Below are 72,089 nucleotides of genomic sequence, written 5' to 3'. Positions count from 1 at the left end.
AGTCCGACGCTGAAAAAGGCTCAACATTTTTTCAGACTGCTTGGCTTTTATGTTATTTATTCAATTAAATTAATTTATATAGTGTCAAATCACATAAAATATCTTATCAGGGCAATTTACATAGTGAGGTAATAACCATCTGCTTCCACTGGTTTGGTAAGAGGAGAAAAGTGGAGAAGAGGAGAGAAGTAACAAATTCTCAAATAGGATTTTTATTATTATGTATTATTATGTTATAACATGTATAACACTAACTATTCTAATTATTTTTGAGGTTGTCAGATCTGGATTCCCTGGAGTCGGAAAGAGAGAGAGAGAGAGAGAGAGAGAGAGAGAGAGAGAGAGAGAGAGAACTATGGGAGAGGAGAAACACAAAGTTAGTGACATATAGTCAAATAAATAGGGGGTGGGGGCATAGAGATGTGATTAGTGCAATATGGGAGGTCTCCCAGTAATCAAGCCAATAGCAGCATAACTTATGTTATGTCTATCTTTCCAAATGCAGTTATATTGTGTTATGAATTCATTGGTGTACTGTATGTAGCTTTACTGTGCACGTGGTGACTGGCTTGTGTTTTTCCTCAGGGCCTATACCTGTATGCTGCCCTGCTGAAACTGTTCGGTGCCTCCACAAACCTGTGTGCTCACCTACAATGGACTCAGTTGCTGCTGATAGCAGCTCTCACACCATCCTTGCCCTTGACACTTCCCCTTTCATGCTGAACTGTAGCTCCTACACCAAACAATAGCAAGGAGAGAACCTGGTAGTTTCAGGCTTGCCATATTTGTTCATCTATCACATTCAGACAGTCGACTCGGTGCTTGTTAGCCTGTTAGCCTGTGGATATTATGCTGGTTTCCTGCTAATATGCTGGTTTCCTGCTGTGTGTGGACACACACTATACATTTATTTATCTTTATCGTGTGTGTAGTTTATGTTTATATGCTACGGAAAAATTGCTACCTCAGTAGAGAGACAATCTAGAACAGTGGTTCTCAACCTTTTTTCAGTGACGTACCCCCTTCGAAGAAAAAATTCTGCCGAGTACCCCCTAACCAGCGCAAAGCATTTTTGGTTGAAAGAAAGATGTAATGTGATTTATTAAGCCTTGTAACTAGACACATTCAAATTTAAAACTCCATCAATGTCCATAACATTGCTCATTTGTAGTGGTCTCTCTCTGAACTATTTCGAAATAAAAAGATATAAAAATAACTAAAGACTTTTATTATTATCTCAATATAAATAAAGATTTGTGCACCTCAAAATAATTATCAACTTAAAGTGACCTCTTTTGGGATCATAATAAAGATATGTTCTCAAACTGAACTCACGAACTTAATTATAGCTAAACACTTCTTCCCAAAAAATAAATCATTAACTTAGTTTTAAATAAAAGATTAGCTCAAAACATATTTTTTTAATATTTATCATCTTAAAATATCTTCTTTAAAGATCGAAAAGAATACTGACAGGTAGCTTGTTTCCGTTTGCTTCGGGGAGGCCTTTCGCATCGTGTCTTGAGATGACCTGAATTCAGAAAGTTTCCTCTTAAAAAACTCAGGTGGCTTAGCAACATGACTTTCATGTTTTGTCTTGAGATACCGCTGAAGATGTGGTGGCCTAATGCCACTGTTGGCTAATCTCTCCCCACAGAAAAAACAAAAAGTGTAAATAACCCAATCTATGTTATTGTTAATATTATTGAAGTGTCTTTCTGTTATTTTATTGTGAAATATTTGCTCGCTTTAAGGTCATACAATTTCATTTCCGCTTTTGTATTACATGCTTTTATTTTGAAAGGGTACCGGTAGAGACGCAGGCTTCTTGTTATGAATCATTAACTTCACAACGGAAAACCTTTACGTTTTAGCGCCCCTCTGAAGAGGCACAAGCTCTCACGGTGTTGTTTAGGGAAGGCCCTCTGCTCTGGTTTCGCCTTCTTTGGTACTTGTCCCTCCGTGTTTCAGGAGCATTGCTGCTGCACTTCAACTCGACTCCATTGTTTTCAAGGCAGGTGATGACACAGGTGGCTTGTGCCAGGTTGGGTCAAACCATCGGTATGGGGGAGACTCTGTTTTTTTAGGATAATTAAATTGAAAAGCTTACTGAATATAAAATTTAGTTCATGAACTTACACTTATATTTTAATGAATATTTGTTAAATAACAATTTTTCAAAGATTTTTGAATGGATGCTAATTTTAAATATATAAAAAAAAAATCTCAAGTACCCCCTGGAGTACCTTCAAGTACCCCCAGGGGTACGCGTACCCCCATTTGAGAATCACTGATCTAGAAGATCTGGTCTGGGAGATGTTAGCAACCGAAGAAAACAGTGCAGGATGAACAGGGAATTGACCTCAAATGGTAAATACGATTTTTTTTAAATATCAGGTAAATATGGACCATTCTCTATATCGCCATTTCAGTCTACGCAGTCTAATGGGTCCTAAAGGGAAATGGGCCACATAAAGGTACAGGAACTAAAATACAACGAACAAATGCAAACACATGGTTACATCTATAGCCAGCTCAATTGTTTCCAGTTTGGTACCATACATTCTTAGTTTGTTCAGTTTTATCCCCATATATTTTTCTCTGAGTATCCTCTATTGCCTTGAGCTATAGGATCCCCCTGTGTTTACCTGTTTGCCTGCACAACTCTCATAATATAACCAACCTCGCCATAACAAGCTCATCTCCAATGTTCTTAATCATTCATTAATTTAAATTCACAGCCTAGTTAGTATATTTGTTGGTGGTTGCCCAGGGGTGGATTTAATGTAAACTAAAACTAATCAGGAAACAAGGATTCCTGATAGTGAAAATAGATGAGCTGTTGTACCTACAAAGTGTCTGACAAAAAATATGTGATATGTGATGCAGTGAAGGGTTGGCAATTATTCAAATAAACTCAATTATTAAACTTGTTCAATTTTATCTAATCTGCTACAGGAGTAGATGTCCGGCTGTACTGGCACTGTGGTGAGCAATCTCTCCGGTTATTGATAACTACCACTTTAAGCCCTCATAGTGTCACATTAAGAGCTTGCTATCGCTGAGTGTCATTCAAGTTCAGCCTGCTCTGTAGGAATTGTCACAATTGGCTGTTAATTCAAGTGCGCCCCCTTTTAATTAAGACACAGCGTGCCACTGGCCCTCTGAATCATAGAGCGCATGTACCTGGCTGTTACTGCCATGCAGATCTGTCATAATGAGAAACAGAACTTGATATAGAGCTAGAGCATGCTGCTAGCCCTCTGTAGCATATGACCGCCATGGGTTCTGGCACGAGTCAACATTTATAGTAATCCTTTGAATCTTATCTGCATTTTAATTAGTGCCTGTGGAAATGTTGGGTTATAGACTTGGACTAACCTTCGTCCACATTTTTTGTGAGTGTGCCACACAAACAAGACGGATGCAAAAGACCAGCAGGGAAGTCAAATGAAATGTTGCAGCAGGAGCATGAGAGTATCCAGATTCAATGTCCTAATCATGAGTTAAGGGTGATGATCGTGAGGTAAGGTCAGCAGAGTCACTCTGATGCAGGGGGCTTGTTTGTGAGCCCCACTGCCATAGGGAAAAAACTGTTCAGATGACACAAGGTTTTAGTCCTGATGGCCCTGAAACCTTTTTCCGGATGTGAGTCTCTGGAATAGGTGGTGACCGGGATGGGAAGGATCAGCAATGATCTTGCCTGCTCATTTACTGGTCCTGGAGTGGAACAGGTCTAGGAGAGCCGGCAGGTCACAGCCGATGATGACCTTATCAATTCAATCAAAGGAGAAAAACTGTTCAAGATAGTTGCGATAAGTGAATCAGTGTTTCTATCCCATCTTGTTCGGTGCAGTGTATTATGTGTCAACAGAAAAGTGAATAGCCACCCCTAATGTCATTATTTTGTTTTGGATGAGGTTAATGGTCTACCAGCTCTAATGCAGGTGTTTGGAGCTGCTGCTGTTGCTGGAGGAGCTCAACAAGGCCTTCAAACAGTGAGATCCCCCTTGATAGAAAGGGCTTGCATCTTTGAACGTAGAAAGGATTTGGTGGAGCACTGTTGAGTTACACACACAGCTCCAGCATACAAATCAAGCTGCAGTTAATTGATACTGCCGAGCTGGAGCCCTGTCTGTCTCCACATTCCCTTCCAATGGCCAGAGTAATGAATGACAGGCCTTGGCCCCCTGTCTGTCTGTCTCGACTATGAATGTTGTTTTGCCCAAATTGCTGTCACAGTCATTTAATCTGCTCACCCCAGGGAAAAGAAATACCCATCCGACATCTCTCAATGTTTTTCTATTGCCTTGTCTCCTTTGTCTCGCTTCTCCTTTGCCCTTGCAATGTGCTCTTCAGCAAAGAACAGTCTTATCCTCTAACCTCCTTTTTTCTCCACCTCCCCTCTTCTTGTTTTCACTCTCTTCCCTCAGTGTGCTGTGCAGAATTCCTATTTGTCTCTCTGGTGACACTAATTGGAAAATAGCTTGAGGCTTCCCCTGGGCTGCAAACCCAACAGGGCCTTTGCTGATTAGTGGCAACTTAAGAAAGTTGGTCAAGAGAGTGGTGACGTTCCCTCTGTCCATCTGTCCCCCCGAGCCATATTTTGTCCTTGTGAACACTAGACGGACAGTTGAAGGGGTCTGTGGAGGATGGGTGTGGATGCTGTGTTTGAACTCTGAGGGAGCGAAACTGTCTCGTGGTCTGAGACTGGCAAGTGGCTCTGACAACTCATCTAGCGTGCAACAGCATGTAAATTCACTTGCAGGGGCTATTTTGAGTATATTATGTAAATGTTTAGAAGTGGCAATGCTTAATTTATGAAGAAGGGCAGGGAGTGTGTCTTGCTGTCTGTGAATCTAGGATGGTGCTTCACAAGAATATCAACCCGGCATACTAACCGCTTATGGAGATAACTATGAGGGTGTTCAAACTGTAAAGCATTAATTGGCCCTTATTCACAAAAACATTTTTCTCTTAGATTTGGTCACAGCAACAGAATATGAGGAAAATAAGAAAAGTGATTCATTAACAGCGCAAATCAATCAATCAAATTGTATTTGTATAGCCCATATTCACAAATTACAATTCATCTCATAGGGCTTTAACAGGGTGTGACATCCTCTGTCCTTAACCCTCAGCAAGAGTAAGGAAAAACTACTAAAAACCCTTTTAACAGGGTAAAAATACGTAGAAACCTCAGAGAGAGCCACATGTGAGGGATCAAGTACCATTTCTTATGCAAGTATGTAGCAGAGGGCGAGAGAAACAGGGAGAATCAGAGAAAGCAACTGAAACCTCTGGATGAATATGACAACAACTGGAATGGTTACCATGAAGGTTAGTCCTGACCACCATTGTCCCCAGAGGATGAATCCTACTGGTTTTGGTCATTTACTGATTCACTCGCAAATGTCGATCTTTTGTACAAACATTAAGAAATATATCTTCATTTGTTTGATTCACATATGTTAAGATCAAATCTGCGTCACAAAGGAGAACGTTAATCACTTAACGAAAAGTGTATTGATACTCTGAATTTCTTTCTATATCACTTCAGTTCTGGCTGCAGTTCTTACTCTAATCCATCGTCCCCGTGCTTTGAACTCTGCATGCGTCGCTCTCTTCCCTCTCTTCTTCCTTTAGGGCCTCTCTGCTCAGTCAGAGGGGTGAAGTAAATTAAACACCTCTAATCAATATTCTCACAACTTATTTAACTAATGAGATGGCTTATTTTGCCAGTGGGGAGGGCATTTGTAGGACTTTGATGTTTGGGAAAAGGGCCCTCTCATCCGATGACTCCATCTTCACATCATGATTCAAATCACTGGGAGGGAACATTCCACACATCAAGTGATAGAACAGCTCAATGATCACTTTGAGGTTCAGTGGAAGAAAGCATTCATGCTGCTATTTCCACAATGAAGTCACAAACATCTCTTTTACAGCTAATATGTCTAACGCTACATCTGCACTAATAACATTTCAGTTTTTAAATGCATCACTTGTCACAATTACACCTGGTGTCCACATTGCTCCAGGGTTTTTCAGTGCCTGAAACTAAGAATTTTGGAAACACAAATGGCCCTTTCTTGTTAGAAAACAATAGGGCTGCATTGTTTTACAGATGGGCGAAAACATGATGTCTGGAAACAATGACTTAAACACCCACATTCATTCCTTGATTTTGCTTGTTGTTACCAGTCACAATTAAGCATTGTTAACACTTTCCAGACCACTATTACTTTCCTCGATGGAAATGTCATAAGGTCAAAGAAAGGTGTAAAGGAGAAGTCAAAAGCCGTTTGGAAAAGACAACGGTGTGAAAAGTCCACATACACTTTACAAAACCACCTCCAAATGAAATGTGTTTTCAGATCATATAAAAGTAGACATTTTACATTTACTCACAGGAAATGCTAATAACAAAGATGTCATTGAAAAAAGTAATATAGTAATAAAGTAGTTTTCCATTAAATGTACTGGGTTTGCTTCATCATCTTGTGGTTTCTGTTTTTAGGTACATATAATTAATGTTGCCTCAGTCTCTTTATGGAGAAGGATGAGCTTGTGCTTGCAGTGCAACTTTTAACAGGAAGCTGTAATGTCGGTGCCTGTGCTTGCTCAGACCGTAGATTAGGCCGACACTGAGCGCTATCATCAGCTGTTCAATCCATGCTTTGAATAGTTTGCAACTCTCTGTATTACTTACACAGCAGTTTATACAAGGTAAAACACAAAAGGATCTGCCTTTCTGTCTTTATGTTAAACTACAATTGTGTGCATGGCCACATATGACTCTGTGTGTGTCTGTATGTTGGGGTATGTGTGTGTGTGTGTGTTGCGTGTGTGTGTGTGTGTGAAAGAGAGAGAGAGAGCCCTGGATCCAGCCCTAGGCAGAACTGACCTTGAGGAGAGCTGCTCCTCACAGTGGGAAAAGGAACCAAGCAGAGACCCAAAGCATTATCTGAGAAAATACTCTTGTTGTCAGAAATAGCAGCAATGAAAACTGCTGACGCCGAAGCTTAACTGTAGTTTTTCACAGCATCGGCAATTTGAGCCCCTCAATGGCTCGACGCACTCACACTTCTCTGTCCAGATGCAGTATTGAGGCACGAGTGGTTCTGAGAACTTTACGGGCAGGACAGGTTCATGTTTGGTAACAACACTACAGGAGGAAGGTATTGTGTTATTTAACAACGCCTATGAGAAGTATTATTATGTGTATTCATCTGCAAGATGCCCTGTGAGTGCAGCACTAGAGTGCACTGATTAATAATTTTGCTGAACAGAACTATCTCCTTTGCACAAGGACTATATGTTGCACATAAAGACGAGTAATTCATTTGATTTTGTGGAGTTTTATCACAGTCTCTTAATAACAATGGACTCCTCTGTCTCCCAACGTACAAAAAATGAAGCCAAAATGTCCAAGATACGGCTGCTGCCATCTTGTGCTGGTGACATAATTCTGGAATCTGCTCTGTAGTGGTGTAAAGGTCACACTCACACAGTAGTTTTTATAGCAAAACATATAAATGCTTGAACAGTGTTACAAAAACTACCTAAAAAAAACAGACCTACATACCTGAAAGAAAAATAAATTAAACATGAACTTTATTTTTTTTTTTTATTAGAACATCAAGTTCATAGCCAAGCTGTAGAAGTGAGAGATGTGTTTTTAGCCTGAGGCGGAAGATGTGTGAACAATCTGCTGTACTGTTGTTAACGGGGAGCTGGATCTACCATTTGGGTTCAAGGACAGCAAACAGTTGTGAGTCTGCTTCAAGACACTAGTACTTGGTACCATGCTGCGAACAGATAGGGCCTAGTCTACATCCCGGACATGGTTAAACCTTACACCCCAGCCTGTCCACTCCACTCTGCATTGGCAAATCGGCTTTCTGCTCCCTTACTGCGAGGACAGCTAGCCACTCCACAAAATCACGACTGTCTGCTGGCTCCTATATGGTGGACAGAGCTCCCCACTAACATCAGGACCGCAGAAAGTCTACACATCTTCTGCCGCAGGCTAAAGACGCATCTTTTCCGACCATACCTTGGCTAAGAAGATGGTCTAAGTCAAGTTGCACTTACATGTAGCACTTTGTAATTTTGCTTTTTTTATGCAAATTGTACTTACATGTTTCTTGCTGTTTTGTCAGCTGAACGATATGTGATGTAATAAATACAACATCAAATAGAACATGTTAGTCCCATGAAGCACACACGATAGTGCAGGCAGTCTTTCTGCTGGAATGTGGGCAGTAGCGGCTGTGGAGCAAATACTGTCAGTAAATCTGCTTTAGTGATTCTTTATTCTGCTGTTAAAGTGCCAGTTTATATGATTCCTGTAACCGTTTATATTTATTGTAGGTCAGTCTTATTTAATTGCCATAGTATTTTACTCTTTATTGGTTAATGCTAGTATGGATACACTGAGGAAGGCAGCTGCATAATAATATGTAATCATCTGTTGTATGTATAGGCTGTAAGTGTTTGCTGATAGAAATCTCTTTTATTATTGGATTGCACACGCTCAGAAAAAGTCTGACATTACCCCACAAGTCTGTTTGCATTGACATGTTATTGCACTTCATTTTATAGCCTATGAGTATTCTTTAGTTCAATAGTTGCATAATATGAGTTTATAAATCCCACAGGCATCATTGACTCAGACTGCATTTTATCTGATTGACCCTTCTTTCTACTTTTATATTTTACAAACATAACAATGTTTTATTTGAATTTCTTTTAAATTAAAGTAGTTTTAATAGATATTCCAGTGCATTTACCATCCCCTTACCTGACCTTCCACCAAATATGGATTTTCTTGTGGATGACATATTCCAGTTAAAGACTGTATTTACTTGTGCCCTGGGGGCTGGCTGCAGTTTAGGTCATAAACCCCACCCTCTCCATGAAAGTGGGTGGGAAACAAGTTCACATGGGACAGAAGTGCACATCATAAAAAAAACTTTGAGCAAGGCTTTTATTATTGAGTCCACTTTTGTTTTCACAGAGACATGATATTTGCTGCATTGACATCCCAACTTGGCTTCACTTAATAAATGTAACTATGCATCAAGAAGGAAATGTAAGAAGAAAGCATGGGACTATGGATGTAAACCATACACAATTATATTTGATAAATAACTGACTTTTGTGAGTTAGTCTTCAAGAATGCACACAAGGACTCAGTGTGGTCATGTGATGCTGTGTTGTAGCTATAGACTGTCTATAAAATTGGACACAAGACAGAGAGTCTGTAAAAATGTGAGCATGAGAACTTGAATTGGCAACGAACTCTATCTATGGTTTATTTTTACATGTGTCTTTTAAGTAACTCATTGTTCTAGTGTAACCCTCAAGGCAACTGATTGCTTTTTTATTGCATTTAGTTTATTATTATTTTGTTGTATTGAGTTATATTAAGATAAGAGTATCTTAACATATTCGATCCCACTATGTAGAAAAGAAATGAATGCACCAACACTGTCACCGTGGCTGTCATAAGACCTGGACTTCAGAGGCTGCAGTTTTTACTTTGTGAGATGAGCCATGAATCTTTTATTTGATAAGGGAATACATATAAAGTTTGAGCAGTCTTCAAGCTTTTTGTCATTCCCACTACCCACAATCCTTTTTTGAGCACTACCTATGGAGAACAGGGAGACCAGATCGCTTATTTTATGCCAACTAGTTTAAAAATCTGACTACAGGGGGGTCAACCGGCAGAACAGGCCATGAATCCAGCTGATTTGCCTTTGCATGTTTTACAAGGGGTGTTCAAGGAATACATTATGAATTGGAATCAGTCACACTAATTTCAGATATATGATTAGTCCCGAAAACAACAGCAAAAAAAGTTTAATGTGAGTCGTCTGAACTTTGGCAAAATGAGGATAGTTATCCAAATATACGAAGACAGTGAAAATCATCCAACTGTGAGCTGCTGAGCTTATTAGCGGTAGTGACCAGATGAACACTTGAGCTGGCGTGCACTGACATGTAAGGCTGTTGAGCACAGGCTTGTTAGGGTATTCGATATACAGTTCAAGTTTCAATATGAAACAGCATTTACTTTTAAACAAGAGGAAATGTGTATAAAGTTATTTTAATTTTATTAGGTTTTACTTGCACTTCATATATTTCGTTCTTTGCAAAATGTGGAATGTGCACAGGCTGTGAAAACAAATCTTGGTTGGGAAAATAAGGGCTTATATGTCCTTCTAAGCTTCACAAATGTGAAGGCTGTGATGCAGGAGTTAAAGTGGGTCATCTACTAACCAGATGGTTGGCGGTTTGAATTTTGAGCCCCAAATTTTACCTGTGCCAGCAAGTGATAGGTAATGTGCAATATGGTGCTGCATATAGACGCACATTATGGATGTGTGTGAATGGGTGAAACTGTACTTTACACGGCTTTGAGTGTTCATCAAGACAAGGAAAGCCCTTTATATGTTTAGGCCTTTTAACATGATGCTTTTCACTCATGTCATGTCATGTCATGATGATGCCATCGCCTCTCCCTGGTAGTAAGTCGTTGTCTTTGGCATGAGCAGAACTCTGATAAACACGACCAATCTGCAGTAGTCACTTATTGACCTAAGATCCTGCGCACGCCCTGCCTGTGCACACAGAACTCAGAAAGCAAGCCACAGAAAAGTCGGGTTCTTGCAGTTGTCAGGCAATGTGCATTAATGTAGCGTAGCTTTGACGAGAGGGCCAATGAGGGGGGGATGGGATGTATCGGTTGCATTAGTGTAGTTTCATCTTTTTATTTTTCATTACTTAACACTGCAATATATCCCTCACAAAGAGGACAGACGACAACGGGGAAGTGAACACATTCTTCAGCTATTAAACATAAAATAGCTTTCAATTGTGGCCACCTTTCATCACCATAAGGTCCCTGACCATCACGTTTGTCTTTTCATTATATCTCTTTATCCTCTTCTCATTATTAGAGCTGTAATCATTCATGGGTGCCCTTGGTTGGTTTTTGTTTACTGCTTGGTGATGTTGAGGTGGTTTTAAATGATAATGCGATCCCAAGGTCTACCTTCTATGTTATGGTCTAGAAGCAGGCCAACATGTGATCTGTAGGGTAAACACATAATTTTATTATTATACAACAATGGTTTCTAGTTTCAATAAGAAGAAACAAAAGTGTTCAATGCTAGAATAAAGGGCCTTTGTAAATGAGCACAAGATATCGTTTAGAAAGAGTGTTCTATCACACAAAATTATTTCCTAGCTAATTCAGACTTTTTGCTGCAGATAAGATGGTACAGGTTTCAGCTGTCAGCCTTACAGTAACATATGACCTGTAGGGTCAATCATGGCTTAATAGAGTAAGTCTAATGGGTATAGCGCTCTACCACATGGAGTTGCTGGACCAGGCAACATGAAGGACATTTCAGAAGGAAGGTTAAGCCTTGTAGCTGTAAGTGTGCAGTAATTAGACAGAGACAGAAACCTTCTGGATATGAGTGACCTTTGAAACCAAGCTGCTCTCCTCAAAGGAGATGTGGTCGAAAATCACACATACAATTTGTTATTACATGTGTAACAGATTTTATGTGAATTTACGTGTTAGAAAGAGTAAAAACATAAAATACCTGTTCCAGGTTTCTTCCAGTTAATCTGGAAGTTTTTTTTCCTCCACAGTCGGCAAAATACTGCTCATTGTTGCAACGGTTATGTATACGTTTTAAGGTCTTGAAATTATTATGGTTCGGATTTGGCCCTTAAATTAAATTAACCACCTTTTACTTTAGTTAATTTATCTTTTTCCCATGGTTTTTTGTGACTTGTAAAATTGTTTAGATAAGTGCAATTTTGTGTAACCAGCTCAGCGACACCAGTCTCCATTTTCACTCAACCACCTGCCTAGTCAGTCTGCTCACCAACTCATTTTCCTGCCTGCTGGTCCTTCCATCCCACACACAGCTCAGCCTGTATTCCCTGCCCAGCTATTGATTCCTCCTTTGCCCTCAGCCGTCGCCTGCCTGAACCCACACGTCACTAATGAATCTTCACTTTATCACTTGTACCCATGCTTTGCATCTAGGTTCAACTTTTAAAACAAAACAGCGTCTGGGCTAAAATCACCAGAATTTCAGATTTCTGTTCGCACAGATATCTTGATTTGTAATCTCTGAGATTACCTGAGTTATATCTGTGAATTGACTATTATCATTTTTGAATTGATTCTGGATGTCCTTTGTTATGTCTGTGTTTGTGTACATGAACTGAACACTTGAGGTAGTCTCAAACCCATTTTGTCAGGAATTTCAATTTTTTGTATGAAATTTTACTTTTAAATTGTAAAAGTGACGTTTTAATAACCACACACTTGTGAAGAGAGAAACCTGATAATTCACAGTAAAAAAAAGTATTTGGCAAGGCTATGGCCGATATATGAGATAACATAGACTATAGTGGGTATAAAATGGGTACTATGAAGATAAATAATGATTCCTGACACTCTATAGCACTAGTCCTGGCAGATTAGGTTTAGGTAGTGTTGTGTTGGGCCAGAGTCCAGAGGCTGAGCACCAGTCATTGGAGCCGATGGTGGGACAAAGGGTTGTAATCTTTTGGCGGGAAAACATTCTCCAGCAGGCCTAAGAATCTCCCCCTGGTGGTTGGAAAATGTCCTGAAGAGCCTTTAGGACCCCCGCTGAGTTCCAAGCCCCGCCTACTGAGGTCCAACTCTGACACTCAATTGGCTTAAAGCCAGCATCATCCTATGACCAGCACCTCAAGGAGGCAGGACCTCTCAGGTAGAATAAAACCACTGAGACATCAATATTCGCTGCTCTTTCTCCCTGCTGAGGACTTCGACCAGGGCCCTTCGGGGCCTCTCAGATGTTCTAGCTCTAAAGGATAAATTTTAACTTTTATAAGCCCATTCCCAATTCCCTGAAGATAGAGCTTACCTTTCCAGTTAGTTGATCCGGAGGTATTTTTAGGGAGCAATTACAGATGTTTGTTTTATTTTCATTTTGTTTTATTTCTTTAATCAGTCGACGTCTTACTTTGATAGAGACTATTTTTGTTTTAACTTGAAAAGGCTGTACACAGGAACTCGCTCGCTGGCCGAGCTCAGAGACTTTCTTTCCAAATCCACAGCTGCATCATCGCTGTTCTGAAAACCCGCGCCCCACACGCAAGCAACACCGCGGAGGTCACTGTAAGAGGCTTTATTTTCTGGGCAGAGACTAGTTTAAATACTTATTGTGTCATTTTATTTGAGTGTGTTTGTTTGTAGATCGCTGATCTGTTTTTAGCGGTGTTATACGACGAACTGGAGACGTCACATCCGGTTCCTTTGTCTACTATGTTCTGAGAAGCGCGCGGTAACAAACCGGCGCTTCCTTTTTACGTGTTACCGTCAGAGATATTGTGCGGAGATTTACATCTGTTAAAAGATAAATCTTACGTAACTGAACTGCCCGCTTCGCCGGAAGTCTGTCTCTGACGATGTTTCTGATGTTTCCTGATCTCTCTCTATGTCTCCCTCTCTCTCTCTCTTTTCTCCTAAACCTGTTTTTACACACGTCCCGACCTACACTTACATATTTCACTTACATAGATACTCTGTATTACATGTGTGACAATTGTGATAAGTGCTGCTGCTGTTGTTTCCATCTTTGAAATATTGGAGTTTGTTAAATGAAAATCATGAAATAACATATAACATAATAACTTTATTTCTCTTTAATAAATACTTTTGTAATTAGTATTTCTGTGATTATTTGTACATATATATGTGAATACAGCTGGATTACTATAGCCTGTGCTCAAACTTAAAACCCATCATTGTTTATTATATAATCATTAATATTAAATATTGAGATTATTAATATAACTTATATAATTTGAGACTGATATTTAAAGATTGAATTGTTGGTCCCTGTAACCAGGGTGGTGCCCCGCGACAATAAGCAATGATTACAGATTGTATTATTCTTAATTGACAATTTTATTGTTTTCATTAATTATTTTAACTATTATTAATGGATAACCGTATCACTTCTAATTCATTATTTTACTATTCTTAATTAATAGCTTTATAATTTTTAATTATTTTAATAAATAATTTTTATTTTAATAATAATATTTCATGATTATTAATAATTAGCCAACGTCAAATCTACTCCTACTATTGCACAACAGTTGTGCTAAAACTTTTAACACAGAAGTCGTGTCAACAAATAAATATAGAAATGCTATTGTGTTTGGAATTGACAGGTGTTGGTATCAATGCATCTTTTTTAAGATTGGCAGTTGCGGAATAGTCTGGACACAGGTTTTCTAAAATCATATTTACACTCTACTCTATACCTGCCTGGTTATCCTGTTCTCCTTCCTATCATCTGATTACTGTCTTTTGGTTTTACTGCTGATTTGAGACTCCATCTCTTCAAAGTGTTTGAAGTGGGAATAACCTAAGGTAGAAAAGTGAGAATTCAAAATGGTGACTGCTCTCTTTTGGACTGGGGATACATACAACATCAGCTTGCAAAAAAAAAGTCCTTTCTCCCAAAAGACAACTGGGGACTTGCATTGGAAAGGGGCTATGTGACTGTTCAGTGCATATCTGTTGCCTGTTTCATAGGATTTCTGAGGTAAAAGTAATTTAATTTTACACTTATTTTACAGTTTCACTTATTTCCCAAGGCTTCGTGGCTTGATTTAGTCAAGAATACACTGATCTGTCACAAGATTAAAGCTGTGGTTGTAATTGTGCATCCATCCAACCATAGCTCAGCTGTACTTTAAATTGTTCCATGCTTGTCAGGCATCAGGTTATATTTTACAGCCAGTACCCCCCTAACAGCCCCAACACCCCATGCCAACCCCACATGTACAGAAAGGACAGCTGATCCCATGTGATGGGCCAAGTCTTCAAAGAACGTCAACCTTGTTAAATCACACCACAGGGGTTAGAAAGGAATAAATAAAGCCAGTAGAAGACGGGAAAGGAGTGTGGAGGAAAAATCAACACTCTGACATGCAGTTTCTCTAACAATGTACCGCATGCCAGGGTTTTAAAAGATTAAAATGTCTGAGGTTATTTTTTTTTGTTCCTCCTCATTAGGAGATGTCTTATGTGACTTCTCATTGTCAAGAGCGTTTGATACTGTTACATTTTGTTCCCGTTGATAGCAATTTGCATTTTCCTTTGGTGAAACATCTTGTTCCATGTGTCACTACAAAGGATTGGTTCTATTTTTTTAAGATTCTTTTTTTTTAAGATTCTTTTTCTGTTGCACTCTTCCTTCCCCTCATACTGCTGAACCTGTGTTCATTTTCAGCAGGAATCCAGGCTGTTATGATGTGTGTACCACTTTGCATCCCCACTGTTTGAACAGAGCTAAAAGAATTAAAATAACACGTTCACCATGTGGCTTCACTTCCAACACATGAGGTACAGTCAGGATCCTTCACCGAAGAACAAAAGATGTTATACCTGCTATATTGGTGGAGGCAGGTGGAGGTAAAATGAAAGACTGTGGAGGAGAGATCTCATCTTCAATAGTGTCACTGGACTCTGATCCACTACTTTGGAAACTCATTAGAGGAACACGATGTTGGAGATAGGAGAGGCAAAAAGCGTTAATCAAAGTGGAAGCACAACCACTCTCACTGATTCATAGACTAAAACATGCTGTAGCTGTGATGTGTCACAGGAATGCTATGGCCACATTAGCACCGCTTAAAGAGCAAACCAATTTTCTAGGTTAGAGAAGAACTCTGAATTTTGGAACAGCATGAAGTACATGTACTTTGCCTTTGAACATTTGGCTCGATATGCAATAAACAGGGAAGAAAGCAAAGCATCCTTCAAGCAGGGGGACCAGAGCTTGTTGGCACACTTTGTACTTTTGTAGAGTACTCCAAATGTATTTATCTGGGATGATTAATATCAAGATCAAGAGTAGGCCTTAAGTTGAGGGTGCTAAGTGGTACTTCTTTCATCCTTGTAACACTTTTGATTAATAGTCAAAGGCACCCTGAAACACTGTGCCAATTTGCACTCATTGCAGAGTATGTTTTCACTTGAAATATGCTTGCTTGGAATTGTATTTTTACTAAATTGTTTGAGGTAATTATAAAAAAAGTTGTTGCTTCCTTTCTTTGTAGTACAAGACAATTTATTTAGTCTCTGTGTTCTAATATAATATAAATATCTCATCTCATCTCATTTTCATCCGCTTATCCGGGGTCGCGGGAGGAGCAGCTCAAGCAGGGGGCCCCAGACTTCCCTTTCCCGGGCCACATTGACCAACTCTGACGGGGGGATCCCGAGGCGTTCCCAGGCCAGTGTTGAGATATAATCTCTCCACCTAGTCCTGGGTCTTCCCCGAGGTCTCCTCCCCACTGGACGTGCCTGAAACACCTCCCAAGGAAGGCGCCCAGTGGGCATCCTTACCAGATGCCCGAACCACCTCAGCTGACTCCTTTCTAAGTAAAGGAGCAGCGGCTCTAATCCGAGTTCCTCACGGATGGCTGAGCTTCTCACCCTATCCCTAAGGGAGACGCCAGCCACCCTTCTGAGAAAACTCATCTCGCCGCTTGTACCCGTGATCTCGTCCTTTCGGTCATCACCCAGCCCTCATGACCATAGGTGAGGATAGGAACGAAGATCGACTGGTAGATCGAGAGCTTTGCCTTGCGGCTCAGCTCTCTTTTCGTTACAACGGTGCGGTAAAGCGAACGCAATACCGCCCCCGCTGCTCCGATTCTCCGGCCAATCTCACGCTCCATAGTAACCTCACTCGCGAACAAGACCCCAAGGTACTTGAACTCCTTCACTTGGGCTAAGGACTCATTTCCATATAAATATGTATATATGTATTACATTAACATCTGATCTTAATATGTCTCTGTTGACTTTACTGAGACCAAATTGGGGTTTGATCACTGTCCAGGTCCCATCAATTTTGCTTGGGTCCCAAAAAAACAAACAGAGGAAGATATTAACGATTCGTGAAGGTGTGTTTTTGTGTTTAATGCGATTTTTCTCTTCCTCACTCCTCACTGTGGGCGGCTGTGGCTGAGGGGTAGAGTGGTCGTCCTCCAACCTGAAGGTCGGCGGTTCGATCCCCAGTCTGACCCATCTGCATGCCGAAGTGTCCTTGGGCAAGATGCTGAACCCTGAATGGCCCCCAATAGAATAAATTGCTGCTATTAGATGCACTGTATGAATGTTTGTGTGAATGTAAAAACTGTACTGTAAAGCGCTTTGAGTGGTCATCAAGACTAGAAAAGCTCTATATAAATACAAAACCATTTACCATTGATTAACATACATAATTAAGAAGAGGACTGCTCCCTGTGTTTACTAGCTAATTGTTAATAGGTGCTAGGTGATGATGAAGTTAAGGATTGCAAGAGGTAAACAGTAGGGATGAGCGAGTACTGTATTATCTGTATCTGTATCTGTTAACCATATGAATTATCCGTATCCGTATCCGTACTCGGTGTGGGCGGGGCCTAACCCGGAAGTGGGCTGAATTTAACCCGGAAGTAGGCCATGTTGTCTTGAAACGGGCGGGGCTTTAACCAGTATGGTTAAAGCATTTTAAGCATGCAATTGATATGGGTTGATCAAAAATTGTTATATTTATTGCTGATTAGAAAACTATTACAGGACAGCATCAGCATTGAGCTTCAGATCAATGATTTTGATCACAATAGCAAATGAACTATTTACAGAACAAGTTTTGCAACAATGAATACAACACATGCTGTTGCAATTATGAAGTGAAATGTAATAACAAGTATTTTCATACTCAACATAACCTTCTTTTTTAACTTTGACATTTTTTTATGATTTTTGTATTTTAATTTTTTTATTTTTTTTATTTCCACACCAGGTGTGTGTGTGTGTGTGTGTGTGTGTGTGTGTGTGTGTATGAGTGAGTAAGAGAGAGACAGAGAGAGAGAGGGGGGCGGGGAGACTGTGTTCTACGGATCAAATAGTCCGATGCTGTTTTTCAGATCTGCATTGACTTTAATGAAGACCAGTTCTTCCACATGGCTAGGGTCTAAGTTTGCACGCTGTGGACTGACCACATTTCCAGCTGTGCTAAAAACACGCTCAGACTGGACACTTGTAGGTGGACAACTGAGATGCTGCAGTGCAAAGCGTGTAAGATTGGGCCAGCATTGAAGCTTGCCTGACCAGTATTTCACTGGGTCATAGGTAAGGCTGATGTCCCCATCTGCCAGGTAGGCCTCCACATCACCTGATGGTAAATGTGTCCTCATTGGAATAGCCGATTTCTTTTTCTGCAGGAAAGACAAGACTGAAGTGCTGCTGGTGTCAGGTGTCTCTTCTGTGTTTCTTGCAGGTGTAGCCACAGGGTTACAGAGCTCCATCCTGTGGAGTAATGTCCTCTTCAGTGCCTCCACATCAATATTGTCTGGAAAACAGCTGGCTTTATATCTGGGGTCAAGGAGAGTGGCGAGCAGAAATGTGGAGTTTGCAAAAATTGGTTGGAAACGCCATTCTAGTTCTTTGCTCAGATTGGCTGCCAGTCTCCTTGCTGCTGTGCCTAACTTTTCCCTGGACTCAGCCGCAACATCTTGGCCCAGCCCCACTGTGGCATCCTGATCATCATCACCAGCCATGAACTGATCAGATTCATCCTCAAATTCCTCACCAGCTGCAAGGCCTCCCACATGCAGTGACCTGATGATGGAGCACAGGCCATGCAGGAGGGGGATGACCTCAGAGATGGAGGCGCTGTGTTTTGAGAGTGCCCTTGTGACCTCCTCAAAAGGACAAAGAACAGTCTGATGCTAACCTCTGATGCTAACCTCCACTCATTTGGATAGATGATTGTTGGAGCTCTACCCATGTTAGACTCCTGTGTCATAATCTGCACAGCCCTGCGCTGTTCCAGCAGCCGCTGGAGCATGTAGAACATATAGTTCCACCTTGTTTTTATATCTGTTATGAGCGTGTGCTGGGGAGGTTCAACTGTGTTTGCAGCTCATGTAGTCTGTTGCTGGCTTTACTTGAGTGATGAACATGGCCAGATATGATCCTGGCTTTGGAGAGAAGGGATGTCACAACCCTGTCCTTCTCCAGTGCTTTGATCACCACCAAGTGAAGCGTATGGGACATGCAACGGATGTGCCCATATTCAGTCAAAGCTTTCACCATGTTGGCTGCATTATCTGAAACAACAAACCGTATTGTGACAGACTGACCAACAGACTCTTCCCACTCTCTCATCTTTTCCTTAAGGCAGCACAGAATGTTGTTTGATGTGTGCTCAATGTCCAGCACACCAACATTTAGCAGCCCTGCTGTTCTCTGTACTGAAGCTTCCCCTACACGTTCACACCAGTGCCCAGTTAGACAGAGATATGCATGTGCCTTGTGATTGCTGGTCCAGAGATCTGTAGTGAGGTTGATGACACCTCCTTCAGCTGCCTTAATTGACTGGACCAACTCCCCTCTCATTGCCCCATACAGCTCAGGCACTACAGTTCGACTGAAATAGTGCCTCGATGGGATCTTATACATGGGCTCTAAAAAGCCAACAAGTGTCTTGAAGCCTCTCCTCTCCACCACAGAGAAAGGTTCAAGATCATTGCAGATCATTTTACCAATCATCTCTGTAATTTGTTTTGACCGGGGATGGTTTGCTGAGAATGGCTGCTTTGCTGCAAATGCAGTGAGTATTGGTGAAGAGGAAGATGAATGTGAGCCCTTAGTAGCACCCAGCTGAACACCAGTGACCCGAGAAGGAAGAGGAGAGGAGGAGGCTTCAAGACACTTGTTGGCTTTTTAGAGCCCATGTATAAGATCCCATCGAGGCACTAGTTCAGTCGAACTGTAGTGCCTGAGCTGTATGGGGCAATGAGAGGGGAGTTGGTCCAGTCAATTAAGGCAGCTGAAGGAGGTGTCATCAACCTCACTACAGATCTCTGGACCAGCAATCACAACGCACATGCATAGAAGGCTGATACAGTGGGCTTTCTAATGTGATGGGCATATAGCAGATGGTTATGTAGAGATGTTGTGTTGTAATGTTTTGCATCTCTACCTCTGCTTAGCTTGGACTTGCAAAGCTTGCAAATGGCTTGGAGGGATCATTTTCAGACACAGTGAAAGAGTACCATACTGCAGAAGTCCTCTTGGTCTTTGGTGGAGGAGGACCTCCATCACCAGATGCAATATTGGTCTCAGTGGGGGAAAGGTGGGTGCTACTGCCACCCTCACTGTCCAGCAAGGTTAAGCAAACTCTGACTGGCGGTTCAGTGTCAGCTGAAATACTCTCTGTATCACTCATTATTCTGTATCACTGATCATGAGAGAGAGAGAGAGAGAGGGGGGGAGTGTGTGTGTGTGTGTGTAGCTTAATTTGTAATATTTTTTATACCACTACTACCTACAAAGTGTCAGACACTCAGTGCGTGAAGTAAAATAAAACTGGTTAGAGCCTACTGACGAGAGAGAGAGAGAGAGAGATAGAGACGCTAGAGAGTAGCCAGACACTCAATGCGTGAAGTAAAAAAAAAAAAATCTCAGACAGGCAGAGACGCAACGTGAGTCGCTTTCTACCAGCACCACGTCTGAACGAACCCACGTTTAACAGAACTCTACTGGTTAATAAGTAAGTACAAACTGAAATAAAAAAAAACTTCAAGCTGAAGAAACCCTAAACGTTAACGGAGTTTTCAAATCCAAAGGGGAATCAACAGAATCCTTGTGGGATGCAGTAACTGGCAGAGAACCTTTACTTAAATGTGCAGGAATGTGGGAGCAGAGGCAATTGAAATATACAATTTAAAACTTTATGTAGTCCTGGGTCCAGTGGACCCGAACATCACATATGTAATATAAATGTGTGTGGGGGGGGGGGGGGGGGGGGGGGGGTGTAAAGTGTAAAAAAGTCACTGACTAATGTTCCTTTATATATTCATCACAGAAAATGAGCCAAGGCCAATGAGTCTCAGGTTGAAAAAAAGATTTATCCCATCATTTTTCTTTTAGCAAACATTGAAAACGGGTCCCACAGACCCGAACACCAAACAACGGTTAAATGTGATATAAAGAATGTCAAACGTGTCATTCAATGCTGTTCTGGTTAGGGTGAGAGTAAGTGTTAGGCAGGAGAGAAATGACATGGCATGGTATTCAGTTGTCGTAAGGTGATACCAGGCTGCTTATATACTATAACAGATTAAAACCAAAGTACTGAAGAGGAGCCTCAAAGGATTGAAAGGAAGCATGAATCGTGACATGTTTCACGTAATGCCAGGTCAATCATCTGAGTGTGTCAAAGCGTTGGTCTCTGTCAATTTTTGCATTTTAACACATATCACATAACAAAAAGAACACCATGTTCCCATACACAAATAGGGTCGAAATGTTTTTAAATTGTAAGGTTGGGAGTTGTTGCAGTGAATTTGAAAGATCAGACCAGAGGAATCCTCACCAGGAGCGTATGGTGGAGGACTAAGAGATGCAAATTAAAAACATATGCAGAGGGAGGAGAAGCAATGCAGCAAATCAAATGCCACCCTTTCACTCCCTACAAGATTCAAGAGTATCCTTTGGCAGCTAAGAAAGTAATACAGGACCAAATCAAAAATGGTTTCGCTCCACTTGTCTCATAGAAAGTCTCACTAATAGCCAGCCTGACATTGGCTAAAGTGGCCTTTTCTACACATTGCTGTGACAGAAGCATTGCATCCCTCTGAACACTGAAATGTGACATATGCCTGACACATACAGGGATATTTATTCAGAAACTTCAGCCATGAATAATGAGGCTCTTTATCTCCCATGGTTGTTTTTAATTGTTTTAGTGTTTGAATCCATCATTGTGGTAATTGAAGGAGTGGTTAAGTGGGTATTTAAAGACTGCATTGACAAGTTAACACCTAATTGTCCATATTCATTGGCAGGAAGAAGCAGAGTTACATGACTGAGAACACTCATCAGTGCTTTCGACAACACAAAACGCACCTTGTTGTAAGGCTTATTAGGGAGGATTGAAGAGTTTATTCAGCCCAGTGACGCATTGAACTAATTAACAAGAGTATTTTAGAGGAAAGACATTGCTGAGGAATTCTCCTCATCACTCGTGCTCTCGTCTCTGCAGTCAAATTAAGTGTTATCTTTCATGTACAGTATGTGCAGGGAAGAAAAGAGCTGGTCGAGGGGTGGGTTTGGCAGCCAGTTTTCAGGACACTCATTATCTCTCCAAAGTGATAGTCATGTTTGAAAATGACTGAATATTTAATGTCTCCCTCCCACACTGAATTGAAAGGGTTGCTGCATTTGTAGTAGATCTCAATTTGTTGCCACTTGAGATGCTTGTTTCTTACATTCCTTTGCCCTTTTTCTCCAACTCTTCCCTTCCTTATCTTCCACCATGCTCCTAAAACCTTGCTCATCCTACAGACTCTTGACCATAGTAATTTATGCACTGATGATGGTAGGGCATCCAAGCCAGTGCCGAGATAATCACGCCAATGGTTCCAGCAGCCATGTTTAAAAGTGCTGTGGAGCTTCCAGATCTTGTGGTGCCTGGCGGGAGGGTGATGGAGACGAGGCCAGCGCCGGGTGAAGGAGACACAGTTTGAGCATGCTGAAGTTTTTCTGATGATCAATACAATGTCGACAGCCAGGAATGGGGTGGAAATGCAGCCATGTGCCTGTAAACATATGAAGTGGGGCTATTATAAAGTCTCAGCTTGCCTTGCACAAGGGAAAGGGGCTGTGGAGGTCAAGCAGGGATCATTACTTAGCTGCTCCTGCTTATTTTCCCAGAGCATGGCTAGAGAGGCGAGAACGAAGGGTATAAAAAACCAACATGCAGGCTCTGAACCCAATGAGTGATGCTGAGTGACACTTCAAACTAACATGAACTGACTTCCTCGGGCATTAAAAGACCATTTTTGGTCTCTAACTTTAAAGAATTATCTTAAATGTTTCTTCACCTGCAGAAAGGTCAAGTTATGCATTATTGTTTTGCTTCTTATATTCAGTTTTAAATTCAAGGAGCTATACATTCCACACACCAGAGTCTTCATGCATCTACAAAAGCTGAATGCTGTCAACTTCATTATCTGCCAGAAACTCATGTCTCAGCTGCAGCTTCGGCTTTTATTAGAAGTATTTGGCGGAATTTAAGTTGGTTTGTTGAATGAAATCAATGAGAGCTGCTGAAACTATTTAGAGACCATCACTCTTAGAGTGTAAATGGCACCATCTATTTAGCTTTCTGTAATACAAAAAAATGCAATCCTTGCAACAAATTAGTTGTAAAACAACTACATAAAGTAGTGTAAATGTTTAAAGTAATTAATATAAACATGGGTGTTATTAACAAATCCTACCTTAAGAAGAAAGTTTAAATTCAGAAGTGCATGACTATGATGATAAATTCAAGCAGCCTCAATGCTTCTACCCTGTGTTTTGGACAATTAAATATTTAAAGCAAGATGTTCTAACTTTATTATGTAACATCTAGGGAAAAGGTTGTATGTAAATTTGTAGGGAATAAAACACTTTTCACTACACTATAGGGTTTCACATTTTGTTGTTTATACATTTTTGTTGTGTTATTGTTACACTACATTTAGTTATTTACCATTAACATGAATTTTGCCTAATCTTGTTATTGTTGATGGTGCCACGTCCTCAACCATTAGCATCTGTATATATTCATCAGAATACTTCCTGTTATTATAGCACTGCATGTATGGTTGCCCCTCTCTGGAACAACTTGAACAACATAAAATACCTTTTCTGATCTTTAATGTTATCAATATTTAATTGCAAAAAATTAATTCCTACCTGTATATCAACTTTGGTTTCATGATTAGCCTTTAACTGTGTCTGTTGGTTTGTTTATTTTTCAGCAGCATTACTCAAAAAGTACTGAACCGATTTGAAAAAAAAAGATAGTGATGAGATATTGGTAAGCAAAGGATCCATTATATGGATTTTGTTGCATATCTAGTTCAGGGGTGTATCCACAAATGTTGTATCACCTCCCTTAATATTGTGAGTGGCATTTTGCAACATTTTATTCAGTTGCTCAGGAAATAATATTTGGAGCTTGTTCTTAATAATGAGGCATATTGCCCCGTCCTGGGAAAGGGAAACAAGAGTTAGTAACAAGCAAGAGAGAAACATTAGAAACTACACAAAGGAGGCTGAAAGATACCACTGAGATATTGCTCAGAAAACTAGCGGTGGCTAAAGTGTTTCTATGTCATTATTACACTTTAGTCTTCATGTTCGCAAGGCAGCCGCAGGTATTAAGAAATTAATTTGAATGTTAAAAGCCCTCCCAACCACCTAGTCTCTCTTCGCCCACGATATTGACCCTTGTTTGCACTGAGCTTACTAAACGTTCAATCGCACCTCAGATTGCTCTGCTGTGGTTTATACATTTCAAGAGGAGAGGAGCAGGCCTTTGAGGTGGAGGCTTTTGATTTGTTAGAGGAATCGGAAATGCTGTGATAAGCCCTGATATAGCCACATCTGGGGAGGCCGCCACCCACCGCCTGCTGCTTCTGCCTGTAGCCCCTGATCACATAGCCAGCAGGCTCAGAAACGGCCACATAATGGGTGACATGCATGCCTATGTATAAAAATGTGCGATTGTGTGTATAGAGCCAGCTTGTTTTTTTTAGCCTATAAAAGAAGGTTTTGATCATGGATAGTGTGCTGGAGGTCCACATTTATGAAAGAGAACACAGAGGACCCCTGTGCCATCACCACACACCCACAGCCCAGGAAAGGCATTAACAAAGTAGCCACATTCACACTCTCAGTATGTGTCTCCATATAAGTGTGTCTTCATCCAAGGGGGAAGAAAGAGAGGTCTGGTGGAACATGACAAGAGGAGCTTCGATGAATTGATCTAAAATTCATTTTAGATAGGATGAATGGTGTGTGGGCCCACATTGTGGTTATAAATACCATTTCCACCCAACAGGATCAAGATATTAGTTCCATGGGATGTCTTTTTCCTGTGATCACAAATGATTAATATCAAGCTTCCTTTTATCAGTATCAACATCACTATTTTCTGATATTGTCATAACCAACGTCTCTTTGCATGACTACAAGATAAAAACATACATTCTTACGTGGAATATGATCTCTTATCATCCATATCACCATTTACACTGACATCCTGCTCTTAACAGTCCAGAGCAGCTGTAACCAAACATGTGGCCTCAGGAGTTGTACAAGTGCAAATAGGCAATTGGACTTGCTTGTATTTCTCAAAGGTATTTCACTTCCCATCCAAAAGGCTTTTTCAGTTGTAACTGACTAAAGGTCAGTTAGGATTCATCTTCAAGAAACACAAGCGAGTCCAGTTGCCTATGAAAACTTGTACATCTGATATTATTCCAACAAATGACTCACTGTAGTGAATAGCTTAAATAGAGTACCCTGTTGGAACATAACAATAAGACATTAAATGTTGATCATTTTAATAGACAAATTAAATTGTAATGCCTTCATTATGTTGATATTTTGGGGAAATACAGACCCGAGGCTATGGATCGCTGGGTCACCCTCATGCATGCAACAACTAGTTTGTTCTCCTTGCAGGTTTCAGAAAATGGACTGTCCTGATAACCACGACATAGATGATTAGCTTAACTAGTGCTCACCCCCAACTTTGCAGTGTCTCTGAATTGAACATGCCACCAGTATTGATGGGACACACTCCTTTATGTTTATCATACCATTCTTGCAAATTCCAGTCTAACTTTGTGAAGGTTATCAACTTCAAGTTGATTCAGCAATCTTCCAAGGTGCTGTATGCTCCTCAGAAGCAATGTTATGCACTTGTTAGGGCCCGAGCACCGGACAGACAGTGAGACAGTGACGCCCTATTGAAATGGTACGGATTATTATAAAAAAAAAAAACAAATTTAGAAAATTTTCAGAAAATTTGAAAATTCTGAAAATAGGTATTCTGGACAAATTTTCAATGGGTGTGGTAAAATGGCTCAACGGTGCCCCCCGAGCCCCCCGGAACGTGTTCACATTGACCGATCTTCACAAAAATCGATACACAGGTGTATCATGACCAGACAAACAAAAAACTCTGAGGTGCAGTTTGAAAAACACAACAGGAAATCAGCCATTTTGCATTTAGTGACCATTTTGACCATATTTCACAGTTTTACTTTGAGGTACTTGCACCAGGGCTTTCATCAGATCAATTTAAAATTGAGATGAGTGTCATCTCAACAAGATGGAGATACAAACTATCTAAAAGATCGATTTTTAGGGCCTGAGCACCAAACAGTAGGAGACAGTGAGATTGAAATTGTAATTCTGTCTGAAATTTGGCCTGCAGCTGAACTAGACTGTGTTAAGTGATTTTTCTTCTCCGTACTAGCACTGTCCAGGTTGTTAACAAAATAGGAACTATCCTATTTTGTGTGCCTAGAACTTGTTTTCTTTCGCTGAGTTATCATAAGGGCATTGTGTATCAATCCTGCTACTGATCAGAAAGGGAAAGATCCATGTTGAGTGATATTTACAGTATTGTTAAGTGGTTATACTGTGCTCTATTAGTGTTCTTAGGCAGACACAAGATGCACTTGTTTATTCTGTGGGTTCTTCATTGTCCCTAGAAGTTCAGATGCACAAATCCATTACTTTTTGAACCTCAATCTATGAGGTTCAATTGTTTTTTATTCTACAGTACATGTATATTTTTGTTATAATTTGTCATGTTATATTTACATCCCAACTTAAAAAAGGTCAGAACTCTGTTTCTGTTTCATAGGTTTTAATATTTTTATCACAATATTGCATTCACATCACTAGGCTGCTGTTGAATAAACACTCTAACAGATGGAATAATTTTGGCTTCATCACATCAAACAGACAAATGTTCATATATGTTGGATTATTTTATCTGTGAACAGACTTTATGTGATTAAACATGAATCATGTCTCATCCATGAAATTAAAAACAACCCAAAAATAAAGATCAGAAAATCATGACATCTTTTTCCACATGTGGAAAAGACGACAGGAGAAATAAAAAGGAGTTAGAAGCAAAAGGAGAAATAAACCAAGCTTTAGAAAAACGCATTTAACATTTAAATTCAGCAGATCTCTTGAAAAAATAAACATGATGAATAAAATCTTTATCACTAACTGCTCTGATCCAGCGTCACAGAGACATTCACAGGTAACAGCTTCACTGGGTGATGATGATCTAAAATGCTAAAGTATGGAAACATATTCTGAGTGAAAGTGTGTGTGAAGGTGTGAACGTGTTTGTTATTATCAAGATCGGAGAATGACAGTTCTCCTCTGTCGCAGTCCAGTTTCACTCTGATCCTCTGGATCTTCTGCACAGAGAGAATAGATGATGCTGATGGTGACTCTGCTGAGTATTTACCTTCATTGAACTTTATTCTCCATAATCCAGACGGATTGATTCCCTTCCTCTGGACAAACTCTGCTCTTACACCCAGTAACCAGTGTGTACTGGCTCCAACCAGGATGTCCCAGCTGTGAGTCCCTGAGTTAAAACCCTCAGATCCCAGGACTAATGGGTAATGATCAAACCTCTCTGGATTGTCAGGAAGCTTCTGTCTCTCTCCTCCTCTCAAACTGGTCAGATCTTCAGACAGAACGAGTCCTGGATGAGCAGAGTTTGGGTCCAGAACAACAGGACTGTAGGAGACCTCGTCCTTCATCTTGTTCCAGATGTTGAAGCTCAGGTTGCCCAGATGTTTTGCCTCGTCTTTAAGAGCTCCTGAGGCCAGCTGTGGGTCATCCAGCAGGGGGCGCTGCTGCACTCGTTCCACTGCAGCCTTGTAGTTGAGCAGGTACGAGACGTCTTCAGCTCTCAGCTCGTCCTCTGTGGTTCTGATTGTCTCTGAAAGAGCTTTTATGTCTCTGCTCAGTGCCTCAATCTTCTCCTTCATCATCCGACTCTTCTGCTCCTCATCCTCCCTCAGTGCAGCCATCCTGGCCTCCTCTTCCTCCTCCAGAAACGGATGAAGCTTTTTAAACTGCTCCTTGATCTGCGTCTCTGTGAGTCCGGCCTGGAACTTTATGTGTTTGGCTGTTTGTTCAAACTTTACTTTAACACGTTCAAAACACTATAATTTCTTCTTCAAGGGCTCCAGTGTATCCTGAAGCTGCTTCTTGTGTTGTTGTGGAGCTTCATCAGTGGGTCTGAATCTGTGCTCGGTGGGTTTTTCTGAATGTCTGCAGATGACACAGACTGGCTGCTGATGGTCCAGACAGAAGAGTCTGAGTTTCTCTGAGTGCAGACTGCAGAGGGCATGTGAAGAGCTTTGATCTCTCTCGTGTAATAAGGTCTCACACAGTTTCTTTAACGTCAGGCTAACAGGTGGTTCTGACCTTGAAGATCTTCTCTTACAAAGTGGACAGTCTTTTGCTTCTTTGTCTTTCCACCAGCCCTTCACACAGTCTTTACAGAAGCTGTGGCTACATGACAGTAGAACAGGATTTCTGAAGACATCTTGGCAGACGGGACAGCAGAGATCCTTGTCTGATCTGGAAGCCATTGAGTCTCCAGGTGAAGCTGAAAACAGACAGTCAGTGAGGTTTACTTCCCCTCTGAGTCAAGGTGTTTGTTAAGCTCACGGTCAGTGTGTGGAGCGTCAGCAGGTTGTAGTTTGACTCTTCTCTCCTGTAGCTGGTTTGGAAGGTGAATATGTGATCGTCTGTTTTTAAGCCTGCGTTTCTTCCGGGAGGAACAGATGTTTCCTGGTTTCTCAGGTGTGTCAGGAGAGGGTGGAGCTTGAGATGCTGGATGATGAAACCTGTAAAACCTGAAACAAATGTACAAGCAGCTCTGCTGCCAATAAAAAATAAGCACCCCCCTTATGGACTGCACTCTAACACTTTAACTCTTCACTGTGCCAGATTCATCTGCCTGTGCAATATCAACAGTTCATGTGCAATACATTCACTGTACATATTCTCATGCATCACATATCTTTACTGTCTTTGTTGTTCTATCTGGGGGCAATTTGGGGTTCAGCATCCTACCCAAGGACACTTCGGCATGCAGATGGCGAGGACTGGGGATCAAACTGCCGACCTTCAGGTTGGAGGACGGCCGCTCTACCCCTAAGCCACAGCCGCCCATGTTACATGTTACTTATTACCTGCTGATGTATTTTTGACTCTTGCTGCTGTACTACTACAAATGTCCCATTGTGGGAATAATAAAGGATCATCTTCATCCAAGATCACCTCTGCTTTCCATCAAGCGCTTTGCCTCTGCACAATCCATTCTCATTGTGAGCATAAAAACTTGGAGGGCAGCCCTCACTCATGACGTGCGTCATGAGTGACCATTCCTATTATAAAAAAAAACTCTTAGCAGATTCATGTTTGACTGCATGTGATGACGTTGTGATATGCAGCCACACACACTTAGTCATGCATGTTAGTGAACATTAACTGAATGTCTCTTTACTGGAGTTGTTGTGCCATTTTATAGATGCATCAAAAGAAGTTTCATTATTGTAATTATTATGTATTAATATAAAAATAAAACATAACAGTATTACATAATCATAAATAGCGAATCGCAACCACCCCAAACAATTATGATGATTCCTTATTTCTAAAATCTCCCACTTTTTATTTGTTATTTGCATTAATTTCAGTTAAATTTTGTCACTGAATTATGTAATTTTGTCAGCTTTCTTGCCAACATTTTTTTGCTATACCAAGACTGAGGGAGTTTTTTTTTAAATTAAACTTCTGTTAATACCCACGAACATAAGCTTGTCCATGTGAGATGCAATAACAGCATCTATAAAATCTGGATTGGCCGTTGGTCCATGTGGCTTCATGCTTTGATTTGGAAATGAAGCTGTCCTGGAGTTTCACTGCTGTAATTGCATTTCAAGCTTGTCTGGCAGCAGGAACACTGTTTCCTGACATGAGAATGATGAAATGCAGAGGCTGCTGATGTTCATCGACAGAGCAGCTTGTTTGAAAGAGGAGTCCTTTATCTCCACCTGAATACACATTGTTCTCAATGAGTTGTGTCTCCTGTTACACTATTTTTAAGAAACTATTAAATGTTAATGCAGTCTTGATCTTCTGTGAATGCTGTGCACGTGTGGTTATGGTGTTGCTCAAATGTTTTCTCAGCCTTCTCCGACCTTGCAGTCCACTGAAAGAACTATAGTTCTCATGAATACATTTATGTTGTGTCAGACTCTCTGTGAAATGTTTAAATGTTAATGAGAGGACATCAAATACCCATAACTAATGAGACCTGTTTATCAAATACTGGACACAAGTTCAGCAGGTCAGGAGGAAGCTTGAGGAGATCACTGACCCATTTGGAACAAATGTGACCCCGTGATTACGAAACAAAGTTTTTATTATTAATGATATGAACTCCCTGTTTGTAACAAGTGAGCAGCACAACAAAACGGAGCTTAAAGTCCACCTACTAAATGCAGGGATTTAACAGATTAAGAGTTATTTTTTCTTCTTTTCTTTATCCACTTACAAAAAAACCCCTAACCCTAACCCTAACTGCTCACCCAAAAAATGTATTTGACCTGAAATAATTAAGTCAAGCATGTCCTATTCTGTGTCTGAATGTACATTTTGGTTTGGGTTTTGTTGAGGGTATTGACTGTTGCTGGGACATGTCCTTGTGCTAGACCATTTACAATTAGTTTCTTCTTTTGTCAAAATGTTCATATAGTTGAGTAAATGATGGATAATTTGAAAGATTGAAGTAAATGTGCAGCACTGATGGAGAAATTTGGTCCAACCGGCAACCAAAGCTGGTCGAGGGGAGGGTCATGTTGGAGGTTTTCACTGGGCCAGCCTGAATGGAGAATTAGTTAATAAGTATTCAAAATGAACTTTTTATTCCACCGATCAGCTCAAATAAAGGTGGAATCCGCAGCTGGAGGATTAACCCTGTTTGTTGTGTCAGGGAAAAGGTCATAAAGAAACAAATTATTGTTTTGCTCTGAGTACAGTGGCCCTTGGTTGTCATCAATCTATCTCTGTATAGAAGTGTTGGACTGGATCAACCAAAGACACTTTGAGAACTTCCTATTTTCTTGCCAATGCATGATTCATTAAATTGAATAATAAATGGAGGTGATACCAGTCTTTCTTTAATACCTCCATAATGACTTATATTTACCTGGGAGGGATTAGTTTCTTGGGTTAGTGTATCGCCCTTTTGATGCATTATATCTGAGCCAGGAGAATTAGTGTGTGGACATGCCTCCTTTTTGTCCCATCCTCACTCAATCACATCCAGCGCATACATAAATCCTTTTACATGTGACCTCCCTTATGACTCGTGCAGATAATAAAATACTGGAGCTTCACACTGCCTGTATGGATACCTGCGATAATAACATAACAGCCCAGGGAGTCAAATCATCAACAGATGAGACGCGGTGCGCTCCACTCCATGTTAAACAGTCACTTAACGCACTGACACTGAAAGTAGCTTCCATTCCGTCTCCATGGAGACCCTGCCAGGGAGCCTGGTGCCGGTTGGCGGAGCCGGCAAAAGGCTGGTCAGGTGTGAAATTACCTCAGTGCCCGGTGCCATATGGAGCGTGAAGAGAGTTTAACAAAAGCAACATGGTTAGAGGAGAACCCTTCACCACACACACACACACACAAACAGAAATACATGTTTCTTTCTTTGCTGTCATACTAGTGTGATTCACTTCAAGCAGAATTTCCTCTCAGTGCAAAAGACAAGTTAAATTGGAGAGTACATGTGGGCATACTGATGCTTAATAGTGGGATGACTATAAAACAGAGTGAGATTTGCCTTGACATCTATAAACTACTGTTCCACTGCTCAGATTTGTTCTATTCCACATTGTATCAGCTCGGATTGAAACAGTGCTGGCTGTTGTGGATTTTTTAGATATGCAATAGAAATAACATGAATCTTTCAATGATGTCAGCACTGCAGACACTTATTTGTACATATGTGCACATATGAAATGTATAAAACCGAAACATAAAGAAAAGATGTCTATCAGGCTGCAGAGCTGCTGGTCTAACTCAAAGATGTAATAACCGTGTGAGTCTGTGATTAACAGAATGATCTGCCTGTGTGACAGTCAGGGAGCTGTCAGTCATAGATCAACTAAATCCAATCATCTAAACAAACTGAGTTCACCTTATTACCCCAAAGCCTTTAAAATCAGTTCACACACTCAAGTTGAATAGCCCTGTTCCTTGAGTGACAACCTGTGTACAGCGTAGCACTGAGTAGTGTTCAGTCTGTGTTAAGAGCAACAAATGTCAAGGCTTTCATGAGGTGGATGCAGGTCGAAGTACTCCTGTGCAGAAAATAAATAAATAAATATTTAAAAACTGTATTTATCAGAAAATGTGGTAGGTCAGAACTTTGAGCTTTCTGCATGACATCTGAATTACATGCCAGGCACAGCGGGGGCTGTGATGATCTGACATCCCAGTGAGCTCCATGAATATGATTTATGGTGGCAAATATCAGAGAGAGAGGTACGTGTTGGGCGAACAGCGCTCAGTGCAGTTCAGTGTGATATGAGCGCTAGAAAGGGACACACACACACACACACACTCAGCAGGAGGAAACTAAATCAATATATGGAGACATTTCATTTTTAGACTAATCCTGTTCTAATCTGTGTCCCGGTGTAAGGCAGCACTGGTTTGCTTGCACTGTTGAAAAAGTCCCACAGCCCACAGCGCTTCTCTGTGAAGCAGCGGTTCAAAGAAAACGTATAAACCTAAATCTGCTCTTATCATTGATGGATCAAATGATAATATGTGATGTTAAAGAAGTTGCTGTTATGAACAACACCTCAAACAATTATGGCCAAAAGGGCTGCATAAGCATCGTTCAGCCCATTCGTTTGTTTACAGCTAGCAAACTAGCCTTACTGAACTCATTCTCCGCAGCAATAGCCCACAGACATATTTAGAGACTTGCTGGCAAATGCAACAGAGCCTTTTGTAGATAAAGAGCTAAATGTTTTTACCAGGAGTTGATGGAGTCTAAACTAGAGTAACAATGGCGAGAGGGCAACCAGCACTTTACTGGTTTGGCTACAAATGGATGGCCATGCTACTTTGTCTGTGTTAGATGTCTAAATAGGAAACTTTCTGTTGATAGCTAAGCAAAAACTGTTGTAGACAACCACATGTTTGCATTTGGAGTAGTCTTGTAAATAATTAATTTTGGGGATGAGGCAGACGCGGTAATATTTGATTTCTTTAGTAATTTGTTTGTTGTCATGTGTGTGGCCTCTTGGAAAAAAGCAACCAGCCCTCATTCATTATTATATTTATCCTCCTCATCATGATTAGGGTGCTTTTGTTCACAGTCACTCTGTTTTTCCATTAACTGTTACGATTATAACTGATGCAAAGTATTCTGGTTGTCAGCTTATGTCAAAATGTGTGAATTATCATTACTTTAATCATTAGTAATTGGTGTAGTGTTGCGTGACTATGATACTTACCTTCATGAAATGCAACTCACTGCTTTCTGAGATTATAAGCAGGGTCAATATTTTTCTCATTAAAATATTCAAAATATGATAGTCATTACAGAAAATGTTTATCCTTAAATCTAATAAGAGAGCCTGACCTGCTTCTGGATAGTCCGATTCTTTTTACTGGTGTTTCAGTGGCTATTTAGAATTTGCTTTTCAGAACCTTTCCACTAATTTCCGTCTCATGAAACACATCTTCCAGCAGATTTTCGAAAATAAAATACAGTAGATGTTTTTGGGCTGTGTGCTCTCCTGTGCCTCTTAATATGCAATGCCATAAACACCCTCCTCCTCAAATGCCTTCAAACTATCTGACTTTTGACGTAGAAGCACTAAAAGCATCGACAACAAGCTTATACTATGTGACAACTGAAGAGAGGCACAATGAGTATTTCTGCAAGGTGAACAATGTTTTAACATTGTTCTTTGGACTCTTCTCAAGGTTTTTTCACACGCAGCCACTGTGTCTTTGAATTTACTAATCAGTGTCACATCAAAGGGTGCAATGATGACAGAGGCAGCATTAAAAGCAGCTCCTTGCAGGCTGAGGGTGGGGAGGGGACCAAGATGAAACTGTTCTACAAGGAGCCAGGTTCCTCTACACTTTGAGATTGAAAGTTGCGATGCATTCCTGTGTTTTGCTTGTCCTTGCCTTGCCCTCAGTGAACCAGATAATCATCCGTAGCGAGATGGAAGGCGACTAACAGAGGTGTGTGAGCACCGCAGGGACTTGGTGAGTAACTGTAGAATAAATATTCATATTTGTATTTTGCATCAAAACAGAATTACTGAACAAGAACAGATTGCACAGAACGAAATGTCAATTAGAGACAGGAAAGGGTGAGGGAACCAATAAATGGCATATGTTCCCACTTTATTCACTATATCAGTTACAACATTGGTACAATTCTGTGGCCTGTTTTAACGAGTTCACCCTGAACCATCAGGATTGTGAAACCTAAATAGAGTCAGTTGTTTCATGGCCTCATAGCTTGACTCTGTCAGAAATACATCAATGTGGAAAACTGGTTTCCATGTTGTAGCTATCAGTGTACATTTTCATCTTTATATGAACATTTTCAGCATGTTTCTTCATTAGTTGTGTTTGTTTGCAAATTATAAATGAACTCCTGTTCAGACAGTTGAGCTAATTATGCATCTGAGTTCTGTCTGCACAGGTACACTTACCCAGGAAGGACAGAGGTGACAGAACCATTCTCTGGTTTATCTGTGAGCTGTTTGAAACCTCGCTGCAGACAGTTAGGTGACAGCTGGCTGTATGAATGGGCCCAGTGTGGCCTTTGCAGACCTGCACCATATGCTCATCTGCTGTCTGAAAGTGTTGTCAGTCTTTTTTCATTATGTCTCGCTAAAGGTTCCAATGCAGGATAGAGATGAGATAGGTTTGTTGTGTTGGCACATTAATCATTCAGATAAATATTTATTCATCTAATTATTGTTACTACTACAGCAGGGAAACATTGGCAGGTTGAGTACATGTACAGCTTGTTTACAACAGAGCTTTTTATAAACCAACATTTTGCGGTGACGCAATTTAAAAGCAAATTCATCAAAATGTTTTCTGTCTTATCACACTTTAGAAATCAACAGTTTCCAATACCTTAACAGGCCAGACTACCATAGCGGTCAATAGAAAGGACAAACTAAATGCAGATAATTATTTCATTATTAATACATTTTTCTGATGTTTGGTATTAATTTAATATTTGATGCTTTAAAAACTCCCAAGACTGACTCTTGACTTCATGGGTGTAACAATACTTTCTGACTCCATGGCTAGTACCAAGAGCAGCACTAGTATCCAGGATATTATGATTTAAATTTTGTAAAGTGGGAGAAAGTGAACACATATTCTAAATTTTTAATACACAGTTACTGAGACGAACTGCTAGTGCATATCTTCAGGGATTAAAAGGTATTTGTACTTTAGTATTTCCATTTTATTCAACTAATACTTTCACATTTCATACGTATAAAAAACAACATCACAAAAGGGGTTGCTCTGCATAATGACTGAAATTTTTCCGACATAAAGAACATTAGTAGATTTTTCAACATCTTGTCTGGTTTTACCTTTGCCATTGTTAGGCACTAATTGCACTGTGAAGCAGAGTGTGAGCGTGCATGTATACACAATGCTGCCAGATTTGAGATATTCCACTGAAAGACATTTAGTGAAACAATGCACCAAGAAACTTTTCCAAAAGATGAAAATAAGAAGAAGACCTAATATCTTGCAGACTTTAATGTAATGCAGGTTTCTAAATATGCAAAAAAAGAATGAAAAATCTGATTTGTGAAATATTATGCACTCAACATTTAATAGGCATCAACTGAGCATAAACATGTCAGTATTTACCCACCTCTTGCTTCTGAAATGGTATTTACAAAGTACAGGAGTTAGGTGATAGATACATAAGAATATGAACTCTGACATGATTTAAGTGTAACCAAGGTACACTTCCTGAAAAGGTACAGGTAGGGTTGCAAATGTGTATGTTTGTGACATATTCAACTGATAGACCTTGCTTGTGCAGAATAGCAGAATAGACAGTGACAATGATCTTTGACTGGATCATACCTTAAATGGTGCTTAGATCATTGTAGTTCTATTTTTACAGTTTACAGTTAGCTACTGTTATTCAAACCACTTAGAGCCAATCTACACAACCGTCGGAAAAGAAGAACATTACATTAATTTGGAGTGGTGTTTCTGTCCACCTGATTAATCTAATATTCACTCAGCTTGTAGCTCTGTTTGGGTCTCCACCATCTACTAACTGCTCCATGGCTTTGAGCCGCTGTTCTCTAGATGTCTCTCTGGTGTTTGGTTGTGAAGCTGGTAGTGTACAATGGTCTTATCACAGCCTTTTTCACTGAGAGACCGGGGTTAAACAAGACTGTAAGAGTTGTAAATTCAATATTGTTGGCTGAAATGTATCTCGTGCTGAGAGGAAGGGACTGAGATGGTTTGTCATTACATCCAGCTCCTATTCACATTAAAAGTAGTATTCATTGGTAGTGCAAATGTATGATACGGGTCAGAATAATTATTCCGTCATTCAGTCCTCACCTTGAACACATATTTAAAAAGTGTGATTGTCTGTGGCGTGAGATCAGTGTGTCTGCGTGGGCTGCAAGGTCTGTGTTGAGAAAAGTGTGGAGACACAGGAGGCTCCTGTGTGGTAGATAGTTAAAATGAATGATGGTGCTTTTTTAGTTTTGTCAAGTCTCATACAGAGAGTGGCATGTTATTAAACGTAACATTACCTCTAAAGCAGTGGTTTAAATAATATTCAAGTGTGTGATAAAGATTAGTTAATCTGCACTCGATTAGTATAGCCTGGTTGAATGATCTGGTGATCGATCTGCTGATCGATTGGATACACCTGCAGAGGCCGGATTAGGGGAGCTCTGGGCCAGTGTTGCCAACTTAGCGACTTTGTCGCTAAATTTGGCGACTTTCCAAACCCTCATGGCAACTTTTTTAGTCAAAAGCTACTAGCGACAAATCTAGCGTCTTTTTCTGGTGATATTGGAGACTGACGGGAAAGCAAGTATCGTTATGCAGTTACTGTCCTCAATGAGCAGCGGGTGCTGTCGCGCATTCGCAAAGCCACCGCTGATCCTGCCCTGGCTTACAGAGCGGGATGTAAGTGTCAATGTATCTTCACTGTCACTGGAAAATATGAGTCATGAGTCATTGAAATCAGTCTCTTCATCGATGCAGAGTCCACATCTCAGTGGAACTTGGTGAAATTGAACCCTTTCAGGAACCTGAAAACTAAACCAAAACTTAAGAAGAAAAACAAAATAACTTGCTCTGCCAGAGTATCTCTTCATTTTGCCGGTCCCAAGCCCGGATAAAGGAGGAGGGTTGGACCTAGAGCTAGAAGTTCCACCCCACATAACAGCCTTTTGATTAAATGTGATATTCTAACATTTAACAATACAGGACAAAATTTATTTCGATTTATGTATGTGGGTCTAGATACAGCATTAAAATCTGTTATTTTGTTATTTTGAGAAGTGATGGCCTATTTCAATGGCAAGATAAAAAAAAATAATCAACAGAAGAATACGGAAGCGTATTGCATTCACTTTTATTTTTTATATTTTTGGGCATTTGTCATCACCACACATCATCGTGCAGCGCACATCGTCCTGTGGCGCACTTTATCCTGCAGCGCACATCATCACCACACATCATCGTGCAGCGCACATCGTCCTGTGGCGCACTTCATCCTGCTGCGCACATCATCCTGCAGCGCACCTCATCGTGGGCGCACATCATCCTGCAGCGCACATCATCACCGCACCTCATCATCATCACCACACATCATTGTGCAGCGCACATCGTCCTGTGGCGCACTTCATCCTGCTGCCCACATCATCGTGCTCTGCACATCATCCTGCAGAGCACAACATCACCACACATCATCGTGCGGCGCAAATTGTCTTGTGGCCCACTTCATCCTTCATCGTGCCACACATCATCCTGCAGCGCAAATCATCACCACATATCATCGTGCGGCGCACATTGTCTTGTGGCCCACTTCATCCTTCATCGTGCCACACATCGTCCTGTGATGCACCTCATCCTGCTGGGAACATTGTCCTGCGGCGCACATCATCCTGCAGCTCACATCATCGTCTGCGCACATCATCCCGCCGAGCACATCATCACCACTGTTGGGCAAGAGTCCCTACAGAACTAACCATGTGGTAGGATCCACACACAATGGGTCGTAAAAGCGTGGCCTTTGAGCCAAGATGAAGCCAGCTAAAGTCTCCCTCTAAGATCCAGCATGGATATTGTATCTTCTGGTGTTAACTTAATCCCTGGGGTCTCCCCAGAAACCCCTGCTCTGCTCCTGGCCGCTCCCACTCTCCTTTGACCTCTGACACTCAATTGGCTAAAAGCCAGCATCATCCCATGACCAGCACCTCAAGGAGGCAGGACCTCTCAGGTAGAACAAAACCACTGAGACATCAATAATCGCTGCCAGTTTTACCCTGCTCTGAAGACATCACGAGGCCCCTTCGGGGCCTCCCAGCTGTTTTAGTTGCTAAAGGGGGTAACCTTAACTTCTAGTTTATCAGCCATTTTTACCCTGCTCTGAAGACATCACGAGGCCCCTTCGGGGCCTCCCAGCTGTTTTAGTTGCTAAAGGGGGTAACCTTTGTTATTTTCTTTCATTTCTTTCATTGTCTTTTATCTCAGTCGACGTTTTTATTTTCAAAAGGACTTTTGCTGTTTTAACTTGAAAAGACCAAACAGGAAATTGCACGCTGAACAATCTCAGACTGTTTCACTTTTCCCACGGACTTTACTTTCTTTTCCCAACAATCTACAAACGGCTTCCACAGCCGTCCCCTGCAGAAGCGCGAGATTCATTCCGCTGAGGAGCACGACCTCCACATCCCTGAAGAAGGACGATGTTCATCCCGTTGAGGAGCAAGACGAATCTGCTCCTATTCGGCCCAGCCGACGCCGCTGCGACAGAGGAACCAGCGCAACAGAGCTTGAGCGGCCACGATTATTCACTGGACTTCCGAAATATCCGCGCGACACGCGCATGCAACACCGTGAAGGTCACAGTAAGAGGCTTTATTGTCTGGGCAGATGTTAATCTAATACGTAGCGTATTGTTTTAATACTTGAATGTATTTGTTTTGTATGAGACTGCAGAGTCTCTAGTGTTTTAGCGGCGATTCGCCACTTCCGGTTTCCGGTTACGGCCTTGTGCCATAGTTTTTAAGCGCCGTGAGCAGCGTCTCCAGCTCATTGTGACCGTTTGAACAACTTTAAAGATACTTTACCGGTCGAACCTCAGCACACAACGCCACTTGGGTGCTGAGTGGTAAAGTAAATGTAACTTGTCTCTGATGGTGCTTTTAGAGAGCTTTGCTCTCTCCTTGTATTCTCTCTCTCTCTCTCTCTCTCTCTCCTTCTAAACCGACCTATACACACATCCGATCTGTATTTAGAATACAGTTCATGTAACATAGTTAAATCTATATTCAGAGAGGCTGGACACATCTGGAAGCCATGCGGCCGAACGCCAAAGCAGAGACAAAGAATTCTCTTTGTCTGAAAATCCCTTTGTGTAATTCATGTGACCACCAGTGTGAGCTCCGGACACATGGTGTCATTAACATAGACTCCATTTTGAAGAACGCAAGTAAAACCACCATTTTGAGTCTATTATTGCCACGCCTCCTCTCTCACTCTCCCCGCATTCTGGCTCTAAATTCATAACGGCTCCGCCATCTTGTTTTGTAGTCAATTCGCCATTTTGAGAGTTTTAGGCCTTGGTTCCACGAATCATGATCGGCCGCCATCTTAGATGTGACGTGACTTCGTCATCGCCACGCCCCCCTTCTTTTTCTCTCTCTCTTTCTCTCTCTCTCTCGCTCTCTCACACACACACACACACAGACACAGAGACACATTGATAGACACAGACAGATACACACACACAGATACACATAGATGAATACATGTGTTTTCTAAATTGTGATAAGCGGCTGCTGTTGTTATCTTTGAAATATGGGAGTTTGTTAAAATGATGAATCATTAAATAACACTAACTGTATTTCACATGCACACACATAGACACACACACACAGAGAGACACTTTGACACAGACACACACGCATACCATGACAGACATACATAGGTAGACCGCCGGTTTTACATGTACTTTCTGAATTGTGATAAGTGCTGCTGCTGTGTTTATCTTTGAAATATCGGAGTTTGTTAAAATGATGAAACATTAAATAACACTAACTTTATTTCCCCTTTTTAATAAATGCTTTTGTAATTAAAGTATCTGTAGTCTGTGATTATTTGTGCATATGTATGTGATTGCAGCTGGATTATGATTGCCTGTGCTCGAACTTAGAAGCCTTCACTGTTAATTAAATAATTATTAATATTAAATATTGAGATTATTGATTTGACATTTATCATTATGAGACTGATATTTAAAGATTGAATTGTTGGTCCCTGTAACCAGGGTGGTGCCCCGCGACAATAAGCAATGATTACAGATTTGTATTATTCTTAATTGATAATTGTATTGTTTTCATTAATTATTTTAACTATTATTAATGGATAACCGTATCATTTCTAATTAAATGTGTTACTGTTCTGAATTAATAGCTTTATCATTTTTGATTATTTTTAATAAATAATTGTTAATTTAATAATCATATTTCATGATTATTAATAATAAGCCAACGTCAATTCTACTCCTACTATTGCACAACACCACACATAATTGTGCAGCGCACATCGTCCTGTGGCACACTTCATCCTGCGGCATACATCATCGTGCAGCGCACTTCATCCTGTGGTGCACATCATTGTGCGGCGCACTTCATCCTGCCGCACACATCATCCTGCAGCGCACATCGTCCTGCAGAGCACATCATCGTGGGCCGCACTTCATCCGGGCCAGATCCTCGTGTGCGGTGCACATCATCCTGCAGCGCACATCAAAGGAGGAGGGTTGGACCTAGAGCTAGAAGTTCCACCCAACATAACAGCCTTTTGATTAAATTTGATATTATAACATTTAACAATACAGGACAAAATCGATTTATGTATGTTGGTCTAGATACAGCATTAAATTCATGAAGTTATTTTGAGAAGTGATGGCTTATTTCAATGGCAAGATAAAAAAAAGAATAAACAGGAGAATACGGAAGCGTATTGCATTAATTTTTATTTTTTATATTTTAGGGCATTTATCTCGCAATATCCGAGATAATTATCCCAGAAAAACAGAATAATTTTTTTGTGAAGTGAATGTAATATGCTTCTGTAGAAGAAAGCTTATTTTAAGTTCTAAACATATTTAAGGTGTTTTTTCTCACTTTCTGTACGTCCTATAGCGAACATTACATTATGCAAATTATGCGATGACGTCATTTAGCGACATCTAGCGACTTTTAGGACAGCCAATAGCTACTTTCCTTACTGAGGAGTTGGCAACACTGCTCTGGGCACGGTGTCATTCTTGAAGACGCTGACGCAGAGGAAACACGGTGTCCGAGTCATTTGATTAACAACTCCCCTTTTCAGGTAGGAAATGACTGTTTGTGTTCTGTGAATATGTTCTTGAGCTGTTTTGTTACAAGATAGGATTTATTTTGATTGTTGAATGTGTGTTTGTGCAGTTAGTTAACACGTGTATGTCGCTCCGCTCTTCCAGTGGCAGACAGGTAGCAGCACGTGGTGCGGTTTGGCCCTGCCGCTCTGCTTCTCCACAGAGACCAATCTGGACCTGGGGCTTCGGCTGGAGGGGCACTGCTGCTCCATCTGGAGGTTGAGTGAGCCTGAGGTGAGCAGACACACACACAGGTGAATGAACAAGAAGAGCACACATATGAAGTATACACACACACACACAGAGAGACACACACACACCCCGATGAATGCCTCAGCGAGTGGGAGGTTATTATCTCCACTCATGGCATGGCATTGTGTGTGCATCCAGGAATCTGACATCTTGTCACTACATGAGAACAGCCTGGTGCTGAGTGTCAGTGAATGAATGACAGAGATGTTTGCTACTGTGTGTGTGTGTGTGTGTTCATCTCTGTTATTTTGTCTCTTTCAATTCAGGACTCCATCTTGTCCCATCAATCTGTTGACTGACAAACTGTTGAATCATATCATTAAAGAATCTACATCCCAGAACAAATGCATTAAAAAATTCCCCAAAAAGACAGTTTGAGGCTGTCCAATGAATAAATCATTCTTTTTTTCAGCTGATTCCAAGCCATAGATAGTTTGCTGTTCTACGCTCCATCTCATAATTTAACACTCCACCCAAATCAGATACACATACTAGTACAACTCACCTCAAACATGCTGTCAGTGGCAGTACATTTAGTTTTCTTTTTCTTTTTAGCACCCTGGCTCTGTGTTTTTTAAAACCTGTTTTATTTCTCCTCAGGCTCCTTGTCTTGTCTACACACATCACATCATTAAATGACAAGGTTAGCTTTGTTGTAGCATGTCAGGAAGATTCCTGCACTTACATTCTCTGAGCAACACTACTCAGGTCTAAGTCAATCTGCCGTCCAGTGTTTAGACTGCAGTAGTTTAATACCTGCTCCTCTTTTTCAATAACTTTAAGGAGAGTCAGTGTGTGTTTGTAAAAATGGTCTTTACATGCAAAATATGAGATCTAATCTAGAAGTCTCTATGCACTTTAAGCCAAAAATTAGGGAGATACTGAATCCAACCAAACAGAAAGGTGAAACATTCTGTACAACAGAACAGATAATGATGATGTGTGGGCTGCGTATTGATGTTTAATATGAATGTTTGTATAAATGTGACCTGTAGTGTAGCGCTTTGAGGGGTCAATAAGACTAGAAAAGCATAATATAAATACACTAAGTTTCTGCTTAATTTGTCATGCTGAGTTTCTTTAAAATTGCTCACAGGTTCATTTGCACTGCTTAACAGTTTTATGCAAAAAAGCTAACCCTGCTCCTGTGTCTCTGTTTTCCTCTTCCCTCTCTTGGCTGGGGGCGGACAGACAGCTTGGATGTGGGTTATGTGGCGGTTTGTAGAGAGCGACTCTCTGTTTCCTTCTCCCTGCCGTATGGACACCAACTCACAGACAGCAAACAAGCCATGGTGATGGTGGCTTGTGCCTGCTAAAGTAAACACAGTAGCAGGCACAGCCACACACTGCTGTTGGCGGTAACATGGCCCTCTGGCCTCTGTTCCACCTCACCAGGCCACATTAGCTCTGTTGGATTGGCTCCTCAAACAACTTAGCGGTCAAATGTCCCCTCCACACCACAGGAACGAAGGATCTGCCTGGTCACTGAGACGGTGTCGGAAAAGTGAAATGCTGGTATCAGCTTAGATCGGGGATGGAGATGCAACTTGTGGCTCAGGGGTGTGTTTGACTGTGACAGCTGTGGAAACATACCCTGTTTGTTTTAATGTCTGTCCATGGGATGTCCTGGGTCCTGTTATCATGATCATTCAGCCTGAAAAGTCAATTCACTATAAATCTAACTTGCAGTTGAATGAGACCTGGCTAAGCCAATTTAAAATGTAAACACCAATTGGCCATTATTATGTCCAAAGATATGAACAGCTTTATTAATTCAACAAAAGTGATGAGCTGGTGTTTGATCAGATTAGAGAATACTTTGGTCAGGCTTCACTAACAGTCGCCTTATTTATCTTTCTACATTTTGTCATACAAACCATCAAGACACATACTTTGGTGGATGAGCTTTGGACGTACTTATAAAAAGGTATTTATTATCTCTTATCGCACAGACGGAACTTCAGACTCTGATGTTGATCAAACCTGCCATCTAAAATCATAAAAACAAATTTTTTGAGCTACATACATTTTCAGGAAAACATCATTGCTGCCATTTCCAGTGTAAAGTTTGTTTTTATTGCAAGTTTTAGGAGGATGGAAGGTATGCTCTTCTTACAATGCTCAGGACCTTGACCGCAGAAACCAATGTTTTCACACTCCCCCTTAAGACAGCAAAAACACTATTATCAGGCTTAAGGAAAAATGTGCTTTCAGTTAAATGTTGACAAAGTGAATGTTGTCAAAATCTTTCTAAGGTTATCCCTGACTGACACACTCCCACATTTGCTTAAGCTACACTTGGTCTTTGAGTTATATGAAGACAAAAAACCTCAATCATATTTGAGTTAGCCAATGCTTGGACATGTGCATCATGCAGCATTCTCCTCCTCAGAATTACTTCCCTCTGGCAGAAGACTGCAGGCCATCAGGAACAAAACCTTATGCCACAATAAAAAAAATTCTCCCGATAGCACTGGGGGTCATCAGTTAGGCTCATGACCACATCATTGTACTGCATAAATGTCTTGTGACTGTGAAATCTGAACTTTTATAAAGAATAACAGTCGTACTGTGCAAACGTTCAAATAAGTACATATATAACATCCATATTGCACATATCTGCTTCTAGTGTTTATAATAAATATATACTTTCCCCTATGTGTATATTTATGCTTATGTTTACCACAGCAAAATCCTTGTATGTACACACCTACTTGGCAATAAACCTTGATTCAGACTCTGATTCTCCTCTTCCAGCCTGTCACTATTTTGAAAATCTACATTCCTTTTAAAACACATTGTATTACATTACATTACATTTCATTTAGCTGACGCTTTTATCCAAAGCAACTTACAATAAGTGCATTTAACCATGAGGGTACAAACCCAAAACAACAAGAATCAAGAAAGTACAATTTGTTAAAAATAGCCAAACTACAAAGTGCTATAAGTAAGTGCCATTTAAGTGCTACTAAATTGTTAGTTCAAACTTTTATTCAAGGTGTAGTCAGAAGAGGTATGTTTTTAGTTTGCAGTGGAAGATGTGTGAACTTTCTGCTGTCCTGATGTCCATGGGGAGCCACGGGGGATGCAGAAATAGATGCAGAAAAAGAGGAGAGAGGAGACTGATAATCCGGGTGTTTTCCTGCATTTCCTTTCTGATGCTTGCATAGTGGCTCTGTCGGCACACAGCGAGTCAGACAACCAAGGAGCTGGGGAGAACTTTTGGACCAGTCGTGACGTGGCCGAGTTATGATGCATGAGTGAGAAAGAGTCGGTGGAAGGGAGGGCTACGGTGGCCCTGAGAGCTCAACGCACAGCAACTTAAGAAAACACATGCAAGTTGACAAAACACAAGCAAAGTAAGAAAACATCTTCATCAATTTCACAACACAACACAACCCATTACAGAAATGCGCAGCAAATACACAAACGCGCAGCAAACAGAGAAACTCGCTGCAACGGAAGTGTTTCCAGAGGTCAGCTAAAAGGGATGGACACTGCTGCCACAGGAGACACAAAAACGCCCAATACACCATACAAATTTGGTTCCACAAAGGGGTTGGCAACCCACGGCTCTGGAGCCGAACGTGGCTCTTCAGCCCCTCTGCAGTGGCTTCCTGTACAGTGTTGTGCATATGTTTCGTAAACACTGAACTTAACGAATCAGTTTTCAGATTATTAACGTGAACCCAACGATAAACGTGAGTGAACGTCATGTTAATTTTTTAAATCATCATCCGGCCATAATGAAATACCAGGAGGGGGCGAATGTGTGTGTGTGTGGGTGGGTGTGTGTGTGTGTGTAGCGGGCGGACCGGCCCCGGGTCCCGGCGCTCCGACCCCGCCCATTTGCTGGGATAGTCCCACAGTGAGATCTGAGCACGGAAGATGGTCCAATCTAGAGAAATGCGGTATTCTCAGGTTAAACTGAATAATTAGCGCTAACAAGCAAGCCCCTGTTTGTCAGGCAATGTATTGTCCGTAGTGTATAGGGGAAGGAAACCTTTATCATCAGAAGAGACATTTTGTCCCCTCTTCTGAGCAAGTGGGTGGGGTCAAGGACCCGGGGCCGGTCTGCTCGCTACACACACACACACACACACACACACACACACACTCGCCCGCTCCTGGTATTTCATGATGGCCTGATACGATGATGATTTAAAAAATTAACCTGACGTTCACTCACGTTCATCGTTACATTTATGTTAATAATCTGAAAACTGATTCGTTAAGTTCAGCGTTCGTGAAACATATGCACAACACTGTACAGTACAGCCACTGCAGAGGTGCTGAAGAGTCTTACTCGGCTCCAGAGCTGCGGGTGGCCGACCCATGTGTGGAACCAAATTTGTATGATGTATTGGACATTTTTGTGTCTCCTGTGGCAGCAGTGTCCATCACTTTTAGCTGTCCTCTGGAAACACTTCTGTTGTGGTTTCTCCTCTATTTGCAGCGCGTTTGTCTATTTGCAGCGCGTTTGTCTATTTGCTGCGCATTTCTGTAATGTGTTGTGTTGTGTTTTGAAATGATGAAGATGTTTTCTTACTTTGCTTGTGTTTTGTCAACTTGCATATGTCTTAAGTTGCTGTTCGTTAAGCCACCTTAGAGGGCTGATAAAACAGAGGAGGCTAGAGAGGAGGGAGAGAGGGAATGAATGTTGCGACGGACAGGTACAGGGTCTGTTGATGTGGTAGGATTGTCAGTTTGAGATAGTTGGAGAGAGTAAGAGACATGAAGTGGGGTTACAGTGAGGTTAGAAGTTGAGCAGTTTCTGCTGAAAATATAGTCAATGTGATTACCGGCTTTGTGAGTAGGAGGGGAAGGACTGAGTGAGAGAGTCAGTAAAAGTAATAGGTCAGATGACTTCTGTCCCAGAATGATAAATGCAGGGCCATTTTTTGGGAATTTTAATAGGAGGACGTCTAATTCCTCCATAAATCTCCCAAAAAACCTGGTGGACTGTAGAGAACAACAATAGTTAATTTTACCGGATGAGTAACTGTCACAGCATGAAATTCAAAGACAGTTGGGGAAAAAGCAGAAGCAGGTAGAGAGTAAAAACTCCATTTGGGGGACACAAGTAAACCTGTACCACCTTTACCAGTGGTTCTGGGTGTTCAAATCTTGTTTGTGGTTCCCGGTACACTATTTTACAGGGGCACCTTCGCTGCATTGTGGACTTGGCTCCACCTAATACGAATGTGAATACTTTTCAGAAACACAAACAAGCGAGAGTGCTTTTTTAAATGGCAGGATGATAGTCAGTACTGCCACTGATCCAGTGCTGACACACCACTATGGAGATTTTGTCTGTGCTACGTTGAGCGACGGTCAGTCAGTCATCTCTATGCCCCCTGACCTTCGATGTCACAGACTACACGCTTCCTAGCTCCCTAAGTTATACGTAGCATTTTTTCAACTATTATTGGATGATTGTAGCAGAAGGGTGTAGCTTCCTTTTCACATCATTTTTGATCTATCCTTTTCATTTGGCCATGTTTAGAACTGGTATCAACACATATCTAAGGGGACCTGCAACCGGGGAGAAAAAAATCAATACGGGGAGTTTGTCTCGGGTGACCCACTCAGCTGACGTCTTCTGATCCACTACTGGATGATATTTATTTTTTTTTACTGTTTAAAAATATATATATATTATTTAATTTACATGTACATGACAATATTTTTTTTTTTTTTTAAAGATGGCTTCTGTCATTTTAGGTAGATCTCGTCCCCCTGATGAATGTTCATGTTTCTGATTAGAAAGGTTTAACAACTTATATGATGCACTGAAATAAGGGGAGAAATCACAGCTGAGTCTTAATCACTGGTTGAGGGCTTATACTGGTGGGACCTCAATACCACGGCTCCACTCCACAATCACTAGTGTATAGAGTCTGGCTCCAAATGAGGTCACCATGGCAATATGGCAGCAAGTGTATCCAGGGTAATTTGACTTCATCTTTGAATAGAGGGTGGAAGTGGAAATGTATTGTCCCTCCTTAGATACGGTCACTGATCAACTTTATATGGAGTCCATAAGTCTGACTTGCTAAAAACAACATCATTAAGTCTTTGTGATGAACAGAACACAGTTTTATTGGCATTTACAGCGGGTAAGTGAGCCCCCCCCCCCCCCCCCCCCCATCAACCACTTGTTCTTCATCAGTAAAGATAAAGTATAAGTAATAAGTAATGAAAAGTCAGAGTATACTTTTAAATACCACAGACATTGACATAATATCTTTATAAAAATATATATATTTATCAGAAAGCCTTGTCAAACCTTAGCGCTAACATTCTGAATATACAACATAATGTGGATGCCTGGAATTTGTTTTACATGGTTATGGAATAAACAAAACAAAAGAGAGCTAAAGGATCAATACACTTTAACAGAATCAATACGCACCAATAAAATTAAGGATCGGATCTCTGGATTTGTGGTTGAATTTTGGAGATTGGGATCAAAGATCAAAGCTACTGAGCCTAATTGTTCCTTTTGACCCCCAGGAATCCTTCAATGTTAAAACAGTGAGTCATGAGAACCCTCTGGGGTCCTTCACGTCTTCATGCAGCTGCAGTAACAATGGCATTGTAACAGTGGCATTTTCTCTTGGCTTGGCCTCTTCCTCCAGCTCTGTTGGCACAGTGATGGCTGTGGTAATGGACCCTCTCTGGCTCCTAACCTCTCTCATATTAGTTGGGAAAACACAGGCAGCCTTTTGGCTGCCATCCTCCACAGTCTCCTAACAAGCTACAGCATGCCCCCCCCCCCCCCCCCGGCTGCGAGCCACAAAGCACTGGACCCACAAATGTCTACAGCGGACACTGCCATGTCTTTATACATTCTTTGAAAGATTGCATTTCTCTCTCTTGGTTTGAGAAGTCACATGTTTATGCAGTGGTTTGCCCACCATGCCTGTAACAATACCACACCCAACTTCCTGTCACCCCCTTCATGTTGTCGTCTTGCGCTGCTCTCTGTCCTCATCTTTATTTCCTGGCCTCTGGCCAATACTGAGTGTCATTTTTCTGCTATTATAAGCCCCCATAGCCCCAACCAGCTAAAACCCTGTCCTCACTCTATCTCTTTACTGCACCTCTTCGCCCCCAGATGCATTCTGGTCATTTTCTGTGTGGTTTGTTTTTGGCATCAGTTCAGTGAGCTGTCATTGCCATTTAATGGCTGGGTGCTCCCTGGCTCACCAGTGTTGTTTCTCCTATTGCCAGAATCTCTGACCCTGGCTGCACACTTCTAATTATAATTGATGCCTTAATGGCTGCAGTGCTTGACATGTTGCAGTTTTACATACATAAAAATATAACAACAATTTCTAAATTGGGGCAAATATACAAGAAGTCGAGAAGCACATATATTGTGTGTTTTTATGCTGAATTATATTACATGTCATTTAGCTGACGCTTTTGTCCAAAGCAACTTACATTTTTTAAGAACACTCAGCATTTATGAGGGGCCATTTGTAGGGGTTCAGTAAGGACACTTAGGCATGCAGATGGGAAAGAGTGGGATTCGAAACCAGCAACCTTCTTGTTGCAGAACACCCGCTCTATCGCTAGGCCACGCTCTCACACTTTAGAATGTATACCGTTTTAAACACAGAAGAACAGCATTCATGTGTATGTATCCCTCGTGAAATTAAGGCTACTAACCTCAGGTGTAGTAAAACTCCCCACCAAAAGGGGGCACACTATGCGTTTTGTTCAATGTACTCCCCACCAATAAGAAACCCTTTTTTTCTCCTGAGATTTTCTCATTATACCAGTAGAGAGAGAAGCTTCCGGATAAGACGTACAACTTGAGAGTGATATACAAAGTGATTACATACAGTAATCTAATACTGGAAACTCCGGTGAGTCAGCACAGTAAGCTAATGCTACTAGCATCATGCTAGCAAACTGGGGAAAGAACTATTATGGCTGTTAAGTTGCTATTTGAAAGATTACCTGTTTAAAACCAATCGGAGTAATAATATAGTGATTATTAATGTTTCCAATGAACTTTAGCAGCCTGTTAAAATAGTTAACACCATGTTTTAATGTTATAGAAATGAAAATGTAAATGTTAACCCTTGACTGACTGGCACGACTATGCAGCATTGTGATTTAGAATGTGATAGGATATGTGGCACTAAGTGTTTACAGTTCAGCCACGCAGCCTATGTTAGTAGTGAATAATCAATGTATATATTAAATGAAATTCAAATTACACTGTATATTTATTTTAATGTTTAAGTTAAGTATAAGTTAAATGATATAGTAATGATGTTATCATATAACATATTACTGAAAAAGATGTGTAAAGCAGATTAGCCCTTTGCTTAGTGATGTGAAATTAATTTATTGTTTTGATTTGTATATTACTTTTTAATTAAACACATTGAAAATAGAACCAGGTAATGGTTACATGTATAGAAAATAAGTAAATGAGATCTTATGTTAGAAATATAAATAGAAAACAGACACTGATTATTCTGCACTCTGTGTAGATTTGTTTTTTATGAACACCAGATGAATCCAAATGCTGAGATGGTGAGCTAACCCAGATCTTGGATGCAGTGTGGCCAACTGAATGATCCAGATCCAACCTGATCGTATATCGAGAGACATAAAGGCCCGGACCAGAACGGAATCGTTGAATCTGCAAGCACACTATCCTGTGAACTGTATATATACACACACACACTGAAAGGACGTTTATTTTAGAAGAATCATATATTATATTCATTTTTTAACGTTATACTGTTTTATATTGTGATTGTTCTTTGACTGAATCTGAATAAATAAACTGTTCATTAGTTCAACTTGTTCTTTGACATAAGCCTACCTCTCTTAAAAATCTAGGTAGATATTTAGTGTTTTTTTTTCCAATACTAGCCCAGACAAGTGCTACATGTACAAGCACATTGTCCAATGATCCATTAGTGAATATATACAGACCCTTGTTGGTCTCGATTTAAACAAATTAGATTAAAAAAAATCAGCTAAGATCATTGTAAGAACCAGGATGCATTGGTAGATCAGTACTAAAATAAGTTCATATTGATGTAGGCACCAGATTTTACTGTGATAATCTTGCAATACTTTCACGCACAGTTCTAGTTTGGTAAAGTTTGACTTTTCAGAGGAGGTAAAAACGAGAATGGCAAATCTATGTAGCAAATTTACTGGCAAAATGTATTCCCTGAAAAATACGGTGTGGTTTACCTAAACAAAAAGGCTTTCAGCAAACTAATGTGATAAAAGAAAATCATGTGAATTTTGGTAAATTCTTACCACCATGATTGTGCTGAGGATTTTCTCACAGGTGTCTTGATGTGTTTTCAATCCACAACAGCAAGTGGCACTATGGAGTGACTGGCATTTGCTGTTTAATCTCACATTATATTCTTGAGAGGGTGTGGGAAGAGAATTTTTAATATAGGGAGTGACTCCACTCTCACAACTTGTGTAGGAGGTCCTGATGAGGTAATCGCAGAAAAAAATGGGGGCCAATGAAGCTGTAGCTGGCCTACTCCTTCTGATATACAGTTTACAGATATAGTTCAAATATGAACAGTTGATTAGAGAAATCGCTGTCTGCTTTAATCCAGGGTTGTTCCTGCATAAAAAGAACAAAGCCTCTCATGGGTTTCAATTACGAAATATGAAACAGTGAAATAACTTCAGGGCATGTTGTCCTCAAAAGCAAAATAAAGTCTGTCAGAGAAGAAGAGCCAATGATTTCAAATAGCAGAGTAAGGTCAATCTCTGTTTAATTTACACACCTATAGGAATATGGAAAATCTATGCTGTGTATAATCACTTTCTCAGGTCCGACATCGTGCCCCCAAAGCTGCCCATTGATCACAGCAGCTTCCTCTAAAAATACAGACATCAACACGTCCAATAGGACCAGCAGGAGGATGGCGAGAGATGGCCGGCCAGATTAACACTGGGAGACTGATGAATGTTCTTCTATCGCTGATACGTTTTCTCAATTAATTTCATCTATTACCTGTGACAGCTACGTCAGCGGAGGGAGAGACAGAATCACTACACAGTGGGAGTATCAGATTACATCTAATTATCTACAGGCGGCTGTTTGATTTATGGATGTTGGTTAATGAGAGATTTGATGTGTTACAGACACTAATTGCCAAATCTACATAAACAATAAAGTGATCAGGGGACTATGATGCGATGATAATGATTTTTCTGTAGTCATATAAATTACAGGCCAATATCTGTATCACAAGATTAGAATCATAGCTGAGATAAATGGATATTTCTGACTTGACCGAAATTGTGTCCTAATTTATCCTTGTGTCTGGGGGTGTGAGACCAGGTTAATTTCATATCCATGTTTTTGTTTTCCATTTACTGGACTCCACATGGCCTGAAGATAGATGGAGGAAACACTGTAGCCATTATTATCAGATGCAGGTGTCACACTCACATCTCTCTCCATACATGTTACCCTGTATCTTGGTCCCTGTGCCTCTGTCTCAGCAGTCTGGAGGGCAGGGAGGACAGCTGGCATCCATGACACTGTAGTGTTTATGATGCTGTCTGATGTGGACTATTCATCATTCAGATGAAACCCAGAGAGCTCCCCTCTGTACGCCAACACCCCCTGCTTCTCTGTTCTGTTTCTCTGTGCTAACTTAGATTGATAGATTTAGTCGATAGCCTAATGGCCTTTTATGAAAAATTGTATCTGCTGCAGTCAACGTTATTGACTTCCAACATGATAAATATGGTGGAATTTTCTTGATTATTCAGTACTTACTGTCAAATTAGACCACAGCAGTAACCTGGAAATTCTATATTTGGGAATGAAGTCGAATGAAGTTGGTTCAAGGCTTCACAGATGACAAAAATCCTTCTATATAGAGCTCTACTCTGCATTATTTGTGTATTAATGATGGATAAAATGACTATTTGCGGTGTAGAAAAGGTTACATTTTGAGAAACAAGCTTCTGACCTCGTCAAACTGGTTTCAGCAGCAGCAGCAGAAGTTTTCAGTGAGGAACCTCTGCACTGCACACTAACAGGACAACCAGCACCAAGCAGGAGACAGAAAATGTGAACGTAGTGGAGCATTTATCAGCTAAATAGCCAGAAGAAGAGCTACAAGGGGAGATATTTGATCTGTTTTATTTTACCAAATATGGGTGATAACCATCTCGATTTCACTGCAAAGAGAAAGAATACTATGTCAAATTAACTAAATCTACGGTCAATTTAGAGACTCCATTAACCAAACTCCAAACTACATGTCTTCGGACTGTGGGAGTAGGCCGGAGAAGCTGGAGAAAACCCAGGTAAAAACAGGGTTAACATGCAAGGACTCCATTACCTGATAAACATAACTGTGAGGAACCACATCAAATCCAACAGGGGATTGGCAGTTTGATCACATTCTCTCTTGTGTGCCGAAGTGTCCTTCGGCAAGATACTGAACCCCAAATTGTGTGACTGATGTGTGAGAGAAGCAGTTTACTGTGTGTGTCAAAAATTGTACTGTAAAGTACTTTGCATGGTTATTTTTTTCAACTATGGAAAAACTTTTGGTGGCATCTTCAAAGTTTCTCAATAGCTTGTTTTCATGAAAGACAACATGACATTAGGACACATGGTTTGACTGAAATGTAGTGAAACACCACTATTATCATTACAGACTGTAGAAGACACATATGTGCATTGATATGTTGTAATAGTATTTGACGCGCCTGTCACAGCTGAGTATTTGCTGTACCTGTTACCATTGTCTATCATTGGAGTCCCGCTGCAACGACCATTTTGTGTCGGTGCATTCATTTTTGGACGACAGTATGAACCTCTGAGATGAGAGCAGTTATAGGGTGGTAACTCTTAGCACAGGGACCTCATTGCGTCACACTCCCCCAACTCAGCCATTAGGGAGGCAACTCTGCGAAAAATTGAATTTTGAGTCGTTATCTGCTGGATGCAAAGCGGCTGGTATAGGGTCTGTGAAAGAAAGACAGCAGCCAAACAGTGGAGAGCAGAAGGAGGGAAAATAGAGGGAGGGAAGTGAAGGAGAAGGAGAAGAGTGGGTTGGAGATTAAGCGTAGATGTGTGTGTGTGCATGAAAGATAAAAACACAAGCAGAGAGATAGATAGAGATGAAGAAAGTGAGGAGCTCAGCCTCATTGGCATGATGGGAATGTGTGGTAGATTAGTGTGGTGTCTTACTTCAGTTAATTATGTGCATACTGTTAATTCTGCATGGCTGGATGTGTGTCTGTGTCTACTGATGCCATGGAGTTTGTGTGTGTGTGTGTGTGTGTCTTATAATGAAAGCGATGGTCAGACCTTTGACTCCTTAGCAACGCTTTAAATGAACAACTAAAGTCCCGCATCAGCATTTGGTAAGTGCAATGAGAGAGTGTGTGTGTGTGTGTGTGTGTGTGTGTGTGTGTGTGTGTGTGTGTAGTGTGCCCAGCAGCACGTGCACAGGGATTTGATACATTAACCTAAAATAGAAAGCACGTTCTCCCAGGAACGTTGTCCTCTAATTGACTGGATTCTGTGTGAGCAGCACTTTTTAAACACCTTTTGTTGCCCATTTTGCAGTGATTAAACAAGCATCGCTTTTAATTGGCCGATCTTAGTTGGGCCTTCTTTATACTGCAGAGTAGAACAGGAAGAAGATGGAGAGAATTGGCCTGAAATGTTCTTATAAATATGCATAAGCCTAAAATGCTTGATTAATGGCTTTCTGTTAATCCTCCAATAAAAGCTGTGTCCGGGTAATGATCAAGTAATGAGTGGTGAGGTGGCACGGTCTGACCACATAAAGACCCTCATCTAAATTGACCCAGCAGTGTTTACACCAGTACCTCAAACTCATCAAGCTCGGCTGCCACATATTGTCTATGTGGTTACACCTGTTTCTTTAAACCACAGTTAATAAACCTTCTCCTGGAGAGGTTACACAATGAAGTCACTCTATGTAAAAACATGTTTATATAGCTCTGAGCCACTTCTAGGGAACAAGGAAATGTTGAGTTTGCTTGCTGTGGTTATTAATGAAGAAGAATGGTCAGAGATATACACACAGGCTTAAAGCTACAACCAGGACAACAAAGACCAGGAACCCTGTTGGATTGATTTCTGTAAACTGTTAAACTATTTAGTTAGACAGGATAGTGTGATAAGTTACCATAATACAGTGTGGTATACAATTCAATGTATAATATACACAGCCCTCTCATTTATATTTAACAATGACTGATTGTGAGTTACTGAATAAAACATGTGTTCAATTTCACTCATAGTTTGGCTTGTATTAAATTTGCCTTTAAAAATTACTTGCATGACTGTTGAATTATTTAACTAAATGTTAAACAAGGGCTCAACACAAACGCATTGGACGTGTGGGACCTGCTAAGACTCCAAAGTCATTATTTTTTGTTATGTGGTTTCAACTGAACTAGTCAGGTCATACACAAGTCTCCAAACACGACCAGCTACCATTGGTCACTGTGTGGCCCAGGACCCATGGTATCACCAGATATATAAAAACCCTCACCTGTACCTGTGTTTCCTGTTTGGAGAAGACTGCTGCACTGAACTCAATGTAGCTAAGCTTGCCAGCTGAAGCAGCAGGGGCCATGAAGCAGATTGCCTTTCAAGCGTGCACATTGCACAACACAGCTAGGGGTTCTCTGCACAGATGTGTTTACAATAGCATCCCCTCATTATTCAGGTGAGAGGTGAAGCCATAGATATATATAAAGTCTAGATGTCTCGGCCAACGGAGTCGAACGTCCGCACATGGCGGCCATCTTGCCACAGGCAGCTCGCTCACCCATAACATTGTGTTGTAGTGGTACATACTTTTTAAATAACCATAACTTGCTAAATTCTCAACTGATTTTTAAATGGTTCGGTTTGTAACAAACGTCAGAGATGTAGTTATGACACTGCATACTTATGAATAATTATGTTATTTTGTAAAATAGCATAATGTTCTATATAGGTACAAGATTTCCCTTTTTTTTTTTTTTATTTAAAAAGTACATGTACCACTAACAACACAATGTTATGGGTGGGCTAACTGCCTGTGGCAAGATGGCCGCCATGTGCGGACGTTCGACTCTGTTGACCGGAAAGGCGGATGAGACATCTAGCCTTTATATATATATATATATATATCTATGGGTGGAGCAGCTGTGTTCAGCAGACAGAGGCAGGAAGTGCTCCCTAAGGATGCACACATACAGACAGGAAACTCAAATCTCCTGCTATATAAATTCATGTATACCTGCTTTGTTGAGAGGGGAACTAATCACCTGCCTAGTGAGGGATGCTGAGTGAGAGAATCCCCTCTCAACGTGCATTATTTTCAGGCAGCCAATGGGAATCAGAACAGCAGATCCAGAAATACTTTTATATCCAACATATTATTTCTCTTTGTCACATGGTGGTTACTTAGACCAAACTGCAACTGGACCATCTTCAGTACAGACTCAAGTGACTTCATTTGATGATATTTATCAGCTTTCAGACAGCTCCTTTTGGGACATGTATGCAAGTTCAGTGTCTGTGGACTCAGCTGCAGAGAGCTGTTTTATGTTAAACCACTCTGTAACCGCCCTGCTCAGAACCAAACAACAGGCCCAGCAGAACGAGCTGATGACCGTATACATACAAGCTTCATTATAGGTTTGAAGGCAAGGACGAAGGAAACCGGCAAAGTGGCAGAAAGATTTAAACAGGCTCACCCTTCTAAATGAGTATTGTTGCTAAAAAGTTTTGTTTTGTTATAAAGGAGGCTCAGGACAGGGCTTTTCAAGTCAATTCTCATGTGTCCGTATGGATATTCCCTTTCATTCAAAGTTCCCCCCTTCCCCAAATCGAGTGTCTGTAGGGAAAGATCTCTTAACTCCAGGTTAAGACAGCTTGACATGTGTGTCTTCTTCAGAATAGAAAAAAATTGACCCTAACCCATCCTTTAAGAAAAGTGTTGGCAAGCAAAATAAAAGTAATTTTTGGAACGATGGGATATAGTATATTATAATCAACGGCTGCGGAGACTCAACTACACAGACAGGAGCTGATTCTCAGCGGCATCAGCAGTACCACCAACCCTGTAATATTACAATCATTCGATTCAATACGAATATAGAAATGTTGTGTAACGAAGCTTTAATTTAATCTCTTCCTTGAGATTTTGATCTATGCCTGGATTCCAAGTTAATGATCCAAAATAAATATTTTTTTTCTCTTATTTAGTGGCTCTTCAAAGACAGATCAGCCTAATACTGCGAGTAGCATCACAGTTTCATTAAAGAGGGAGCTTGGGTGGGTGAGATATCAGGGCTGCTAAAACGCCACTTTGATGGGTGTGAAATGAGCACTGAACCCTGACCGCTATCACCACAGTGAGACCATAGTGTGTGTGTGTGTGTGTGTGTGTGTGTGTGTGTGTGTAGCACTTTTTCAATCATTTAGCAATGTCAACTGAGCTCAATCATCCTTTTGATTTTTAACAGGTCCCAGGTTTCAAACCAGTTTCAAACCAGCACCTCCCTGGATACCAGGCTTTGGTCTCATCACCAGGCTGTCACAGGTCATTTGTAACTAAGAGAAACCAAATGTGAAACAAGATGGCTCATAGAGTCGAGTTAATTCTGTCTCAGGACAGTCATCATATGTGCACACCCTTTCGAAATAGCAATCTAATTTGCCCCTAATCATCATTAATGAAAGAGTGAGGTTTCATTTCATGTTTTTTAAATCTGATTAGCATTGATTTAGTGTCACAGGAGCATAACACATGATGAGGAGAAGCTGCTATAATTCACATGTGATAGTCACTATTTCACAATGATTGACATAAACGACAAATTACAAGAATAATGTATGCCAAGCACCACAGGCATAATACCTCATACTGCGCTGATAAAAGCTGCATGCAGCTGTTTATTGCTGCTACAATTTGCTCATGCACTGTTTGCAGTGTAGTGATCCATTTTCAGTTTATTCCTGTTTCTACTGATAATCAGTTACAAGCAGAACATGAACTCCTGGGGAGAGCGTGGTCTAGGGGATAGAGCGGGTGCTCTGCAACAAGAAGGTCGCCGGTTCGAATCCCACTCTATCCCATCTGCATGCCTAAGTATCCTTGGCAAGATACTGAACCCCTAGATGGCCCCTCATAAAAAATGATGAGTGTTCTAAAAAAAAAAAAAAATGTAAGTCGCTTTGGATAAAAGCGTCAGCTAAATGACATGTAATGTAATGTAATGTCATACAGAGTGTCATTTGTTTAGGGGAGAGCGTGGCCTAGGGGATAGAGCGGGTGCTCTATGCCGGTTCGAATCCCACTCTATCCCATCTGCATGCCTAAGTGTCCTTGGCAAGATACTGAACCCCTAGATGGCCCCTCATAAAATGATGAGTGTTCTAAAAATGTAAGTCGCTTTGGATAAAAGCGTCTGCTAAATGACATGTAATGTAATAACAAATATCTCCCTATGAAAAGTAACCTCCGTAGCCAATTCCTCAGATTTTGGGGAGAGCGTGGCCTAGGGGATAGAGCGGGTGCTCTGCAACAAGAAGGTCGCCGGTTCGAATCCCACTCTATCCCATCTGCATGCCTAAGTGTCCTTGGCAAGATACTGAACCCCTAGATGGCCCCTCATAAAAAATGATGAGTGTTCTAAAAATGTAAGTCGCTTTGGATAAAAGCGTCAGCTAAATGACATGTAATGTAATGTAACTCCAAATTCATTTGGTTTACAAATAATAAAATGCATAATTTATGTCTCTAACTTGGTCCAAAGTGAAACACATGGTTGTGTATAAAGCAAACATACATATTTTGACCATATCTGGCCATTAAATACCACTTAAAACAGATTTGACAGATTTGATCCTGCTTGGACCTCAATGGGGTCTGAGAAAGTACAACTGAGATGGCCTGTGCTTGGAGCAAGATGAAATGTAAACTTAGTCGTAGAACAAAAGCAAAGACATCAGGGTAAAGGTCTTGACCTCGGGAGTAACATTATGTCAGTGGCTCCTGCTTCTCAGGGATGACCTTTGAACCTTGCACCTGAGTCAGTTTTAATGGCTTACAGAATGGAAACTAAGTATGCAACAGACATGGTATGAATTGTTTTGGAAAGGTCTTGAACTCCACTACCATAGCCCAATGCAAACCTATGGGGGGCGCCACTGAGTAGGGCCAAAACCTTGGAAAAAACTTGATGTGACCATTTTATTAGTAAGAAAAACTAAATCTGACAAAACAGGTGTTTTTCTCACACCAAAAAAACATAAAGAAGCATGCAAGTTTCCCGGTCGCAATCTCACATAATAGTGAAAACACATTAGAACTACAAAAGATGGGAACAACACACAGGTACAGATACGACATTCAAATTGTAGTTCTCTGTATGGTTCTTCCTGGTTTGGATTAGGGTTGTGAAAATACGGTTTAGAAAACATATTAGCGGTTTGTTTTTTTAACCATGAATGAAAATATTGAAACTGAAATACACATATTTCGACATAGCTATCATCAAAACACATTTTTATTAAGAAACATTGCTAAGATATAGTGTTTTCCAACAGGAATACTGCAATCTCCGCCAACTTGCTTTATCAGAGCGCTGCGGATGTCTGCTTAGGCGCATTTCGTAGGATTATGTCCGAAAATTTAGTGCTCAAAATTTGTATGATTCTTTACGAAAATTTTGACATAGCTTTTAGTACGATATCTTACGATTTGTTTCATGAGACCACGTTGAGTGTCTAAGGGTAGTCCAGCTCCTCCGGGACAGATCATCCATATGTTCAGTAGCAAGAAGGTTTGCTGTTTCCCCCAGCACAATCTTAGGAATAAGGAGGAGATACAAGAAGACCGGCAGTAACACAAGGAGAGCTGGAAAGGGCGTAGAAGGGCATCAACCAAGTAGCAGGACCGGTATCTGCTCCTATGGGCAAAGAATAACAGGTATTAAAGAGTCTGGAGAAGATGTGGTGAGTGTTATGTTGCCTGTAACACCATTCAGCACCGGTTTGGCGGTGGGTCAGTAATGGTCTGGGAGGCATATCCTTGGAGGGTCTTACAGACCTCCCTGTCATAGCCAACTGTACCTTGACTCCTGTTAGGTACTGGGATGCAATCCTCAGAGCGATTGTCAGACCTTACGCTGTTGCAGTGTGCCCCGGGCTCCTACTGCTGCAGGACAATGTTTGGCCTAATGTGGCCAGAGTGTGTGGGCAGCTCCTAGATGAGAAAGGAATTGATGCTATTGACTGGCCCCCATGTTCCCCTGACCTAAATCCAACTAAGCTCTTATAGGACATTATATATTGTGCATCCGACTTCGCCAAGTAGAGCCACAGACTCTCCAGTCTGTGGACTGATCCAGGTCTGTATCAGACCATCAGCGTGGGGTCTATATTTTTATGGTATTAACAAAAATAAAGTATGATTTAAATCAAGGCTTTGCAATACGTTTATGACATCTAATAAATACAAATCCAATCCTAATTAAATTCAAGTGCGTTTGTGGGGTTTGTGTACCAATCATCAAAACGTTTTTCACAAGCAACAATTAATTTCAGAGGGAACATTTCAGCACAATATTCAGATTATTTAATGATTTCTAGAACAATTGTTTTCTGCAAAACATTGTAACAAGCTTTACAAAATTGTTAAAGTTATGCTCTTTGAGAAAAAGGTTCTGAGGCAAATCTTTCTTGAGAATCAATCAACATAATTTGAGACAGCAGATCTCTCTGAATTTCCCACGGGATTAATAAAGTATCCATCTATCATCTATCTAGATGTTAAGGACTGAATTCTTGTAGAGCAAGAATAACTCATGAGGGGACAGTGTCACCACTGTGATTTACAAGGTTGGGAGTTTAGGTGTCCATCCTTCGTCATATAAAATTGTAGGTCAAGTTATGGGGCCAGTTACTTTTAAAGTGAGGTAAAGCTGGAGCAATAAATCAGTACTTCAAGGGGCCCTGAGTTGACATTTGCTCAGATGAGAATTATAGACTTTTGTAGTAGAAAAATTAACTAAATATGCTTAACAAACTATTTTGTATTTGGATAGTAAGTTTCTGCAGCCTTGTAAGAGACATTTATGACTTGTATTTACATACAACAAATGTTTAGGACTTGAGCTGTTTTATGGTCGGCACTGATAGTGTTGAAATACGGTGAGACCATTTGTTACTTAATTACCCATCAAAGGAAGGAGTGGATGTCTTCTTATCACCTAAAGAAACACATGTGAATCAGCTGTTAATGTTTAGATTCCTCTCCTTCCCCCACCCATGTATCCTTCCTGGATTGGTTCAGAAGGACAGCCCTAAATCCTCCTATATAAGATCTGTGTTTTTGACTGTTCTTCATCCTCACTCTGAGACCCTTGTGGTTTCCCTGTGTTGATCCTTTCTGCAGAAAGCCCCATCTTAAATACACGTAGATAACTTTGTTGTTTCCAGCCTCTTGTATCTCCAGATTTCCATCACAATTTGATGTCTTCTTATCACCTAAAGAAACAGATGTGAATCAGCTGTTAATGTTTAGATTCCTCTCCTTTCCCCACCCATGTATCCTTCCTGGATTGGTTAAGAAGGACAGCCCTAAATCCTCCTATATAAGATCTGTGTTTTTGACTGTTCTTCATCCTCACTCTGAGACCCTTGTGGTTTCCCTGTGTTGATCCTTTCTGCAGAAAGCCCCTTATTAAATACACGTAGATAACTTTGTTGTTTCCAGCCTCTTGTATCTCCAGATTTCCATCACAATTTGGTGTCAGAAGTGGGATCGCACGTCTGGACGGATCTGGACTCGGGTCAGTGGTTGACTGATCCTCTTGGAAAAAAGTTTCCAACCTTAACCTCCCCATATGGGTGAGATGCAGGGAGTAAGACCCGAGTCCCGGATCGTCTCAGCGCTGCGATCTATCTGGTGAGAATCTGAGATTTCAAGTGTAATTTATACAAGCAAAGCATAGTGTTACAGAGAAGTTGGTCTAAGAGGAATTGGGATCCTCCAGACAGGTGAAAGCCCTGTCAATTTTTAACCAAGGTTTAGAAGAAACCTGGAAGGTAGCTTGACGAGGTACCTTTAGAGTTTGTTAAGACACAACCACAGCCTAGGACATAATACTGAGTGTATTTGCATTGTTGAAACAAGACTCAAGACGCGCGCGTGCCATGTAGGGAACTTCTTTAAGGCACTATGATTTGTGTTGGTTAGGCAGGATATTTGAAAGTGTATTTAAAAAAAAAAAAAAAAGATAAAAACAAAAAAAAGAAGAGATGAATCGAGAAACTAACAGCAACCAAGTAATTACAAGAAGAAATTACTATTGATTATATAATATAGGAGGTATTACATTATTTTGATGATGTTTATATTACTAAGTTTCCTATTTGCTCCTTACGATAGCGTTTAGGAGATTGATGGATACTAAACGTCACTAATACTCAAAATAAAAAAAATTCTTTACATAGATTAAGGAAAAAATAATAAGATTTGGATAATGGAACTTAATTGAGTAGTCCTTTTAGGAACTTCATGTGAACGAACTATGGTGACTCAGCACTAAGTCTCATATAAGTGTGAATGAGGAATGAAGATGTGGCTTTCCAGCTGGGGGTAGTTTTAGTGTTAGGAATGTGGTTAGAAGAAAATTGCATCAAAGGGACAGAAAACACACACTGGCAGGGACAGATAACACCTCACAAATGTCTCAGTGTCTCAAAATGCAGATTTCCGACCTCGACTCTTCCCCGCCGACAAGAAGACAACCAGAACAACACCAAGCTCCACTAGAGGTGGATGTTCCACAGCCGGGAGCCCAGGCTCCAAAACAACCTCTTCCAGCTAATAACGTTCCAGACCCACAACTCCTCTCTTCACCTCACAACAGACAAGCAGGCAATATGGACTGGGACAAGATCCAGCCCAAATCTCGAATTGTTGAAGTGACCTGATGTTGCCATCCTGTTAAAACGTACAGGCATTAAGTGGGACTCAGGAAGATCTTAATAAAAACACATGCAGTTCATGCGAAGAAGAAGAAGAAGAAAAGAGACACTGATCTGCTTAAAGCCTCACTGACAATGTTCACAGGTACATCGTGGATGCAGAAGAAGAGGATTTCAAGGACGAGAGGAGACGGCATGTGGCATGAGGATTGGGACATTGGTTTTCTCTGTGGAGAGAAGGGACATTGGGCGAAAACAAAAAATTGCAGAAGAAACAACAACTTTACAAGGCTGATAGAACCGAGGCGGGGATGGAGGAGAGGGAGGAACCAGCAGCTTTGAACACAGAACGAGGCCGTGAGGAACACATCACACATCAAGAGGGTGAATGCACCACACCAACACAAACACTTATCAGAGAAGTATACAACATTTGTTTTTGTTTTTTAGAAGACAAACTACTGATAGGAACACATGTTAACAATGAATGAGATGTATATGTTCGTATGCCAACGCACACACTCACAGTGCTAGGGAAAGATAATATATTCCTTATTGTTTTAGGAGCAACATATTCAGTCATCAAGAGTGATATGTTTGACAAACATCCTAAAATGCCTCCATCTGCTCCCTAACAGCACATACATGTAGCTCAAGCACTCACCCATTAGTCTGCTCAATAGTTAGCAGTAGAAAATAAAGGCTGCATTATCATCTCTGAGATCCAGATCAGTAGGGAATGTGGGAGTAGCCTTTTTTCAATTGTTTTCCATGGCAAGTATACTCCTGAAGCTACGTGGGCACCTCATGTTGTCAGTTTTTGGAGGAGGGCTCTGAACGCCTTCACTTGGAACAACATTTATGGAGGAGGAACAAGTGACTGCTGTTCCCTGATGCCCCAAGCTATATGACTTTGCTAATCTCTGTTGGCCTGATCTGAACAGAAGTCAGCACTCATGGAGTAAAAATACTTGAGATTTTAAGTAAGAAGTTCTTCATTATTTAAATTAGTTTAAGCTCCCTGTGAATGTCAAAGTTGTTCCTTTATATTATTCTATATTTGTACCCCTCTTGTCTATATACTTTTAAAAAGTGTAAGCTTCAAAAGACTGATGTGTGTCTGATGGGGCCTATGTCTAAAACGATAAAATGTTCAGACTTCAAAAGAAAAGAAAATAGAGAACATTTATCATCAATCTTTTGAAACTGAAACGTAATGAAATTGTGTTCAAACAAAAGTCTACATGAGTATGTTTCTCATAAATATTTAGTTTTTCTATTATTTCCACATTATGCCTAATTATTTTGTGCGTGTTATTTACGTAATTATTCAATACTGTATAACCATTAAGTGCAAACACATTTTTTAAGTAAAACTGTTTAAATATAAGGTTGCAGTTACCGATTTTAAAAAACAATATTCAAACCTTGAATAAACAGAAATTTAAATATCCCCCAAATTATAAATATCTACCCCTATTTTGTCTTGATAAAATAAGTCGTAGCAGTTTTAGCATATTCAATCAAGCCATTACAGCAAAGTTTTTTTTATCTAATAATGTGTGCTCATTCAACAAGCCACCTCTCATGGGAGGCTGTGGCTGAGGGCTAGAGTGGTCGTCCTCCAACCTGAAGGTCTGCAGTTCGATCCCCAGTCTTCCAAATCTGCATGCCGAAGTGTCCTTGGGCAAGATGCTCAACCAAGAATTGCCCCTCATAGAACAACAAAGTGCTGCACTATATTAATGTGTGTGTGAATTGGTGAATGTCAAACTGTACTGTAAAGAGTTTTGAGTGGTCATCTAGAGTAGAAAAGTGCTATATAAATACAAAACCATTTACTCTCTGAGGATTCAATGCTGGCGTATTACAAGAGACTCTTCTTAAGGTAAAACAAAACATCAAAACCAATCTCAAACCCACACACACGATGCCTGAGTGTCCGTACAGACAACAGCGAACGCCAAATAACATGCAGAGGAACTTTCATGAGGTTGCTCTCATTCACCCACATATGTTTTAATTTTTGAATTTATTTCCAAAATACAAAAACTGCATTATCTCCGTCTAACTCTGTAACAGCCCTTCTCTGCATTCAAATATGAAACTATTTGTTCAACCATCTTCTTTGTTTGTTGATCTGGTCAACATCTTAAGTAGGGGAGTCAGACCTACCATGAGCCCAGGTAATTAATCCCCTGTATATACCCACAAAGAGCTTGACTATGGCAGTATGTGTATCAATTCAAATCTGACACTTATTACATTAGAACAAAAATATGACAGATTTTCTAAATAAAAGTTAAAAACAATTAAATGAGTAACTGGTAGGTAATGAGGTTCTGTAGCTTTGTCTTCAGAGGTGTCTTGCAGCTATTAGCTGTATGAGAGGATACACTCACTGCTCATTATCCTACATTCAAATATTTTCAAAATGTTTCACCTGTATTAAGTTTTTAATCAGTTCAAGAACATAGAGACAAACATTTCAGAACTCACTGTGGAGCCTGTAGCTCACCTGCCTGTGTGTCTGTTGTCTTCTTCTTCTGATGAAATGATGAACGAACACAATCTAATCAGCTGTACAAGTTGTCGGTACTTAAGCTACTTACCTATGATATATTGTAGAATATAATGTAATTTGACTCATGATCCATTCATATAATGTAATTCCACTCCTGCTCCATTCACCCATTTAGGGGTTTTATGAATTGTTAGTTCAATAATGAATCCTTCCCATTACCAATGCCAAAGACAATTAATGTCATTTTATCACATGTTTAAGCAATGCTCACAAATTAGGGGTTGTTTGCAGTTACTAAAGTGTTGTTTAGTACCTGTAAATATGTCACATAAAGAAACAATAACTTATGATAACTGATGATTATGTGACATTGCTAAGCTAATGTATATATGTATATGTATGTCGTCCTCAACCTCGGGTCCTCTACCTGAGGCCTGGGAATTTGAGGGCTCTGTGCAGTATCTTAGCTGTTCCTAGGACAGCTCGGTTCATTGCTCTTAGTCAGGTTTTGGGTTTCTCTCGGCACAGAGAGAGGCGGTGCACTAGTGGCAGAAACTTGGATTTTCTCTGGTTCGACTCAACGGAGAAACAACAAAAAGACGAACCTGAATTGATCTGTCCAAAAATCCAAGAGGATTCTCCCTACCCTGTCTAGTTAAATTTCCCTACCTGCATGAGTGTGCCTGTGCATGTCTGTGCATGTGTTTGGGACAAATAAATGCATCTTAATCTTAAAATGTTCTTGTACACTCTCAGCCACTTGGTTGTGCCTCTCAGTATAAACTGGCACAGCTTGCATCCGACACCCTTCTACTATGTGCGGGACTGTTTCAGGCGCATCTTTGCATAGCCTGCACCTTGGGACTTGTCTACTATGGTAACCCTGGCCTCTCTGGATCTTGTGCCTAGGTCCTGTTCTTGTGCTTCAAGGATTATTCAGCTCAGTTAGCAACACCACTGACTGTGGTACAGAGTGTGGCAAGTCCTGTACCTTAAGGCCCTTAATGCTGCCAGCATACCTACAGATTGATGGGTTAAAACAAAGATTCTACAATAAGGATGAGCCAGGGTGAAAATTCCGGGAGGGAGATGTCATCATCACCCTTACCTGAGATTGGGTTGCCCATAACATTATACATTTTCACCCACCCAAAAATGGAGGCTAAATTGAGTAGCCAAAACTATCCATTATTTTGTCAAGACGTCAGCCCAACTGAAGACCGTATGTGGTAAATGAAGGCAATGACAAAAAAACTGTGATGTCTGTGATCAATAGAATTCTACATTAAATATAATTCTGCAATCAATCAAAAATGTTTAACATCAATTATAGCAGAGGTGGACAAGGACAAAATTAGATTGTGTATCAACAGGCCCATATATCAAACACACTGATCTAATGCTAATTTCATCATTATCATTATTGAATAAGACTTTGCAGGTTATAGCTGCAGAGCCTCCCCTTCTCTAGGTATCAAAGGGGGAAGTTTCACAAAAAGGAAAAACAGCCTCCATCCTTGGATTTGTGAGTCAAGTGGACTGCACAGATTCACCGGCCTGCTGCAAGGTGATTCAAGGAACAAGAGAGAGTCCAGACAAAGCTCTCTGAATCCTGGTCCTCCCTCCACTTTCAACTCAGTGCTGGAAAGGTACTGTCAGCGTTGACCTAAATTAGACCCTCCTCCCTTCTCTCGCCCTCCATCTCCCTCTCTGATTTAATCTCAGGCTCGGCTGGGTTTAGTCTCTCTGAGAGGAGAAGTGGTTTGGGAAAAGGCTGTCGGTTCCAGGCTAGCGTGCTGCGAAGGGTAAGAAGGAGAATATGAGCTAATGAAGTCAGTCCTGAGTGGGACCAGCAGTGCCTCTTTTTCTTCTAAGCTCCACTTCCACTTGTTAACATGACATGTTAGACCTCTGTACCCACTTTTTTTCTCTCCTGTCGCCATCTCTCCACTTTTTTTTTTTATTATCAGTCAGTCTTCATCCACTGGCTCCCATTTTCTCCCTTTCCCCCTCTTGGGCTCTTTGTGCTTTTTTCTCCTTCCCTCGATTCCTCTAGCCCTCACTGTCATCCTTTATATACATCTATTCCTGCTAATATGGAGCTGAAAAGGGCCTGAAGGTGACACTGTGACAGGCGAATCAAGCTCTTGTTTTTTGGCATCACTCACAACCGTCAGGGACTTTAATATGATTTTCGGAGGCCCTTTGAATTCCATTTGTGGCTATCGAAAGTTATCAATCTGCCTTGTTTCCCTTAGCAATGATGACTGACTAGTGAGAGTCTGCAGGGAAGAATGAGTAACAGCATTCTCATTTGAACAGATGATCTGGAGAGGGAATATATGAAAGTACAGTCAAATATGCTCATCTGCATATTCAGTGTATTTGGTAAGGCTTTTTCTGACTGACATAGGTTGTGTGTTATTACCCTGCATTAGCATGTTCTGCTCTAACCTTTCTTAAGTTTTTGTTTGAGCTTTGGCAACTTCAACTTTTTGATCATAGTTAGAAAAAAGTGATGGCTGTAGAAATGATTGTATGTAATGATGACTTCAGTGAATTTGGTCCTCTGCCCCTAACCCTCAACAAGAGGAAGGAAAAACACTGAATGATAGATGTTGTCAGTCATGGTAGAATATGTGAGGAGGTTAGATTGCTTTGATCAATCTAACCTCCTGTAATTATAATCCTTGAAACACAATCACTATTCACCACCACGATCGACAATCAGTTGCCACCACGATCGACATCCATTATTACAAGCCACAGTCCACATCATGGTCATTGTCCAACATCACGATACCATGCCGATTCACCATCTCGGTCACATCACTGATCACAATCCACGATGTGGCTGCATTAGCGATCCTGGATCTGCAAACAATGACAATAATAATAATAATAATAATAATAATAATAATAATAATAATAATAACAATGATAATGTTCTTTATGTACTCCTTTCCAGTAACCACTCAAGGACACTTCTAAAAAAAATTTAACTTGCATGTTGATCCAGGAAAGGCCAGTCTAAACTGGTGATATTTGTTCCGCTCCAAAGGTCAGGGCCAGCTTTACTGAAGGCCCCTTCACCCATGGTGAGGAGCTATGAGGATGATATGAAGGGAAGATGTGCACGGGATAAAAGAGACTGGGAAGGTGGGGAGGCACCAAGCCATGACAGATTTGTACACAAAGAGTAAACGTTTAAAATGAAAACAAAACGTTACAGAAACATGAGCAATTTATGTTACATCTGTGTAAATGGTAAACGGTTTTGTATTTATATAGCGCTTTTCTGGTCTTTGATGACCACACAAAGCTCTTTACAGTACAGTTTTACATTCACCCACACGTGTGTGTGAATGGGTGAATGTTACTGTGAAAATTGGGACCTTTCATCACTATCTTTAGCTGCCACAGAACTCTACACGTTACAGGGTTTTAAAAGGCCTTTTCCACATGCACTGCCGGAAAAGCAGAGGCATTCCTGACATTAGCACTGGCTGTGTTGTATTCGAGAGCCCCACTAATTAATTTCTTTGTTTAAACCTTTGATTTCTTCCTCTAATATGACAAAATATGTCATTGTTTGTTATTTTATTTTATTTGAATACAAAAGGAACCAATAATTAATAAAAACGATGTTTGTATTTGTATCTGGCAGCACACAGAGGCTGAGGCATAGTTTTTAAAATTTCAATGATTTTGGAGAATATCTTAAAGGTTGCTGACACATAACAGAACTAATTATCACGCCAGGAGGGGACAAATTGAGGATTCAGGTTTCAGATCGTTGTAGAGGGAGTCAGTGTTAGTCAGTGTGGATGAGGAGCTGGCTGAGTTTGATAGAGATTTGGAGGAAACGTGAACCTGAGCAGAAAGAGAACAATTGTTAGGGTTTTGGAAAACCAGCCTTTCCAAATCTAGCAGTGCATCTAGGCCAGGGGTCTCAAACTCAAATTACCTGGGGGCCGCTGGAAGCAGTATCTGGGTGAGGCTGGGCCGCATCAGGTATTCCACAAAAAAAAAAACTTTGCTAAAAAAATCCAAACTTCTCAAATTACTAACAGTTACTTAACTTCAATGGGTTATTCTGAACATGAATAAAATATTGAAGAACATGAACGGTTCTTCTGAACATGGCTTCTCTTGCCTAGTTCTTGCTGCCAGAGACCTGGAAGCGAGCCACATTTGGCTTGAGGGAGGAAGCAGTTGAGACCCTCAGTATGGCTTGAAAATGATCGTCAGTAAGTCTGGACCTGTACTTGGACTTATTGAAATTCAAGGTGGAGAAGAGCTTTTCACACAAATATGTGCTCCCAAAAAGGCACATGGTCCGCTTGAACATTCGGGAAAGCTCAGGGAAGCTGGGGTTCAATTCTCGCAAAAACTTGTCTTCTTTTCCACTCACCTCCCTGAACTTGGCTTTGAGGTCAGAGTTGCACTGCAGGTCAATGAGCTCCAGTTGAAGCACAGGAGGGGCATCTTGCACATCAAAGGAGAAGAGATCCGCAAAAAACTGAAAAGTGGCTCTGTGCGTCTTGAAATCTGCAAATCTGTGATCAAATTCCTCCTGTAGCCTCAAAATGGCATCAACGTACTTCTCACCACTGAATGGTGTGCCTGCATTCAGGAGTGCCTTGCATGCTGGGAAATGGCAAAGGTTTGTCTGAGAGAGCTGGGCTTTCCATAACACAAGTTTTGTGGAGAATGCTCTCACGTTGTCATAGGCAGCACTGACGAGCTGCCCCTGGCCTTGTAACTTCTTGTTCAGTACATTCAGCTCATGCGTGATGTCAACAAGAAAAGCTAAGTCCATGAGCCATTTGGGATCACTTAGCACAGGAACAGCCACCCCATCCTTCTCCATGAAGGCTTTCACTTCTGCTCTCAACTCAAAAAATCTCTTCAAGACGTTTCCCCTGCTGAGCCAACGTACCGCGGTGAAGTAGAGCACATCCTCATATTCTGACTCCATTTCCTCTAAAAAAGTACGGAACATCCGGTGCTTTAAGCCCCTGGATCTGATTTGGTTGATGCATTTCACAACAACAGACATCACATTGTCAAACTTCAGGCATTTGCTGCAAAGGGCCTGCTGATGGAATGATGCAGTGCAGAGCAATGGCCTCCTCCACACCCTCCTCTTCTAGTTTTCTTTGAACAAGTGCCACCAGTCAATTTTTCTTCCCTGTCATTGATGGCGCTCCGTCGGTTGTTATTCCAACAAACGTCTTCCATGGCAAACCGGCATTCACAATGGCATCACACAGCTGGCAAAATATCTCCTGAGCAGTGGTGTGGCCATGCATTGGAATTACTGTGAGCAACTCCTCCATCACTTCAAAATTGTCATCAACACCACGGACATATATTGCGAGCTGGGCAGTGTCAGTGATGTCTGTACTCTCGTCAAGAGCGACTGAGTATGCATTGAAAAATTTGGCTTTCTCACGCAGTTGATCATAAATGTCACTTGACAGGTCAGAAATGCGCTCTGCCACGGTGTTAGCAGAATGGCTGATGTTGCAAAACTGACCTTTCTTTACCGGACAGACTATACTTGCAGCCTGTAAGATGCACTTTTTGATAAACTCGCCTTCTGTGAATGGCTTTCCTGCCTTAGCAATCATCTCACTAACCACGTAGCTTACTTCGACTGCTGCATTGTTCTCTTTAGTTGATTTCTTGAAGAGATTTTGTTGCCTCAGTAGACATGTTTTAAGATTGGCCACCCGGTTGGCTCTCTCATCTCCCTGGTATTTTCCATATTCCTCAGCATATCTAGTTGAGTAATGGTGTTTGAGGTTGTATTCCTTGTGCACCGCAACTTTTTCTGTACAAATAAGACACCTCGGGATGCTCATGTGCTCAACAAAGAAATATTACATCTCCCACTTTTCCTGAAATTGTCTGTGCTCTTCACCAACCTTTCTCTTCACTGAAGGCTTTGAAAAAGACATGATTGGGGCTGTGTGACAAGATATATATTCATTCCACTTGCTGTCGCTCACGCACTAAAATTTCAGTCAAGTGTTTAGCAAACCAGCGACGCACAGAGACGTAATTTCCGCAAATGCACGTCATTTCCGCTTTTTCCGGTAACAACAGGTGTGTAGATTATGGGGGGGGCAATGCGTTCCCATCAGATTTCGTCCCCACACCCCAGTCACAGGCAGACACAGCTGTAGCGGCTGCTACTGTACACGCTTCTCTGTTCAAAGCACCGGGATCCGGGATGAGCTGTGGATCTGCGCTTTGATGCGCTCCGGTGCGCGCACAGTGGAGAGCCGAAAGAGGGAGAGGAGAGGATTATATGAGGCAGCGTCATTGTGTGGCCACTGGGTTCAAATGTTGCTGGCCACTGTCGGGCTTTCGCTGCCTTCAGTCACATCATCACATTTTTCTATACATTTGTGTGCTTACTTTGTGCCGGGGTGTTGGCTTGCCTGCGTTCCGGGACTTGATTGAGCAGATCCGGTACCTCTCGTATCGAAAAAAATATGAATATTAAAAAAAGTTTTTTTAAGAAATGATTAAAATAAAAAATAACAATATAATGTAATCACTAGAAAATTACGGAGCCCCTGTTGACATC

General features: G+C 40.9%; 2 long non-coding RNA genes and 1 pseudogene across 2 annotated transcripts; 2 read left to right on the top strand and 1 right to left on the bottom strand.

The window, feature by feature from the left end:
• Positions 1–26,843: 26,843 nt before the first annotated feature.
• LOC133959004 (E3 ubiquitin-protein ligase TRIM35-like) lies at positions 26,844–28,740 on the bottom strand (annotated as a pseudogene).
• A 12,730-nt stretch (positions 28,741–41,470) lies between these two features.
• Positions 41,471–44,692, top strand: LOC133958911 (uncharacterized). Its single transcript, XR_009921741.1, has 3 exons — positions 41,471–41,683; positions 41,814–41,942; positions 43,156–44,692. It is a non-coding gene; the product is annotated as an uncharacterized LOC133958911 (long non-coding RNA).
• A 4,165-nt stretch (positions 44,693–48,857) lies between these two features.
• Positions 48,858–50,795, top strand: LOC133958912 (uncharacterized). Its single transcript, XR_009921742.1, has 2 exons — positions 48,858–49,840; positions 50,477–50,795. It is a non-coding gene; the product is annotated as an uncharacterized LOC133958912 (long non-coding RNA).
• Positions 50,796–72,089: the final 21,294 nt, after the last annotated feature.

Source organism: Platichthys flesus, chromosome 8 (genome assembly GCF_949316205.1).
Source record: "Platichthys flesus chromosome 8, fPlaFle2.1, whole genome shotgun sequence".
Classification (NCBI taxonomy): domain Eukaryota; kingdom Metazoa; phylum Chordata; class Actinopteri; order Pleuronectiformes; family Pleuronectidae; genus Platichthys; species Platichthys flesus.
This window is presented reverse-complemented; position numbering and strand designations above follow the sequence as displayed.